This window comes from Rhipicephalus microplus, chromosome 1, assembly GCF_043290135.1.
Source record: "Rhipicephalus microplus isolate Deutch F79 chromosome 1, USDA_Rmic, whole genome shotgun sequence".
Classification (NCBI taxonomy): domain Eukaryota; kingdom Metazoa; phylum Arthropoda; class Arachnida; order Ixodida; family Ixodidae; genus Rhipicephalus; species Rhipicephalus microplus.
In genome coordinates, this window is record NC_134700.1 from 283,070,074 (window position 1) to 283,142,162 (window position 72,089).

General features: G+C 46.0%; 2 protein-coding genes across 2 annotated transcripts in view; both read left to right on the forward strand.

Annotated features, from left to right (window-relative positions):
* The window catches only part of LOC142767321 (uncharacterized), a 14,557-nt gene extending 13,885 nt beyond the window's left edge, over positions 1 to 672 (forward strand). Inside the window, exon 3 of the mRNA XM_075868804.1 lies at positions 509 to 672. Within this exon, the coding sequence (XP_075724919.1) occupies positions 509 to 672 (164 nt within the window). The remainder of the gene's footprint in view (positions 1 to 508) is intronic.
* Positions 673 to 4,551: 3,879 nt separating this feature from the next.
* LOC119165362 (uncharacterized) lies at positions 4,552 to 25,867 on the forward strand. The gene is made up of 4 exons (XM_037417544.2): positions 4,552 to 4,783; positions 9,845 to 10,173; positions 22,482 to 22,742; positions 24,395 to 25,867. The coding sequence occupies exons 1-4, from the start codon at positions 4,552 to 4,554 to the stop codon at positions 24,641 to 24,643; spliced, it is 1,071 nt and encodes a 356-aa protein (XP_037273441.2). The 3' UTR covers positions 24,644 to 25,867.
* The last annotated feature ends 46,222 nt before the right edge of the window (positions 25,868 to 72,089 follow it).

Here is a 72,089-nt window from a genome sequence, read left to right on the forward strand (position 1 = left end):
CGTTCGCTTTGAGACAGTTCATTGGTATTGGTATTCAGAACTGCGCAGTAGAAAATTTGCGATAAGTACAAAACTCCAACATGATACTTTTCAGGCTTCGAATGACGATGATTAAATATTCATTCGAGAAAATTTTGTGCTCGGGCGTGTAAAAGCCATGACTTTTTTTTTATGGGCAACTTCTTAGTGTCATAAGCTTTCTGACGAAGGGCACTAGAGGTATATGAACTGGAAATGACAGGGAGGTATACCGATGACATACCACTTTGGCTGCGGTGTACTATAGACCAATTCTATGTTTCTAAATAGGGGTATACATGAATCCGAATGTGAGCAGACAATATGGAGCGTTTCGTAACAGCTCAGATCCTACGACACTCAACGAGCTACAGGATAGGCTTAGCCGCTCTGAATGAGGGGCGTTTTACGGAGGTGAAGCCAGCTTGCCAATACATGTAAGGCCACAAAAGGGGAACAGCAATTTTAAAAGGTGATAACATTTTACGAGTGTTTGTTGCCAGCGGGAATGCCCCTTTGAGGCGGCATTGCAATAATAATAATAATAATAATAATAATAATAATAATAATAATAATAATAATAATAATAATAATAATAATAATAATAATAATAATAATAATAATAATAATAATTGTTGTGGTTTCGCGCCCTGAAAATCCTCATATGACTTCTAGAGACGCCGAAAGATTCGGGAACTTCGAGCATTTGGGATTGTATAACGAGCTCCTAAATATAAGCACACTGACCTCGAGCCTTAATAGCTTTCACCGAAAATGCCACCGTGGCCGGGATTCCATACCGTGACCTGCGGGTGAGACCGAATGGCATGCACGTTTGCTATTTTGCGTAACTTCCCTTTGTATTGTCTGTTCTTCATTCTTCTCCTGCCCCGAGAGTGTAGACCTAATGAAAGTTTGTAAAGAGGGGTGGGCGCCGTCGACATATATACTGATGTGCTTGTCACGGCGCGTATAGGTCACGGCGCCGTGACCTATACGCGCCGTGACCTATACGCGCCGTGACGTATAGGTATACGTCACGGCGAGTATAGGTGCCGCCCCGCCCAAAGCTCGCCACCACCGTCTATGATCACACGACAACTGGCATGTGATGACAGTGAGGCATCCCCGAAGCGCTGTGCTATAGGAGGCAGCTTTGCAGCTGCTGTGCCAGTTGTCACTGGATCACAGACGGCGGTGACGAGCTTTGGACTGGGCTATAGCCTATGCTCGCCGCGACGTCGCTACAAGCGCTTCAGTATATCGACGGCACTTGTAATAGGAATATATAGGTATTAACCAATGCGGTTCCCACCCACACACTATATACGGCTATTCGCGACGGGCGAGTACTGATGACAAGTAGAGTCGTTAAGTGAATAAGGGTTGAGAGAATACAACTGGACGCCTTTTTTTCTAAATTTCAAATCCATCTCTTAAGCATTGTAATTAGCGGTATCAAAATACACATGAAAAGTTTGCCTCGTGTGTCAAGTTTAACAATGAACGGTTGTAAGGTCCGTGAAACCAGCCGTCGAGGTCGGGTGACTGGCCAGGCCTGAGGCCTGTTGAACGGAGGTCTGCTCAACAGCCGCGAATGAGAACTCAATAGATCCTGTAGAAATGTGAACAATTGTCCCGTATGCATAAATCGTTCTTGATAGCCTGATGCTCAAGTATACGCTGCTGATCAGTCGGGCGTGACACTTCTGCGGCACTGTCGTAGCCGACAATTCGGCACCGAGTTTATCGAAGGAGAACGTCGTGTTCGTTCCTGTGTGCGGGGAGGAGAGTGTGCCTTATTGGTCAACTTTGCTCTTGTAAACCGTGATTAGGGACAAACTGGAGAGGCTGTAACGGTATGCCTTCAAACCGGAGATAAGTTTCGAAGTTTGCGGCTGTTTGGGGACGCAGTTGATCGCACCATGTAGAGACGAAATTTCTGCTAGTGCGTTTTACGACGACCTTTGTTTTGTCGTATACAGACGCAATCAGGTAACGTGAATTAGCGCACGTGCCTTGCTAGCTCCAAGTAGGTGCAGACTCAATTCCTGAGGCAGCTCGATGCATGTTTTGCCTGTGAAATGTATACTGTTGTATACTTGCTGAAAATCAGTGTGTGATGTACAGATATTCCGGGATAAGCAGCTTTACCCGAATTTAGGCAGATGTCGCTGCATATGTGATAACTGCTGACTTCTCTCTAATATGTTATTAGAAATGAGCACCAAATGAGGATAAAGTTGAAAGCCATGTTGATAAAGAACTATATTGCAAGGAAAGCAGAATCATGTTATGTAAACTTGCCAGCAATATACTAAAGCGTGAAGCAATGTTTTATAGTGCAGTGTGCACTGCAGACTGCATTGCGGAAGAAAAGCGGTGTATTCTACAGACAATACAGGAAGCCGAATGTTACGTTGAAAGAAATTATTCAATAAAGAAGTCTCACTGTGCATGTGCAGAGTTTATTTTGCATTTTATGTGGGGTTTAACGTCCCCAAACCACCATATCATTATGAGAGACGCCGTGGTGGAGAGCTCCGGAAAATTTGACCACCTGGGGTTCTTTAACGTGCATCTAAATCTGAGCACACGGGCCTACATCACGTGCAGTGTTTGTTGAAGCTCAACAGGTGTGTATTATGCTTCAGTCTCAGTTAAAGGTTTCTTTGCTTACATGAGCGGTAGCAAAATACTCCTATCTGATGCTTCGCCATGAATCGATTCATGCTTAACAATTAAGTCTGTTCAATAAATCTCTCCAGCTTATATGTCATTCGAAAATCAGTGACTATAGATGTCACAATTCTTTGACTTACGATGAACATCAAGCTATCCGATACAAAAAGCAACTTGTCTTCTTGAAGGTACAGTCGGTCAAATCCTTAGCTATTGTGCAAGAGTGGCAGTTTTTAGGGCCGAAGCTCCTTAGGGTGTGGGTCGCTCCCTCCTCCGTCAGTATAGTACATAGTATGTATAAAGCTCTGGTTTATGAATTGCACACTAGATGGCGTTGTTTGTCTATATGTAAAATTGCATATAAGATAACTAGATGGTGGTAGGGTATTGTTATAGTTGATGATTAAAGTGGGGGGGGGGGGGTGTTCGGACGGATGTACGAATGGACTGACCGACAGATGTTGGTCTGTAGGTCGGTAGGTCCACCTGTCTGGCTGTCTGTCTTTCTGTCTGTCTGTCCGGACGGACAGAAGGACACTTTTCGTTACTGTCATTAACTCCATCGATTTTGTAATGTAATTTTTTTTCTGCGTATCTTTGCCATACGACTGAATAGTGTTTCAGTTGAATTAAGGACAAGTGTATGCCCAAAAAGCACTTGTTCACAAAGCAATTTTTGTAATTTAGTTTCATAATATGGGGCTGCCAGACAAAAAAGTGGTCGCTGCAAACAATAGCTAAAGCTTTGTCCGACTGTACATGGTAAAAGGCCAGGGAACGTTCTAATACTGTAGAAAAAAAAAGCTTGCTATTGTTTCGCCGGCATAATCAGCCTTAGGAATTATACCAAGAGCGTGTGCTAAGTTCACTTCGCTTGTTGCAAAGCATGCCAATAAATCACTGACCTAATAAAAGTACGAATCTGCCGTCGATATATAAGTTAGAACTATTCATATCGTGTCTAATGAAGAAAACGAGTATGCGCAAAAAAATAACGCTGTGCAGAAATTTCCCAGCTGGCCTCCACTGCTGGGCTATAAATATTGTACATAGTATTGACTCGTTATGTTGTATTTATTACGTATCGCAGTGTTTTAATAATCAAGAGCTTCTAAATTTACACTTCTTTCCTCCGCTAATATATAGATATTTTTCGATGAAACGACCAGCCTCCTTTTGTTTCACCAAAATAAGTTGATTCACTTTGCTAGGTAATTTACTGAACCAATAAGATTAGTACACGACCAGCCTCTTTGCGCAGGGCATTCGTGCTCACCATAAACGCAAATATGAACTCCATTTAAGAAAAGGTACCATGTAAGAAAATGAAAAAAAAAGAATATAAAACGGGTTGCGATGTTGAAAAGGAGCGCATTGCATCTCGGAGCCAGCTCGCCTCTCTTCGGCGCATCCTGGGAAAGGGCACAGTGCGCGCTTTCGACGAGCACGTGCGCGCGTTTGGCGACGATGAGGGAAAGCGAGCAAGCGGCGGCAGGCGGAGAGTTTCATAGCGCGAGGGAAACGGGGAGGAAGGGGAAGGGACGGAGGGAGTCGGGCGGTGCGGCGGCGGATGCACGAAACGAAGGCCGGCAGGCGCTCCCGTTGCGAGACGGGCTTGCACGGCGGCGCTGTTTTTCTCGGCGCTTTCTCGGTGGCGGGCCGGCCTCTTCGCCGCCTCTCTTCCCTCGCGAGGGCATCTTCTCTCCTCCCTACTTTTCTTGCGCTTCGCGCGCGTGGCGGGATCGTAACCCCACGCCCCCTTTCTCCCTAAAGATGGGGGAGCCGCGGCAGTGGAACGGCAAACGTGGCGCGATCTCTGAAGCCGGTGCGTGCTAGCAAGCGCGCCGGAGGATGCAGCAGTCTCAGCCGTCGGTGGTACCCGCGGCGGTGAAAGGATCTCCGCCTCTGCAGTCTTCGTCAATGCCAGCCGCTTCAGTGACGGCGCACAAGCCTTCCCGTTTCTCGCTGTACAGCATCGAGAGGCTGCTCGCCGGAGCGGCGGCACATGCGGCCACCACGCCGTCGTCCGTGGCCTCTTCCGTGCTGGACTTCAGCATCGCTCAGCACCCGTCGGCTCGGATAGGTGCGTGAACATGCACACTGACCTTCGCAACTCTCTTATCACCTTTGTATGGTCTTTTCGATCCCTACGCACTAATATTCGAGACCTTATGCATTGTCACCCCTAATGATGAGCCAAATTGTTGCTAGATTTGCGTACAGTGCGCTGCTTCAAAATCTTCCCACGTTTCCTTCCCTGACCGTTAACGAAGTTATTTCTGCGGGTCTCAGCCTCTGTCGTCACTAATATTTGAGACCTTATCTATTGTCACCCTTAACGATGAGCCAAATTGTCGCTAGATTTGCATACAGTGCACTGCTTCAAAATCTTCCCACGTTTCCTTCCCTGACCGTTAACGAAGTTATTTCTGTGGGTCTCCAGTAAAGTTTTTCCTTCATCCGGGACAAACTTTCACTTCTGCATGGTTTTCAGCTATCGAATTAGTTTATCAGTAGTTTCGTTTGCTGTCGCGTTAGTTTTTGTAAGCTAATCTTTGTGTATACGTTCGACTGTCTTTTACTGGCTCACAAAACAAGGACGCAGAACGTAAGAAAACAATTTGCTCTTTCTCTGACTTCTCATGTAACGCTACATTATACTTGAGGGTAGAGATACATCGTTGTTTTAGGATTGCGAAAGCAACGTTCTGTTCGAGACATTATCGTTAGCATCGCTTCGCTGTTAAGGGCATACGAAAGTAAATTCTCGCTTGATAAACAATTTTTCATTTTAGTTTATCATTCTGTTGGTCGTGTGATTCCTAATTTTGCAGGGCAAGAATTCGTGATAAGAGGCCGACATTTACCTCAACTATATAGCTTTTTGACTCCGCAAGATTACGTCGTGTACTACTGGTAAATGTAGATCTTTACAAAAAATATTACAATAATAATCACGAAATGCATCTTTCCACTCAGAAAAAGATTGACATTGCATGACAGAGGATGAACTTTCGACATGCTGATAGAGAAGTAGTGTCACACTTTCCCCTTATAATATGCACGTTTAAAAAGACTCAGTCCGAGAGAAGTACACATGACGGAGTACATATGAGTACCATGTGAGGCTAGGATGAACCAGCTGCGAATAACGATTACATGAAATTTCTTCAACGTGTAATGTCCTCTTATTTGCAGTCATATACCCCAATACCATACCGCCCATAGGGTGGGGTTCTTCACTTTAAGTATCATCATCATAATCACGCACATGCTCGGAAGCTCCTCACATCGGGATGAAAATCACCCTACGGCCGTATGTGTACACAAGCTGAATCAACTAAAGGAGCCTCCGATGCCACTTCAGGAAATAAGATGACAACACCTATTCACAAGAAAGCAGAGGTGCTTAATGCGCTCAGGAATTTGTCATGTTGCACATGAAGCTATAGACGTTGGTTCTTTCGCACGACTTATAACGGAAACGTTCAAAAAGATAGAAAATGAGCACCGCTACATGTGCGTAGTGGCGAGCGCTATAGTAACAGGTGGGTCGATCTGTTCAGACCTGCGATCGTGGTCTGCAACTGCTCCGCCTGAGTGTGTAATCTAATGCAAATGTAACCGGTACACATTACCGCACATCAGCAAACCAGTGTATAATTGAATAAAGGGAAGTGAAGGAGCGTAGTTCATTAATATTGTGGCACAACAGTGCAAACGACGCCATCAAAGACACAGCGCTGACTGTCAACTGATTTCTTAATCGGAAAGGCGGATATTATATAAGAAGGCGAACAATTATAAAAAAAAACCGCACGAGCGCTATCGAGTCACGCGACCGGCTGGAATATTTGTTAATTTTGATAAGGGTTTACAGAATGCGGCAAAAGCAGATATCGTGAACATAAAAACATAAATAAATGGCAAGAAAACAATGACATGGCGGTTGGTACGAAATTGACTGGAATTGCTAAAACCAGACATTCATAAATCAACAATAACCAGGGTGTAACGAAAAGGGTTTATGAGCAATTGACATCAAGGCTAGAAAAACTAATCACGAACAATAAAACGGTAAATAAAACAATAGAAGATAAGCTAAAGCATATGACAACAAACTTGGGGATCACAGTTGGAGCTCTGGGCATCTCATTTTTTTGTCAAAGAGTGATAGTGATGGCTGCTCCTCTTTTGTGCTGCTGCTCCCCTTTTGTGAATTATGTGTACCTCACAAATTTCGCGTGTACATGGATTCTAATATTTCTCTTTAGTTAAACCCCAATTTTTTGTTTTTGTTGATTTATGGATATCTGGTTTCGGCGTTTTCGATCAGTTTCGTACTGACCGCCATCTCATCGTCTTCTTGCCCCCGCCCCCACCCTTTTTTTGATCATGCTGACGTATGTGTTCATGATATCTGCATTTGCAAACTCTCATGAAAGTTGATAGAAATCCAGGCTGGCTAAATCACTCGATGGTATTCCTATACCATTTTTTGATAATTGTTCACCTTCCTATATATTCTCATGCTCATTCTTTATTTCTTTTGTAAAATGTCTATGCAATGGTAGGAGCCAGAAACGTTCTCTCTGCAGCCTTTCTAATAAAAAAAAATATAATAATCAGCACTGTGTCTTGTACAGTGTTCACCCCGTAATTTGCGCTGTTTTGCCACAAAATGGAAGTGAAGCTTCTCTCATAGTTTAGGTCTGTAAAGAAGCGCAATCTATTGCATGCATGCTTGCGGAGTGTATAATACATTTATGATACGATTTTTCAAGCTAAGAGCATCTTTAAAACTGGTAGCTTGAACGAAACCACAAAAATTGTCACTTCATATAAAATATTGCTGGCATATTTATCAAGACAGATCATGCCGTAGTGTGGCTTCATCTTAATGAAACCACATGACTGCACGAGGTGAATGTGGCGGTATAGTTAGGCAACAAAAAGGAAGCACGGACGCCTGATTGCGAAACTTTAACCATTTATGACGTTTGCCTTACGGTGTTCAGTAAGGTGACAGATAGGAGAAATGTTGGACGACGCTTCAGCTGCGCCTCAAGAGCAGAGCTTCGCTTCAAGAGCAGAGCTTCGCTTCGAGAGCAGAGCTTCACCTCAAGTGCAGAAGGTGATGGCGTAATCGAGCACCGCTTTCATCACCTTCTGAATTGGTAGCCTCTCGTCGCTTCTCGCTCGACCGTGCCACTAGCAAAGTAACATCTGTGCGGGTAGCACTGGCTGTTAAAAACTGTCTCATAAAGCCTACTGCGAGTTCAGTTGGGAAGTTCTCACCACGCCAGAATTGCCCCTTTTGCGAACCAGCCAGGTAACCCATATATGCGTCCATGATGCATCATGAAAAGGCACCCATCAGTTGCTCTCTTCATTGATGATTTTGCTGATAATACTGCGCGCTTTGTTATGGGTGAGTACTCACACCCCTCACTCGTGTTTTTTTTTTTCATTTCATTTGTTTTACCCTCAATCGCACATAGCTTTACAGAGGGGAGTGGGGTACAGAAAAAAAACTATTACCAAGAGCAAACATAGTAACATCACAATAATAAAAATTACAAAACATGAAAATTCGATGTTAGGCAGTACAATGAATGTACGTGTAAGTATCATCAGAATGGGGCAAACAGAGTACAAAAATATATATGTACAATATATGTTATTGCCACGCCCTGACGACCGGCACGATTCTATTCCTCTGCCACGCAACAACGCATGAGTTAGGGAGATTTTGACATTACACGTCATTCGTACAGAATACTTTTTTTTGGGGGGGGGGAAGCCGTTTTAAGCAATCGCGTGGTAGAAACAGCTGCTTGCCACGCCGGATGCCCGGGTTCGATTCCCGACGATGGAACCGAATGTTTTGTTGTTTATTTATTTGCATCTATGTAAAATTTTCGCTCATAAAAACACTGTTTTTTTTTTGCTCACAACCAACAATGCCGACGTTATTTCCTCAAAACGAGCTATTTTTACGCGATTATGTTAAAACACGTAGGGGTGTTAGATGGGGGAAAAAAATCAGTGTTTTTGTTTTTGTACACTGCACTGGAGGAAACACTTCGTGGACGAGAAAGGACCGTATATTCTGCAAGCAGCATATATATATATATATATATATATATATATATATATATATATATATATATATATATATATATATATATATATATATATATATATATATATATATATATATGCTGCTTGCAGTGCCATCAGCACTGCGATTACGCAGTGCATTCTGTCATATAATTTGACCAGTTATGGCAGCTTGTCTTGAAAACTTTTTTGTTTTATTTTTTCCGTGGGTCTTTTGATTAGCCCACTTCGTGTCTGCATGAGTGCTAAATATGATTGTCCTATACGCGGTGTAATCCAAATGATATATGCTATCGTTAGCCCTCTAATATCATCATTCTCTGTTTTCTTCTCTGCAGTTTCGTTTTGTGGATGACTTGCAGTCGCGCGTCAATCGATAAGAAGTTAGGGCACAATAGTCTTCACAAATACGCGCTAGTCCCATGGTTATTCTGAGCAATGCTTCTGTGGTATCAGTCTCCTTATGTTGGTCTTCCAGTACATTTTTTATAAAAAGAGCTACGATTCGTATACCGGGTTTCGAGCCAAGCCGTAAAAAGTAATCGCGCATGTAGCGACTGAACAATGTTACAATTTGGAAGACGACAGGCTTGTACAACCGTCTGTGGACTAACTATGATGCCGTATATCAAGCAAGACTATACACAAGACTGTCTATCTGACTATGACGTCGTGTTTGTGTGTTCCTCGCCTTCCGTTTCCTCTCTCTGTCTTTCTCTGTGCGCTGTAACTTTCAAACACCCCTCTCCATCTTTCCGGAATATGACAGCATACAGACTATTCCCAACTAGTTAATCTCTCTTTCATTTTACTCTCTCCCGTTTCGTGCCTTTATTTCCTCATCAAAGTTTAACGACTACAGGTTGTCAAAATACTTTATTTCCTGTGCCTCATGCCGTTTTTTTTTCTCTTCCTCCTTCTTGTATCAAAACAAACTTCTCAGCAAAAGAAATGTGCGAGAGGGATCAATCAATCAATCAATCAATCAATCAATCAATCAATTGGGCTTCTTTTTGTCCAGAGGCTGCGGGCCATTTCCCAGGAGCACTGAACGGCCGCTCAAAAGGCAGCACTGCAGCTTCCTCGGACAAGATCTCCACTCCATCGCTCTCCTACAATGGTGACAAGGGGCCGTCATCGTCTCTGCATCAACATCACCAGCAGCAACAGCAAGCGGCAGAAGACGGTGGACTGTCCGGTAAGCCTCGCAAGATCCGCCGGAGCCGCACCACGTTCACCACATTCCAGTTGCACCAGCTGGAGCGCGCTTTTGAGAAGACGCAGTATCCGGATGTGTTCACAAGGGAAGACCTGGCTCTGAGGCTGGACCTCAGCGAGGCCAGGGTACAGGTACGCTATGCTTCCCGGTCTTCTATCTGTGCGTGCGTGCGTGCGTGCGTGCGTGCGTGTGTGTGTGTGTGTGTGTGTGTGTGTGTGTGTGTGTGTGTGTGTGTGTGTGTGTGTGTAGGAGGGAGGGGGAGGGTAGGGAGACTGAGCAGTGCTGTATTGATAAACTGCACCAGATGCATAGGCTGATTCGGCTTGCGAATTTTTAACTGTGATTGGCGTGCACGTTTTTTGTCGACTATACATACTTGGGAATGACGTCGTGAATACTTGTTGAGTATTTCGTTTGCCTGTTTTGAATATTAATTTATTTACTCCCCTCCCCCTTCCTCCCCTTTACTGTCACCGTAACTTTCTGTATAAAGTCCAATCGCTAATATTGCCCCACACTTCGTGTGTTGGCGCGAGTAAAAAAACGCAACCGCGGGGAGGCTCTGCTGCAGCCACGTAGCCAAGCTCGTGGCTGAAGTGAAACAAGCCGTCCATCTCCGTTGTACGAAGGGTACACATGCGATAACATCAGCCTGCTGGTGAGCCCTGCATTCGATGGCTTCTCAAACAAACAGGAAGTGCCCCAGCCATTTTTCAGCCTTTCTGTATGAGGAAAGAGTTGATTGCTCAGGCAGCAACTACGAACTATACATTAGGGCGTGGTCACGAGATATGTCCACAGCCATGCTCTCAGTGAGTAGCTTATGTCGTGTTTCGAGTAATCACATCTAGCATAGCTCTTAGGTCCCTGAAGGTTCCGTATTTCCTTAAACCAGCCTTTTGTTGAGTTACGCGAGGTCGGACCCAGAAGAGTTAGCTGCTAGCCTTCGCGTGACATTCTAATTTGTTGCCATCGCATAACTTTACCCATGTGGCGAAACTACATATTTTTTTCGACCCTTTTTCCCCGTATTTTCCGATTCCGAATTTCCGATTACTCACTTCCTTATTCATTTTAATGCTGTTAGCATCGGAAGAGGAGTGGCACAAGATGGATCACATAAAACCTTAGTTGAAGCCGGGCTCAAGGTGCGGATCATGAAAGAGCAGGCGTGATTTAAAAAGTTTCACCGTGAACTGCTGAGGTGGCATCCGACTTGCGTAGGAACGGAGGAAAAAAAAATGGCGGGAATTCCAAGCTTCGCCTTTAATATCCTGTTCTTAGTACGTACTTCAAACACATAGTGCCTGAAATCTTTTCGAACTTGCTATGCACCCACTACGCGGCTTTGAGGGAATAGGCGCAGTAACGTGTGTGCATGCCTTTTGTAGTGCGTGACAGGTTTTAAACCACGATGTCATTATGACAATCACATGGACTGACACCCGATGGTAAAGTACGCGGGTACCACGCATATTACTGCAATATTTCGTGGTGTATTTCATTTTATTTTCATTTCATTTTATTTCCATAAATACCCGCGAGGGGGTATTAGATAAGGGATGGGTAAATATAAAGACAAAACATAGAAGCCAAAGATTTAACATAGAAATGCTTATTGATATTTCCTATGAACGATGACGGGCAGGGAATGGTTGCAATTTCACTTGGAAGGCCGTTCCAGTCTGGTGCGGTACGTGAAGCACGCATACAGGACTCGTTCGTTTGTAAAGCATGAAAGTTATTTTCACTGCAGTTCCAAGCAGAGGAAGTTATTTTCACGGTATTCACAAGCGGACGCGTGGTTGTGTGATAGAACATTCGCTTGTCATGCAAACGACCCGAGTTCGATCCCCACTATATCCCAGGATATTTTTATTATTTAATTTATTTGGATCGTTCGCGATTTTTGTCACGCACAAGATGACGATCTTTCGCTCACAATGAACGACGCCGATACCAGAATTTCTGCGAAACGAGCTTCTTTAACGCTATCGCGTTAAAGGTATAGCACGTGACCGTTAAAAACCGACGCACTTCAACGTATGAAGTTAAGTGAAAGAAGGCACAGATAATAGAAAAGTTATCACGCAGTGGCATGCGATAGCGCGGTGTCTTAGGCGTAACACAAGGTATAACCGATGACAAAAATTATGTTATGGGAAACTACGCACCAAAACGTACGATGTGACAACGAGGTGTGTTTCCGTAAGTGCATCGGATTAATTTTGACCACGTGGAATCAATTGTTTAATGTGCACGTAAATCTAAGGGCATTTTCTCCATTTTGAATTAGTTTTTTGCATTTCGCGCATATCGAAATACAGCTGCCGTGGCCTGCCCGAGATCCAACAGCAGCGCGACATCTTGTAGTCACTAAAATACAGCGGCACGTTAAACGAAAACAAAAAGAAGCAAACAAGAAAGGGCAAAGAAGCTGGCTTCCCTCGACTGCCTAATGAGCCATCCTATTTCACTGAAATAATACAGAGAGGGCTCCGAAAGAGCAAATGCCACTTGATGTACGGTACATTTATGCCCCTATATAGCACCTGTATATAGAGTCGCGAACGAATCAAGGAATAAGAGGATCGGCGTGTGCTGCAATATGCGATACTGCTGCGTAGACAGTGGGGAGTAGTAGCCTGTATTGGTTAGGCTGCGGCACTCACTGTGACATAGATGGTAAAGTGGCGCAATTTGTTTTTTGTTTTTTTTGCATCTCCAATGGCTCCAGAAAAGTACTGCCGCACATGGGATGGGGAAGTGGGTGCTTTCACGCCTCTTCTGATTGGCTAATGAAATCACTGCTGCGCACGCCGTGGCGACTCGTAAACGCGTTTTTCCCTGGGAGCAGCACGGCGGCAAAGCAAACACCCAGGGCGCCCTCTCTTTGACGGAAGAAGAGAGGGGAATACGGGGGGGCTCGCACGCAGGCGTCGGGACATTCGCAATAAGGCCCTTTTCCGGCAGCCCGTCATCATCGACCGATTCGAGCGGCGTCTCGTATTTGACCTGGCCGGAAATGACGTCACGCCCGGAAGCGCGACGCTAATGCACGCGCTGCTGCCACGCGGAAAAGCGCGCAGCACCCCCGGTGGCGGCTAGACCTTTTCCTCCTCTCTATGCGGCCCCGTCCGGGTTCTCTCACGACCCAACTCGCCTTTTAACACCCCTTTCACACCCTCTCCATGAACTCTCACCCTTTCACCTTCGTTCATTTTGTCAACGCCTATGCGAGAATGCTGTGACACCCAACGCGCCGCACCCTATGTGCGCCCTCACTTTATTATTATTTTTTCCCCTCTCGACTTCCAACTCTCTCCTACCTCCACTTCACTTACCTCTCTCGCCTCTCAGAAACTCATTTTGAGCGGACTTACTTAGCGGCCAAACTAAATTAGGGTGCCAACAGCTTCACCTACTCTTCGCTCTCGACCAATAAGCCGCTGCCTCCGCTCGTCAACCTTCTTTCTTTTTTTTCTTTCTTTCTTGAAATGACTGTTGTTGTGAAAAACGAGGAGTGGGAGAGAGAGGGATGACGTCGCTTATTGACCCACCTCAAGAATTATGGCTCTACACTGCACAGGCGACTAGGTTCATAGATCCGTCATCAACCTCGTAATAAGGGACACCTTTCTTTTTTTTTCTCTTTCTCTGCATCCTTATTTCCGTCGCTTGTCGGAAGCTCATCGCACTTTTGTGAACTCGCGCCATGTCCTTGCGAATATCCCTTGATGCACATTACTCGTCCTGTCTACATTAAGCGTCCAGCGGAAGAGGAGGAGCGGATGGGTGACGCTCTATTCAGTATATAGCACTTATCTGCCCGCACTCATTCAGCGTTTCACTTGTTCCTGTACTCTCGTAACGCAGTTTCCCTAAGAGACATACCGCCTCTAAGCTCTATCCCGAGAACTGTATAAACACATCTATAGAAGAGAAAGCAAACAAAAAAAGTATTCACTCCCGGAGAAAAGAATAATAATAATAAAGAAATCACGATGGCGCACGAGCTGCTTATGAACACTTAATTTGCGTCCTTCATCCTGCAGAGAAGAGCAATGCGCAGGGGCAGTAGAAAAAGAGAGGGGTGTATGTGTGCACCGGCCTCTTATTAAGCGAGACACCCAGGGCAAATGGCGATTAGTTAACGTCTTTTTCGAGGCGTTCGCGGGAGACACGGAGGGCGCTGAAAGGCGCTAAGTGGCTATTCGCCTGCAATAACGTTTTCTCGGGGGAGGGGGAGGGGGGTTCTACTGCCGCGTTGCTTCATTGGCGGCACTTAGCCTTGTTCCAGCGTGCCCCCCCCCTTCTATCGTCTCCCTCGACCAGTACAGTGTCATCTTCCCTTTTGTCGTCTGCTTTTATCGTCTGCTCTTTTGTCTTCCAAAGCTTTGCTTCGTTCCCGCGCCTCTTTCCTTACATCCCCAAGCTGCCCTCTTCTTCTTGAGCGGACATGTAAACCGTTTATAGCCTTTTCTTTCTGCTCGGGTCCTTTTCTGCGTCGCCTATAGTTTCTTTTTCAGCAACAAGGGTTACTTACCTTGTTGCCTTTGTCTCTGCAGCTTCTTCCCCCTGCGTAGCTAGAAGCAGCCTTTAATCGATGGAGGCGTCACGGTTCCCTTTGTGTTATCCCGCTCACTTTCGGTTAGTCTTTCTTCGCTCTTCTCGCCGACTAGCTCTGCTCCGCTGCTTGATTCTTTATCTTCGATGCTCGCTCTTTCGTTTTTATCGCTTGTGAGTTTTTATCTCCAGCACGATGTACCCGGACCTTGTTTCTGGTGATTAACTGCCATGAAGAGAGAAATTCCTGCGGCTCGGTCGTCGAGGCTTCTGTGGTGATTTCTTTTTTTGGGGGGGGGGGGGGGGAAGAGAAAAGACAGAATGAGAATAATGAGGAAAAAAAGTGGGAACACCATTAAAAAATGAAGGCCAAGTAACGGGATTGTTTTATTAATAAGATGAACTCGGCGCTCGGCCTCTGAAAGGCGGGCTCGTTTTATTAAACATGGCGACCATGAAAGCTTTGCCGAGATAAAGCGCGCCCTCGCGGGGGGAATAGAATTTGCGTTTAATAATGGCGGAGATGTCCCGAAACTTACATTTTCCATTTTACTTTCTGTCGCTCCTCCATTTTGCGAAGATTAGCTAAGAATTCGGCATAATCGATTCATTTTGCGCGCTAATCGTCTTCGTTGAAACAGTCGATTGGCAAGAAAACGTGTTTATGTTTTTTCTTCATGTAAGCGCATGTTTTTTTCTTATCTTGTAAAGCTATATCCACTGATATTGCAAGCTTTAAAACTTACATATACAATGTGCAAAATAATAATTGATTTCATTGATGTAATTTTTCCCGTTCGATACTCAAATGGGATTGTCGATTGCGTTGTTATGCCTTCTTTTCTTTTTTTGTGAAACTTTATTTTCGGCGTTTCTTCTTTACCGGTGAAGGCTGAGTGTTGTTAGGCAACGTTATTCTCTATCTACATAAGTGGCAATCGTAAGATGCTATTGAACATGACTTTGCTCTGTAGATTATGCGTAGTTCTTCAGCAGCGTTAGAAGCGGCAAAGTCTGTTTGTTTTGCCGAATCGGACGCACCGTGTTGCGAACGACGGGCCGATCCCGCCGAAGCCACCACTGTTGCGAAAGACGGCGACGCCGACCCGGTCCCACAGGCGCCACTGCTTTCAACTCCGCCGGGAAGGTCACCAGCCGTTTGGTAGCGTATGTTTCTCAGCTCGCGACTGCTTCTGCGCAGAGCTGATAAGACGAGCGGACGAGACGACGGTGAGTTAAGCAAGGTTTATGTACAGCATATATACAGAGGCGTTACAATTTCGGCACTGGGGCCGACAGAGACTCGAAGAGCCGAGCTCTCCTCTCTAACACATCGGTCAGCTTTCCGCCTAAAACCGCCGACTCACACACATGTCGGCTCTCCGACACGGGGCCTCCTCTCACTCACATAGGACCACCGATCGCGACGCGCCGCAGGGCTTCTTTTATTTACACCGGGTCCAACCAAAAAGTCCAATCAGAAGCGCCGCTGGTCGCCAGGGCAGATTCCTCCAATGGGGGGTCGCCGCGCCATGCGTCAGACCACCAGACACGAGAACGCCGGCTCGCTGTCACGTGCGGAGCTGACTCAATGCACGTGGGCCAGAGACGCGCCGCGCGTGTTTACGCTGTTCGCGCCAGGCAGACTGCGGGCTGGCCTTGACCCAGATTGCCTTTTTCAGAGGCACGGACGTTTGACGAGGACTCGCTGGCATAACAGCACCCCCGCCGCCAGACAATGCACCGGAAAGACGAGCTTCTTCCACGGGGCTCGGATGTCAGGTGCGCTCGTTCGCCAGGTCCCTCCAGGTTCGCCTCCAGGGCCATGGGGAGAATACAGCTCCAGACTGTTCCGGGAATACAGCCCATTCTTGACGACGGATCCCAGCTCCACTGGCTTGTCGCCACAACTTGCTGGCCAACTTCGCTCGTCTCTTCTGACCATCTTCGGTTTCAGCACTTGTCGATGGTTCTGCAACTTGCCAAGAACGGATCGACAACAAACAACACACGACACAAGCAAGTGCCCTCGGTCACCCGACAGAACACCAGACAAAGTATAGTACAACATATACCTATCTACGTGTCTATCGGAATTTTGTTCCCTCTACATCAAGAGGCACATGTGGGACACAAGACTCTTAAAATGACAACTCAATTTTTTTTTACCACGTACAAGAACGTAACGAATTAGAATACAACATACAATTGGCTCCTTGAGCTCACTCTGGACGAGAGCGCTCAGCTAAGGTCGTGATGAGGTCAAAATTTTGCCCCGAATCGCCAGCGAGAAACCGAAAGGTTGAGAAGTTACTAGCTGGAACGCACTGCTCAATGCACCTGCATTAGCGTTTACCTTTCCTTTATTTTTTTTTTATAGCAAACGTCAAAGTTCCGCTGTGGAGCAACATGCTCCATCTCAGTAACCGGCCACTTTTAGGCGACGATACCTATGCGGCACCAAGAGCGGCTCACACTTTCGACGTTGCACAGGGGAACAACGATACGGTTTGCTAGGGATTGGCTCCTTACAAGTTAGCTCTATATCGTGTTCGGTAACCGTCGTGTCTCCGGGACGGTCCGACAACACGTATCCAAACTCGGAAACAATCCCTTTCAGGTCCTCCTCCTGGACTTCACTTAACCTAGGCTCTAGGTTCAACTTCTCCAAGATTACCTCCGATCCCCTTTCGATTACATCACTAGTGGTCAAAATTTTTGCTCCTTCCTCGGAAACACTCAACAGCTGATTTACGACCGCTTTCAAGTTACTGTGATAAATTTTGTTCGGCCGCCTTCCTAATTTCTCTTCACAATTGGTATCAGAAAGCTTCGATACTACTTTTGCGGGCCCTTCCGAATCAACCTCAAGCTTGTTCCTTTTGGACGGCTGCAGCAGCATTACCTGATTCCCTACTTCAAAAGCACGCTTCTTCACCGATTCCTCGTAGTGCTCCTTCGACAGCACTTTTGCCGCGTTTTTCTGGCTTTCCACTAGCGCTTCAATTTGGCTTTCCGATAGCGCTTCAGTCGAGAGATCCTCACGCTGCTCTCGAATGAGCGTCTCTCGATCAACTCTCGGCAGCTCGCTCCAACTTTCCGCTACAGGCGAGAGCGTTGCAACCCTCTCGCTCTGACTCAATGGCGCCATGTCGTCTCCCCCTACCGCGCCGGCCGCGCCGGCCGCGCCGACAGCTTCCGCGACGGGCCGCTCGCGTGACTGCTCACATGACTCATGCGGAAAATTTCCTTTCTGGGGTTCCGTCGACCCGCCGACAAGGTCACTTGAGAGTTCACTGCATTGAACCAGATCAAGCTGCCGCGATAGCTTCCGCGCTTGCGATCGCGTGAGAGCCATGCACGCCAGGTTGGGGAAGAACGATTTGCCCTGCTCTTTGAGAAGCTGCTCCGAGTTGTTGGAGAAAAGATAAGGAAAACGATCGTTTAGCGCGGCAGACACAGCCGCTTCGGTGCAAAGCTTACCGAACGGGCCTTCAATGACAACGGTGGCGATTGGTAAGCGAACACTCTGCTCCTCGGCGACTTGCCTGATCCACGCGCATTCTCCTGTTAAGTCATCCGGAGACACCAATGAAGGATGGACAACGTCCATGGTTGCCGCTGAGTCTCTAAGCGCTCGGCACGTTTTCTGATTTACTTTAATTTCTTGGAGATACGGCTCCAACAACCGCATGTTTTTTTCTGATTCTCGGATTGTTGCGAAGGCAAATTTTTCCGGACAGTTTCTCGCGATATGCCCTTCCTTTTTACAGTTGTAGCAGATTAGCGGCTTCCGTTTGTTTTCCGATTCAAATTCCTGTGTGGTAGAAACCTCACTCGATTTCTCCGCTTCTGTTTTCCCTTCCCCTACAGTGTCCATCGTAAGAGACGGGTCCCTTTTGAAATTACGGTGCGGAGCAGGTTTCCGTTGATCAGGTTTCTTTGAAAAGCCCTCTTTTCTTTCATACTTTTCAACGCGCACTGCCCTGCTGTGCAACTTTCGGCGAGTATAATACTCCTCAGCTAACTCTGCTGCCTTGTTTAGCTGTATTTCCCCAAGTCTGTCCTGCAGCCAAAGTCTGACATTATCCTCGATGCAGCGGTAGAATTGCTCCAATGCAACGCATTCCACCACTTTATCGCGGTCGTCATAAACACCTTCGCCCTTGAGCCATTCGATTAAATCGGCTTTAAGACGAAACGCGAAGTCAACGTGTGACTCATTCCCCTTTTCAGCATACCGGAACCTTTGCCTGAAAGCCTCGGGTGACAATTTATAACGTCTCAAGAGCACTTCCTTAACGTCGTCATAGCTCTCAAACGCTTCCCTCGACAAGCAAGTTATCGCGTCGGACACTTCGCCGGGAAGAAGAGCTATCAGGTTCTGCGCCCAAAGAGACCGCTCCAAAGCGTTTCGCTCACAGACGTGTTCAAACTTGACGAGATATTTCGCCATGTCCTCGCCTACTACAAACGGTGGCAGTTGGTCCCGAATTCTAAAACTGCTGACCTGAATCGTCGGAGAAGCTACGCTAGGCGCCTGCGAACACTGTAGGATTGCCAATTCTAGTCGTTTCATCTCAAGGCGCTCCTGTCTCTCGGCCTCCTCGCGACGTTCGCGCCTTTCAGCTTCTTCACGTTCGCGAGCTTCGCGCCTTTCAGCTTCTTCGCGAGCTTCGCGCCTTTCAGCTTCTTCACGTTCGCGAGCTTCGCGCCTTTCAGCTTCTTCGCGAGCTTCTACTTCTCGCCTTTCAGCCTCCTCACGGCGTGCTTCAATATCCACCCAGGCCTCATCGACTTCCTCAGCCGACACTCCCTCATCCTTCATGATCTCAAGGATCGCTTGCTTTCGTATCGCACGGCCTAAAGTAATGCCGAGTTCCTCACAAATTTCGATGAGTTCCTTCACTTTAAGGTTCTCCATCGTTCACACTAGCCTCTTGCTGTTTGCCCCTGTTAACAATTTACTTGCCGTACCCACTATAAGCCTACTAGCAAGACGCGCAAGCAATTTTTCACACTCCCATGTTTACCCCCTCCGCATTAACTTTGGTTTCAAAGCACTTCGACTTTGCTTGAAACGATCAAAGCTCACCACAATGCTTCACACAGCCCTTCTCTAAACTACTACAACCTGAGCTAGAGTAGTCTGGTGAACTGAGGGGAAAACATCAGGCACTCACCGCATCGATGTCGCTGACGCCGGCCGATCCCGCAGCTGCCAACCACTGTTGCGAACGACGGGCCGATCCCGCCGAAGCCACCACTGTTGCGAAAGACGGCGACGCCGACCCGGTCCCACAGGCGCCACTGCTTTCAACTCCGCCGGGAAGGTCACCAGCCGTTTGGTAGCGTATGTTTCTCAGCTCGCGACTGCTTCTGCGCAGAGCTGATAAGACGAGCGGACGAGACGACGGTGAGTTAATCAAGGTTTATGTACAGCATATATACAGAGGCGTTACAATTTCGGCACTGGGGCCGACAGAGACTCGAAGAGCCGAGCTCTCCTCTCTAACACATCGGTCAGCTTTCCGCCTAAAACCGCCGACTCACACACATGTCGGCTCTCCGACACGGGGCCTCCTCTCACTCACATAGGACCACCGATCGCGACGCGCCGCAGGGCTTCTTTTATTTACACCGGGTCCAACCAAAAAGTCCAATCAGAAGCGCCGCTGGTCGCCAGGGCAGATTCCTCCAATGGGGGGTCGCCGCGCCATGCGTCAGACCACCAGACACGAGAACGCCGGCTCGCTGTCACGTGCGGAGCTGACTCAATGCACGTGGGCCAGAGACGCGCCGCGCGTGTTTACGCCGTTCGCGCCAGGCAGACTGCGGGCTGGCCTTGACCCAGATTGCCTTTTTCAGAGGCACGGACGTTTGACGAGGACTCGCTGGCATAACAACCGTCAGTGCTATGCGCAGCTGCCTTGGCGGCTAATCAAAGATACACCTTGTTGTACCTTCTGCTGCTGGTACAGGTATGGCTATACATAAAGAGTAGGCTAGCGTGCTATATACATAAGCTTAAACGTTTGTGAGCTAGTGTGCGTATATATGGTGTGGTCTGAGTTGTAAACATCCGGACGATGCATTTGCGATAACAGCGCAACAAAAACGTATGCTAGATTGAGAAACACCGTGCTGTAGGAAATTTACATACATATCTACGGAGATAGTATAGCGGAAAACTGCTGAAGCCTTTATTATACACAAGTCAGGTGACGTATGTGTTGCAAGGCCATGCATATATATGCTGCGCTAAGCGTAATTAAACCGAGTACTTCAATACGCATGCGTATATACTCGTAGATGTTTGTGAAATTTAACCTTTGTGTGGCGTCATCTGAAGGTATTCTTTTGCTATGGGCAAAGCCGAATTCCCTCACCGCTTCATGGTATATGCGTGGTACCCAACCAAGATAGTGTTTCATGGAATGTCTGTTTGCCGCATCATTGCACTTGCATGCAGTACTCATGTGCATTGGACGTTATATACGAACGGGAGGCTGACTTTTATAAAAGAATGTTTTTGAACGCAAACCATATAGTGGTCTTGTGAAGCAATGGCGGCACCAATGCGACTGACACTTGACAAATTGTATTGATGCGACAGCTTAAAGAAGTCGTTTCGCAAAATAAAAATATAAAAAAATTCGGTGACGTCTTTGTTTGTGAGCGAGAAAGCAGCGTAGACCTTGAGCGAAAATTCGAGATTGGTGCAAATAAAGATAGGAACCAGAGAGCGTTTGCACATGGGCTATCTTTGCGCCACAGTTTAGGTATCCACCGAGAAGCGAAGGCCGCCTAAGCGACCCTGAAGATGTGTTTGCGCGTGTTCATGCTTGTGTAAGTGCGTGCGTGTACACGAGTGCGTGCGGATATTGCTATATCACCTTCAGCTCTTTCAACACAATCTTCGACTAGTTGTATAACTATAGGCCTATATGTTTCGTGTCCGTGTTAAGAACGGTTCCTATATAGAGGAAAGGAGAATCTCCGTTAACATTGTTGCATCCTTCTTCTGTTCATAAATTTCTACTTCCTGGCCCAAAGCATGGTGAGAAACGACACTGACCTTACATTACTTGCCTGACATTTACATTTCTCTTTATATTAGGGGTGAAACACCTTAGGGTCTGTAGAGATGCTCGTTGTCCGGCACACCATATGCAAGGTACCAACAATACGTCATGACGATGATGGCGATGAAGAATGAGCGCGTTCCAGACCACACGTTCTCTTTCTTCCATGTGTGAAAACAATCGTGAAAGCGCTCCCGCACACTAGAGGTGAAACGGCAACGTCGACAACGTACAAGCTGCTACTGCGGAGGTGAGAGCACGGCATGCGGTGGCTCAACGTCTACGCAGACAGCGAGCTATACCTCGGAGGCGAGAGCTCGGGAAGCAGCGACAATAACGTGCTACCCTGAAGGTTAGGATGCGTGTAACGGTGGATCAATGGCAAAAACACGTTGTGTTCACTGTACGCACGCGTTGCCACTCATTTACATGTGCGAGTGGGTTATGTCATGGGTGATATAGTCTGTAAGAATGATCCCCAGTGCTTCACCGACTCGTCATAATTCACTTCGGTGGAATGCGTAGACTTTCTCTCTATTTTACCCCATTATACCCGTCCCCATGTGGATGGCAGCAGACTTGACGAAGTGGTGGTTGGTGGTAGTGGTTAGAAGAGGAAGAAGGCGCCAAATTTCGGCAGCCTGGTATAGAGAGAACGGTGCAATGCCTAGGACGAAGTTTAGTTGATATCCCTGCCTTTTGTGTATTCCTTCTTTCCCCCTTTCTGTCTCTTCTTATAGGCATTTTTTTCTTCTCTCATTAACCATTTGCTCATTCTGGTGCCACAGGTCTGGTTCCAAAACAGGCGCGCCAAGTGGCGCAAGCGGGAAAAGGCCATGGGCAGGGACAGCCCGCCACCGATGGCGTCTTCGTCCTGCGGCGTGGCGTCCTCGATGGCGTCGGACCGCGGCTTGGGGCCCTTCCTGCAGGCAGCGTGTGGCGCCGCTCGAGCCGAGCTGTTCGCCACGGGGCCCTTTGGTGTAGCCGAGCCCTTTTGGGGCGCCCCCTCGGCCGCGCTGGTCGCGCCCGCCTGGCCCAAGCTGTACGGGGTCAGTTGCCCACATTTTTTTGCTTTTGGAGTATGTGCATAGTCAACGTAATAGTACATGTCACGTGCCTGAAATAGATGACGGACGAAGCTAGCAGTTGGAGTTTCAGTATCTTGCCTTTGCGCCAGAACGACGGCAGCGTGATATACGTAACATCACAGGTCGGCAAACAATGTAGAACTTACTCAGACTCATTCGTGAAATAAGTTTTGCCCTCGTGACTCAATCGGACTCGCATTCACTAGAAATTTACTCAACCGGACTCATTCGGACGCAGATTCAATAAAAAAGTTTTCCCAGCAGGACTCGCTCGGGCTCAGACTGAACAAAATTATACTCACCCGGACTCACCAAGACTCCCGGCTCGACCTGAGTCTGAGTATGTGTGAGCCGACTCAGGAGTTCGTTAGCGCAAGATTGGCGTCATTGGACCATGGTGTCAATGCCCTTGAACACCAATACCTCGCATAATCAATGTTGTACTTGGCGCCTTTTGATCTGGTACCTTCAAACATGAGATATGAGTGGTTGGAATACTGTGACGACATTTTCATTGAAAGAGATGGCTCGCATGAGATAATCTTCTAATCAAGAATTTCGCGCAAAGAGTCTCCGGGAGTGGGTGTGAGAAGGTCACGGCACCACCTTCCCCCTTCCGCCGTAAGTCATGCCTCTGATTAAAAAATGTTGAGCTGGCATATGAACGCTGGTGCAATAAAGTATGTTTCAGTCGGCGCAAATATAAATGAGAGCCTATGTAAGGGGGATGAAAATGCTGTAGTTGAGTCAACGGTAACGTGACATAATATAAAGGCGCGACGACCCGCTTGACAAGACTCAACGAGACAGAACATCAACATGAGCATCTGTTGCATCAAAGGGCTGTACAAACATTATAGTATGCTTATCTTGGGGTATATTTATTTCTTTCTTTCTTTCTTTCTTTCTTTCTTTCTTTCTTTCTTTCTTTCTTTCTTTCTTTCTTTCTTTCTTTCTTTCTTTCTTTCTTTCTTTCTTTCTTTACAGACATCGTCAGATAATGTAGCCTGCTAAGCTTTCTCATACGTTTTTTATTCCTCCTCCTTTAAATTTCTCGAATAGTTTCATCACCGGCTTAAGTTTCAATTTGAAGTGTAGCACAACAACTGACAAACATATTAATTATTAAAGTAAGATATTGTTACGCTGTAGCTCCACGTTTGAATGCTGCCGCAGCAAGCATGTATTATCAGAAAACAAGGGCACATTCATGCTGTTATGAAACCCTCACAATAATATTGTGCTTTGATAAATATGACGTAGAATGGTTATTGATTGTAGCAAATTAAATTCGTTCTCTATGGACGCTAAGTATAGCACCAACTATTAATTATGAACGTCAGAGTATGTGGTAGTCGTGAAATATGGTGTAGAATTTTCGCTCTTGTGTCTTACTACGGTCAGTTAGTTATATAGTTGTAGAAAACTTGGTCACTGTATCGAGATTGAATTGATAGAATGTTGGTATTATAACAGCGAACAGTCAACAGCAGCTGTCATTGATCATTGTGAAACCACTATTAGGCAATTCTAGAAAATAATGAAAGTTTTGTGAACGTTATAGCTGGCACTTTTGAGCTGGTGATGTGTACACATAGCCAAACTGATCGCAGTACATGCTGCCCGCCCTGCTGCCTGCCCCACCTTGTACTTCGACCTCTGTTCTGGACCTCGGCTTCAAGAAGACGACGACGGCGCACGCGAGGCTGCAGGTGCCTTCGCAGCCGGTGACCTCGCCTCCCACATCGTCACCCGGACTCGATCTCCTCAGGGTCAAGGCGCGCGAGCACGCCGCCAGGAAGGTGGGCTCGGGGTCGCCCAAGTCCGCCTCACCCATTGCAGATCGGACCGAGCCATCTTGACTGAGCTTGCCAGTACATCCGTCTAATGACGGCACTCGTCGCTTCATCCTGTCTCCGTGTCCTCCGAGGTTGATGTGACGTCACAGTGCACACACAGCGTGTGCGTCGGCTTGTGGAGTCAAGGTTAGGTTCGAAAATTTAAGAAACCGACTTCTTCTTCTACGACAACATTACGACGCTTGAGAGTCACAAGAAAGTACTACTTTGTTTTGACTGTCTTTTTTTTTCTTCGAACAGCGGAGCTGTTCTATGGCTGGGTGTGGATGAGTGTTAGCGTCACGTGTCGCTCTCTGGTTCTCAGATACGCCGATAGATGGCATAACTGCTGTTGTCCCGAATGAAGCACAGTGAAACGTGGGTGTGCAGCTCGAGCATGGATATGGCCGGAAGTCACAATAGCAGCTGTTGGTGTGGCAGAGGCTGCCACACGCCCTTTCCCGTGCTTCTCTACCCTTCAAATAACGTAGTCACAGACACCCACACACAATATCGCTGTACATCACAGGAAACCACGAAGGAAACACATAAGACCCACACCGCTGTTTCTGCAGAGAGATGTAGAGAAAAGGGGCACAAGAAAGACCAGGAGGTTAACGCATGCAGTGTCCGATAAGTTACACTGCACTTTATAAAGGAGAAGAGAAAAGTTACAGTATACATTTCTCACTGAACGAATTTAGAATAATTTTCTTCGGTATCACACGGAATGACCTAAAAGGGCGCACGTGCGAGCAATATTTTGTACGAACTTGTCATTTTTAAGCAGCGCTACAAGAACACATTTACCAGAAGACACAAGAGACACAAGATTATTCATAAAGAAGGGGTAGCGATAGCGCAAATGTGAACTTTAGAGGGGCTTCTTTCATTGCTTCATCGTGGAGTTATTCGTCATATATAGTATATGGACGCCACCTCTGGAGCCACCGGTATTCGCGTACGTTGTTATTGTTAAAAGTACTACCTGTTTCATTTGTTGTTTTTTCTCTCCTTATAAGGCAACAGTGGCGGACGTCACACTTGGCTCTGGCAAACGTGCAGGATTATTGCAGGCCAGAGGCTTTGTCACCCCATACATTCCGTCTCTTTCATCGCGACTTATTGCTTATGCATAGAAGCTACATCTAAAGGCAACACGAAGGCACTTCGACTGGCCATAGAAACAATTGTATACTTGATACTATACCAAAGGAGCAGCATAATAAAAGAAAGCTGTTGCAGTGAAGGTTGTCTTTGTATCATTGTTAGAGTCGCGAGGCATGGAAAGCAGACCAGAGATTCTACAAGCAATATGGCCTGTTTCACTTCTTGCGAAGAAAGTATCTTCGTCTTACTCTCTCCTTACCAAGTAACTCCTTTAAAATACGGGGGAGGAACTAGGAAACGGACTGGGGACGTCAAGGTAATGTACGTCCCTCACACTTGGGCTCTTTACATTTGGCGCACAAGTTTGGCGCACATTTGTATAACTTGATTCATCACCAAGCCAACAGTAGGCTTTAGCCTTCATGTGTTACAGTTGCAAGGGAGTTTAATAGGGACGCCAGGATAGGCAGACAGCTGGTACGGACCCAAATGCGCGAGCAGTCCTGCGTCTACAGCTCGTGCACACGCTCGCGCTTCGCACTCAGAGATGGTCCCACTAGTCATTGCCTTGCGAATTCCCCACTACAATACCCCGACGACGAAGACTAGCCATCCTGGCGGCTGAAGGCGATGAGAGAACAGGAGGGTCGCAACAGGGCTTGAGGCGACTGACGTGGACCGTCTCACTACCAAGGCGGCGCCTGTCCGTGGACGGCTTGAGCGGTTCAATCACATAGGTGGCAGAAGAAGGGTGCTGTATGACGCGGTAAGGGCCCGTATGCTTCGGTACAAACTTGGGAGTCAGTCCAGGAGAGTGGGAAGGCAGTAGGAGCCACACGAAAGAACCGACGGGGAAAGTGTCCTGAACAAGATCACGGTCGTGGCGATCTTTTTGGAGGGCTTGATTATCGGCTGTAAAGGACCGTGCAAGCTGACGACACTCTTCGGCATGTTCGGCCGTTTCAGAAACTGGGCTGAACTCCGAGGCATCAGGATTGTGTGGCAGAATTGTGTCGAGTGTGCTGCATGGGTCACAACCGTGTAAAAGAAAAAAAAATGTAGAAAAGCCTGTTCGTGCGGCATGTTCGGCCATTTCAGAAACTGGGCTGAAACCGCGGAGGCATCAGGATTGTGTGGCAGAATTGTGTCGAGTGTGCTGCGTGGGTCACGACCATATAGAAGAAAAAAAATGTAGAAAAGCCTGTTGTTGATTGAATCGCCGTATTGTAGGCGTACGTCATGAAAGGAAGAACATAGTCCCAATTGGAGCGGTCGGAATCAATATACATAGCGAGCATGTCTCCCAGGGTTCTGTTGAAACGTTCCGTTAGGCCGTTCGTCTGAGGGTGCACGGTAGGCTGTTGATGTGCGGTGTACCGTACGGCATGGATGTAGGAGCTGCTGCAGAACTTCGGACAAAAATAAGTGACCTCTGTCACTCAGGAGCTCCCGTGGTGCACCATGACGAAGAACAAACCGATGCAAGATGAAGGTTGCTAACGTCGCGAGCACCAGCCGAAGGTAGCGCTGCCGTTTCGGCATGCCTTGTCATATGATCGGCAGCCACAATCACCCATCGATTACCACCAACAGAGCACGGTAGCGGGTCGTATAGGTCAATCCAAACACAGTCAAATGGGCGTGCAGGACATGGTAAAGGCTGCAGTTGACCAAGAGAATGAGGAAATGTCACGCGCTGCTGACACAGAGAACATGAGCTAATGTGTTTGCGTACAAACGTGTACATAACATACCCCGCCAGTTGTAACGTTAGCGGATCCGCTCATACGTCTTTAGCGCATCAGCGTGTGCGTGTTGCGGTTCAGCATGAAAATATTCGCAGATATCAGATCGCATATGGCTGGGTATGACTAGCAGCCATTTATGACCCGCCACTTGACAGTTGCGATGGTATAACATGCCATTCTGTATGGCGAAATGCATTGCTTGGCGGCGAAGAGCACGCGGGTAACCGGAAGTTGATGCATCAAAAAGCATATTCAAGAGCGAGACAATCCAAGGGTCCTTCCACTGTTTGGATAACATGTCTGTGACGCTGACAGCAGAGAGGGGAAGGTCAAGGGCTGATATTTCCGTATCATCAGATTTCACGGGTGATCGCGAAAGCACTCTGACGCAATGACTAGTGGGACCATCTCTGAGTGCGAAGCACTCGGAGATGGTCCCACTAGTCATTGCCTTGCAAATTCCCCACTACACACTGAATATGAAATGCCGCCGAACATTTTTTTTTTCAAAATGCGAATGATTTTCTTAGTCGGTTATGTCAGACGTCCGTCGAGGTCCGTACACCGCCCTCTTCCATAGCAACAGCTGCAGGCGCGTGCGCTTATCTTCGCCCTTAGCAACGAGAGCATGTGGTGTGAGAGATTGTAGGAGAGGGTAGATGCAGTGCTTCGCCATTTATTCTTTTTCTCTTCACTCTCTCCTCCCTGCGTCCCACATTCTCTGTCCGCTCGTGCCTCACTCTCGAAGGTTCGCTGGCTGGGCGCCTCTCAAGGACATTTAGAAATGTGTGCTCAAAACGCCGCTGTGAAACGCCGAGCCGAGAACGCCGTTTGTTTCGTTCACTTCATAGTATTTTACAGTGCAGCGGAACCAATGGTATATTGTGGTGGCACCAGTACAAGCGCAATCACTTTGTTCTTGTCGTTTTAGGGCGTGCGTGTTGAAGCTTCAACGTATAGCCGTCATCTTCATGAAAGAGAATGCGCGAGCACATGCAGATAGTCTTGTACTGCATGCATGTACCGCGCACGTGAGATGTGAAAGTTAAACGAGGGAATGCTGTATAGTTCCTGCCATGGTCTGCACTTCCGTCACGAATATGTTTGCTTTTATTCTCTTTTAGGTGTGAAGCTCCTTACAGTGTGGGTCGTTCCCTCCTCTGTATTAGTATGTTGTAGTAAAAGCAACTTCTAGTTAGTTTTAAGAATTACTCACTAGATGGCGTTGTGTGTATATGTCCTTGGAAATATCACTAGATGGCAGTAGTGATCTTTGGATCGTTGACGTATAAAGAGTATAGATGGTGCTGCTATAAGAAAGTCCCAGCATATCCGGAGGGAATGATGATGAGCAGGGTGAAGCGTCTGTCTATCCGTCCGTCCGATGCGTGCTCTAGTGTGATAAGAGTGGACGGACGGATGGACGCTTCGTCCCGCTCATCATCATTCAATCTTTGAATATGGTGCGAATTTCTTCACTTTCTTTTTTATTTACATCCTATGTTAGGATGTTACAGCTTACGAGGATTGTTTTCAATAAGGACAGTTACTGCCAAAGGTTCGGCAGCATTCGGGAAAATCGAGGAACCGAACAAATTTTTGCGCAGATGTGACTTGCTTTTTGCTATCTCGTGTGCCGTTGACACAAGACCAAGAGATGTGAGTGCTTTCCACACTACACGAAAATAACTTTACATAATAGATAAGCATGACACAGCAGGTTCACAAATGAAACTCGCATGTCCGGTCGTTTGCTCAACAACATACAATCATAAAGAATAGGCAACGTAAGAAGTGCCAACACTCTCTCCTTTTGTTGACACATTGCCCCGCCGCGGTGGTCTAGTGGCTAAGGTACTCGGCTGCTGACCCGCAGGTCCCGGGTTCAAATCCCGGCTGCGGCGGCTGCATTTCCGATGGAGGCGGAAATGTCGTAGGCCCGTGTACTCAGATTTGGGTGCACGTTAAAGAACCCCAGGTGGTCAAAATTTCCGGAGCCCTCCACTACGGCGTCTCTCATAATAATATGGTGGTTTTATGACGTTAAACCCAACATATCAATCACTACACCAAAATAATTTTACATAATAGATAAGCATGACACAGCAGGCTCAGAAATGAAACTCGCAAGTCCGGTCGTTTGCTCTAACAACATACTATCATAAATAATAGGCAACGTAAGAAATGCGACTACTCTCTCTTTTTGTTGGCACATTCGGTCAACGCGCCGCGTCACATGTGCGATACAAGGTTGTTTGCCCTGGTTGTGCTGCCTTTCATAAAGATAACCGCTGTACGGGCAGCGTGCATTAAAGTCCCTCTATATCATAAAGTACCACCATTCTTTTAACCGAGCCACCACGCCGCACATCCTTCTCTCTCGCCTTTCGGGTCGGCACGAGGATGGCGCGTGTTATCAGCGGGACATAGCATTCTTGATCGGAAAGTGGCGCGAGCCGGCACCCGCAAAGCGGCCGTTCGGGAGAGGATATGGACACTTGGGAGAAGATATGGAGGTGTGCATAGGAGTAAAGCGCCTCGTCTGGGTGTGCATATAGTACAGCATAGCCCGATTTGAAGGCTATAGCTCGCGAGCATCGACCAAGAGCTACAACAGCGCCACGTCCCAGAATACTCTTTCGAAGAGAGGGTTTTATCGAATAAAGTTCACTCATTCTTTGTGCTGTTTCTTTAGCTGCGATAACTCCCGTATGACGAAGCTCTTTAATCAAAACAACGTCAAGCACAAGGTCTAACACATATTTCCCAGGAAATGTTGGCATGGCTAGCGGAGATAAGAGCATACAAAAAATACACCTAATCGCAACGGATAAAAAACTGAAACAATAAAGAGAAAGGAGGTTGAGTTCGTCGTAGGGGTGATTGTTGTAGCATGGAACAACCAACGAGGGAGAGAAGAATGCGCCATTTTGATTTTCACTGTTCGGAAACGTGCTGCTTGGCTCCTGGGACGTAAGGCAGGTCGATGCTCGATAACGTTTATATCACGCGGGATTGTACGTGGAAAACTATGTGTAAACAAAGTAATTTAGACTCATGCATAAAGACGATTGCAAACTTTGCACTGTGGTCCCTCGGCAACTGGTTCTTCGCTGATGCGAAAGGCCGATTGGTGAGGGGAATAAACAATACATGCCAAATTGACGAACCCACTTAAGCAATACTGAGCCATTTGGAACGTTCACCACCGGAATAGGTGGTGTCGAATACACGTGAAGCGTATATAGTCTGTAGGAATTCTCTCCTGCGGCACGTGTTCCGTAGGTCAGACCGGAAGGTGTCAGAATGGCAGACTGTGCGAACTCGCTAGGAATGTCCGCAACTGTGAGGATGTTTTTATTGCACAACATTACACAACCTGTAACTGCACATCATTGTTCGAAGATAGAATAACGCTATATCAACACAAGGACGAGCGCACCAGAGTTATCGTCGAGGCAGCGCAGATGACACATAGGTGCGGCACTTGCGTGAGTAAGCCGCCCGTGTTCCTATCTGGACGCACCTTCACACCGAGCGTGGATCCTGAAAAAGGAGTGTCGGATCCGGAAAGCGGACGCGGATTATCCGCAAAAACGGAAAATTCTCAGCCGCTTTTCTGAATCGCTCCCGAACCGATTTCTCCTGGCAGAAAAGGTGGCCGCAACCAATCAGTGCCCGAGAAGCACGCTCGCAGTATCGCGTAGTGCCGCAAGATGATGCATGCTTACCGTGGATTGGCTCGTGTCCGCGGCGGAGCGGGCAGAACGCAACGCGATTGGTCTGAACAGCCGCACGCGCTCGCTGCCTCACCGCTTCGAAAATCCGCTTGCCTGTTTCGCGCTCGATGTGAACGCGCCTAAAGATGGTATATATGAGGAAAGCATTGATGCACGCTCTACAGAACCTTTTTTTTTTCGGGGGGGGGGGGGGGCTTTTCTTTGATTTTTTCTGATACATTTTTGCTTGCTTGGATTTCACTTTGCTCCTTTCAATGTGTTGTGCTCGTTGTCGAATATTACTTTTTCAAGACCTGCGTATGAAACTCAGCTGAAAGTATACTGCTATAGTCCTCAACTTTCATCCCCAGTTTGCGCTATAACTTTGGTCCAGCCCTGTAATGTCGCCCCACCGCGGTGGTCCAGTGGCTAAGGTACTCGGCTGCTGACCCGCAGGTCGCGGGATCGAATCCCGGCTACGGCGGCTGCATTTCCGATGGAGACGGAAATGTTGTAGGCCCGTGTGCTCAGATTTGGGTGCACGTTAAAGAACCCCAGGTGATCGAAATTTCCAGAGCCTTCCACTACGGCGTCTCTCATAATCATAAGGTGGTTTTGGGACGCTAAACCCCGTATATCAATCAAATCATCCCTGCAATGTCTTCGCGTTCTCTCCCACCTGCTGCACTCGGTAGCGAGGCTTGCGCGATTCCTGTGGCGCATACCCTCATGAGTTAGTACGCACGATTAGTATAGGAACGCCAGCTTGAAAAGCGCTGTGGATTAGCTCGGCTCGGTCTGGTCATGCGAGAGAAAACTTGTCTACTTAACTATGCTTATTTACGCTCGTAGCCGAAGAACGGTTTGCCAACCGAATGATGTGGCCCAAATTTTTGGTACTGTGTGCACTCACTAACGTCGTTTCGTCAAATTCCGAAGCCGTTGTCACAGTCGATGCGAGATATGCCAGGCCCTTAAACCACCAACATAAAATGGCGCTCGCGGAATTCTTCGCTGGCATATGCGCATGCTTCTTGCATTATCACCTTTTATCACCTCGAATGCGAGGAAAGCCGTTCAGAAAAGTAGACAGACGAGATGACGAACACGTTGGCTGTAGGTTCGTGTAAAACTGCAACGCCACAACCATATTTCACGTGGCTTGTCTTGGGACATCTATTCTTCAGTTCAAGGCCACGCGTTAATACACAGCGAAACTTGCTCAGCTAGGTCAGTAAAGCTTTCGGTGTAAAGTTGCACACACACTCTAGAAAAAAAATATCGAGTAAAAAGGGTGTATTTTTGTGCCACAACAATAATTGTCATCAGGCTTGCGTGCGCTTCCTTTCTTGAAAACTCGGCGCTGGCCACTTTCCTATCGAGAATGCAATGTAACCCTGATAATGGCCATGTCGATCGTGACCGGAATGTACCGGGCGTGCGGTGATAGCGCAAGGACGGAACGCAATATAGATGACGATTATTGTTGTGGGACAAAAAGACACCCTTTTTACTCGCTCTTTTTTTAGAGTGCAAGGCTACGGATGATCGCGCGAGGAACGGCGCTGCCTCTTTACAGGCGCACCGTGCCCACATCACGAAGAGCGGCCACATTTGCTAAGAAGGAAACACGTATCACCGGTGAGTGCGCTTCAGCAGTTATTTCAACGTCAAAAGCGACGTGATCTCTTCACGTTGCGAGAAAATACGGGCGTTTCATTGCAGTACGGTCGCTTTGTATACTACTTTAACGCGATAGTGTTAAAGAGCTCGTGTCGCAGAAAACCCGTTGCCGGCATCGGCCCCATTGGTTGTGAGCGAAACATTGTCTGTGCGTCTGTGACCAAAAAATCAAGTTACCAAGAAAGCCGCGGGAGGCCGCTACTTGTCCCTGCGTGCGCGCGCGATCACACTCAGAAAGCCGCGCATTAAAAAAAAAGTGCTCAAGGTCACGCCTGCCACCTTGCTTTGTCCTGCCACCCCTCTCTGCTTAGCTTCTAGCGCTTTCGTCGGGACGAGAGAAAAGATAACGCAATTGCAGCATGCAACAAACTTTGTAACTCCACTCGCACTGGACGGATTCTTAAAAAGTTTGCGGCGTTGAAATTGTGAGGCCATAAGCTCTTCTAGTTAATTCATTCCATGGCTATTTAAAAGTTCTATCTGGGTCCCGTTAACGCATTTCGTTCAACAGGTGTCACGAAGAAAACGAGCCCATTCGAAGATAATAGCGTGCGCTGATCTAATCTATACTGTGTGCGTGTTTGTGCGCGTGCGTTTGTACGTAACAAAACATATGAATAAATATGCACTTAGCGGTTAAAGGGTGCACTAGGGGTCAGATTTCGCTATCGCGTTCAACTCTTAAAGGCGCAGCTTAAGGGTCTGCCAATTTTTTACATGTGATTTTCCTGCAGTCTTATTGGACCGTTAACTATGCCTTTTTGTTTATTTAACAAAATGAAGTGGCTTACGTTAGACACAGACACATGAAACGGTCGATATTGTGCAATGTTTGATGACCTTCTTAATTTGACGTCATGACGTACGAAAATACCCGAATGGTCTTTTGTCAGCACAAGACAGTGGTACCCATCTGTCGAAATTAAGATCGCCTATATATAGTCCGCCTCGGTGTGAAAGTGGTGACGGTTCTCGGCTTCTGAGGCGATGGTCGCGGGTTCGAATTCGGCTGCGGCCATCGATTTTCAATAGAGGTGAAAAGCTGGAGGACCGTGTACTGTGCACGCTGAAGCTCGTCAGTGCACGTTATAAAAAACACCAGATGATCGAAATTTCTGGAGCGCTCGGTGTCCCTAATAATCAAATCATATTTTTGGAATGTAAAACGTCAGATGCTATCACAATCACTTATGGATCTCTAACAGCACCTGCCACTGACCAACGCTCGGTCACTCCTTAATTCAGAACAGTAGCGCGATAATGCACACGGACGGTGACAGATCAAGACGGGACATCACGCTAAGAAATCAATGTTTATTGCACGTGATAGCATATATATATATATATATATATATATATATATATATATATATATATATATATATATATATATATATATATATATATATATATATATATATATATATATATATATATATATATATATATATATATTGACACGTGTCAATATATATGAGACAAAACTTAGCGGTTGGTCTTAGTTTTATTTAGTTTTATTTGCAATGGTTTAGACCGGTCCACTGGTCGGAACCATTGAATATATATATATATATATATATATATATATATATATATATATATATATATATATATATATATATATATATATATATATATATATATATATATATTCGAAACTCCGCGAAGGTAAGAGATAGGGGAGAGAAAAAGGGCATACGAGGCAATCGACCCAATAAAGCAAACAGGTGGCTGACGTGACACAAATAACATTTCTTTTCCAATAAACAGACCGAAGGACAACTTTTGGCGTCTGTTCAATCTCTACCGCTTCAATAATTTCTCTCGTCAGCTGGTCTGAGTTTTTGGCCAGCAAGTGTGTGCGGGATATAACAAGGGATTGCAACCGCAACCTGCATAATGCGCGGCGTGGTGGAGACAAGGCGAGGTGTTCAACATCCCACTTAGGCTCTCGCAAGCGATCGTTTAGTCCACATAATCTGCCACGTGTCAGCGGCATAGAATATAAAGAACTCCTTGTAATCAATACACTAACAGTTCGCGGTGGTTTTTGTGGCTCCCACGTGGCTTATTACGCACGCCCCCTTTACTATATAGCAAACAAGATCGACAGCTTTAATGAAGCAGATAGCGCGATATCAATACCAACGCGCTTTTCTATTTTCTCAAGATTTTGACTAAATTTGAGCCGGTCAGTTAAGACAACAATTATCTTCATTTTTTGCATCCCATAGTCAATGGTACTGCGGTAATCTTCCTTGACTTTCTTTAGCATGCTACCTGCTACAGCGGACAACACATGCAACAGTTTTATTGATTGATTGATTGATTGATTGATATGTGAGGTTTAACGTCCCAAAACCATCATATGATTATGAGAGACGCCTTAGTGGAGGGCTCCGGAAATTTCGACCACCTGGGGTTCTTTAACGTGCACCCGAATTTGAGCACGCGGGCCTACAACATTTCCGCCTCCATCGGAAATGCAGCCGCCACAGCCGGGATTCGATCCCGCGACATCCGCGTCAGCAGCCGAGTACCTTAGCCACTTGACCACCGCGGCGGGGAACACATGCAACGGGCAAGCCGCGTCTGACAAACGTTGAAGTCAGATCTCAAAGCTTTTGTGAAATACAGGATCTCAAAGGGGCATCATGGCATCATTAGAATACATCTGATTGTGTCTGTCGCCATCCGTGTGTTTCTTCGTGCTACTGTTCTGAAATATGCACTACCAACTAGCCCATTAGTCCGTTCGTTTGGGCTTGTGCACTTGTTTTCAATAGCCACGGTGGCTGCAGGCTAGCCTCCGACACCCGCTGTATCGGCCATTGAAAAGAGTCATGTGTGGGCAGGCAACGCAAGCATTGATTCGAACTGTAGCACCAATATATACCTCTATTTCCTCCCCCCCCCCACCATGTGCATCAAAATATTATTGCGTGCGATAATTCCAGCTGAACGCAACTAATCTATACCAGTGATATATGTTTGTTAAATTATTTAGCCTGTAAAACGCAGAGTATTTAAGACCGTTAGGGCCTTGCTTGTTGCGGTTAACTGTGTGCACAAGAACGTTGCTCGGAAATAGTCGTGTACCCGACCAGAAATAGGTGACCACTAATATGGGCAATCGCAGGGAACTGTGGGATACGACGGCTTCCGGTTCGACGCACCACGCGGGTTAGCAGCGGCACGCGTGCATTGTTGTACCGCTTCGTTGAAAAAAAATTGCCCGCAGCTTCCCTCGGGGGAACACTGAGGAGGATGCGGAGCATATAATTGGTTAACGGGTGTTAAATTGCGACTTACTTGGGTCGATGGCTAAATTGGTTAACGTGGTTGTGAAATGGGGTGTTAAATGAGTGAACACGTACGGCACGTATGCGAAAGGGCGGTGTTTTATTTATTGCGACGAACCAACGGACGAGCGGCCACTGAGCGAGCGAGCGCCGACCTTGAGTATATATACAGCGCGACGGTGCATGCGCTGTCAGCTGTCGAATGTTCTCGAAGGAGAAGCGCGCGCGCGGCACAGATGGCGACGGCGCGACGGCGCATGCGCTGTCAGCTGTCGAATGTTCTCGAAGGAGAAGCGCGCGCGGCATAGATGGTGGGCGACGGCGCGACGGCGCATGCGCGCGCGTCAGCTGTCGAATGTTCGAGAAGCGGTGCGGACGGCGCGGACGGCGCACTACAAGGTGCGAGTATAAGATGCTTCCGCATCTAAAAAAAACATCTCTCCATTCAATGTCAGTGCTTTAGACGTTGGTTTTTTGTTTCTGCGTATCGTGACTGTGACTATGACAAGCTACGAAAGCCATGAACGGTAAGAAAATTTTTTCACCGGACCGGACTAAAATGATCTGCAATGATTTTATGCTGCTCGGGTATACTGTCTGTTCGGCTAGCAGATCACTCGACACAGAAAACAGTTTTCATTGTATGATACGTTACGGCAGATGAAAATCGCCATTTCAAAGATATCAGGGGATTGGGATGACTGTAGCAGTGTGCTAAGAGTTCATTTCGGAATCGCTGCTTCGGCCGACATCGTCGGTCGATCGGCATGAAGCGCAGCACTTATGGAGCGCGTTGAGATATCTTTGTTTTTCTAGCCTTCAGCGTATAAGATGTATTTCTTAGTCGAAGCCAGATGTTTATAGGAACGCTGATTTTGATCAAGCTGCGAGGCATGGCTGCACATAAACAATACAGTCGGACATAGACGGTGCCGAATAATCAAATCCCTGCGCTTGTTTAACGCAGTTCTTCCTTTGTGCGCCATCCTGGCGCACAGTTGAACCAAGATAAACGCAAATGGACTCGTACAGCGCTTTGTGTAAAATTACTCTTGAGTGAAGCTTTCGCGTTTTTTTTGTGATATATATGGGTGCAATGGCTGGCGCTCATCTCGTATGACCGGTAGATTTCGCCCGCGCTTTCCCATAATATCTTCACTAGGCGCGCCTGCGCGACAATTTATTTATCCTAATGATATTCGGAGCAAATACATTGTAAGATTTTTTATTAGTGCGGAATACGCGCGTATACCTGTGATAAAATGATCTTCGCACGCTCATCATGACTTCAATGTTTGGTACCCAAAGTCTACCTGTCGCTGTGGCTATCTCACCAGCCGCGGCCCACCTCATTTTTAAAGACGATAGTCTTTCTTGGGGACCTTCGACCGAAAAAGTTTGGTCTGTCTGTCTGTCTGTCTGTCTGTCTGTCTGTCTGTCTGTCTGTCTGTCTGTCTGTCTGTCTGTCTGTACATTAGTCTGTTTGTCCGCCCTAACGATACCTCAAACGGCACCAAACGGCCTACCCCATCCACAGCGCCCACCAATATAGCTCAAGGTTTAGCGTTCATAGTTGTGCAATTGTCAATTAAAAAACAATTGTTGCGCATATCAGAGGCGCGCGACAACGCTTCGATGTTTTATATGTCTGCCTTTATACCAGAAGAGGCACACATAAGTAACTCTAAGGAATGTAGTGTTTAATCGCGCTGCGCTGACAGTGCAACGCAATGCTCAAAAAAGTATTTCCAACGCTTTGCTATGAAGTCACGGTGGTGGCACCTTCCCGTCGCTTTGCGTTATATACCTTATCACCTCCGAGACAGGCGCGCATCTTTCTCCGCGGGCTGCACGTCTTCATTTTCGAAGAGAACTGCCAGAATGCACTTGTGTCTAACGTGCCTAGATGCGCTCGTTTGCCTCCGCCACACGCTCGAGGCACTCTAACGCAGCGCCTCCAGAATACCATTCACCGATTTTCTTGCGTTTAACATCAAATAAACGTTTTGTTCACTCTCTCCAGACGCAAGACTGTCGCCCTTCGACGACATTTGCGGTGTAACATGCAGATTTGGAAGCAATTTTTTTCATTTGTTAACTATGTGCGCATTTCATCATTAAAATATATGCAGCAAATAACAATGAAACGTTATATCTTTGGGTGATTTCGTAAAATCAGTCATGAAAATAAGTTAAATGAATCCATTCTTACTTTCTGAAAAGAAGCAACAGCATACAATAAGGGCATTGAATAGGCACCCACCGCCTGAGATAGCACTTTGTAAGTCAACATTGAGCTGCGATTTTCTTTCCGTAAAAGAGCGAAGCACTCAGAAAAGGGTCTCTAATTCTTCGTTTCCGCTTATTTTGAAACGCCACCGCACAGCTGAATTGTTTCGAATTTCCCTCTTCAAGTCACCCTGTTTTGTCCAAATCAGTTTTTCTTTATACGAAAAAGAGGTTAGCTTTGAAGAACCCTGCTTCACTGCTGTATTCGTATGCATAAAAATGTCGTTTGGTGAACGGGTTCTCTGAAGTTCGGCCCGAAAGGGAGGGCAAAGCCAGGGTAGAAGAGCTCTATAAAATGCGAGCGCACACAATTGGAGGGTGTAAAGGAATTACGAATAGGCACTTTTCCGCCGTTTTGAGTCCCATTAATGCGTCCTAGCACGAATAAAAATAAGATAGTTCTTTTTTGACTTTCGTGAGGTGGGCCTTCGAGTGGGTTGTCCTCTGATTCTCGCGCTGCTCTCAATAAAACAAACAAAAAAATTTGCTGCCTTCCTCGAAGTGGTAGAGTGATGCGAGTATAGAGCCCACGTTTTTGTTTTATTTCCAGTTGCTTTATGAAAACAAAAAGCAAGATAGATGAAGTGAAATCGTTTTTCCCCACTGGCTCCAGTCGTTTTGACGTTCCAATCTCCCTACTTTCCTGGGGAGCAGGCACAATTGTTGGGAATTTAAAGCGCCTTTTCGATTCAAATTTTTAGCAGAAACTGCAGAATTAGAAGTCAAGTGTCGAGCGTTTGTATACATATACATAGTTTATCGTTCATTTGTTCGGAATTTGCAATTCTAAGACCATCGTTTCATGAACGTCACCGCTTTATCTTGTCTCTCACGCATAGTTGTTTTGCTTAACTTTTTTCACTTAAACAAGCTCAGTTGATATATTCCGCACGTGCATGTGCGTATACGTGAAAACTAAGCGGACCTACCCTGGTATTTAATAGTGCGATGGAGCACTCCTACTATTTTTGTTAAAGAGTCAGTTCTATACAAACTCCTATACATACATGCTTGTTTGTCACGTTCAAAATCTGTACTGTCGAACTTATTTAGACAATACGTAACTGCAAATTTGCATGCCGAAATAAAAATATTTTTTTTCCGAAGCGTTGCATAAGCTTTGGCAGGTGATAAAATGGCGAAAGAGTCCCAGCTTTACCACAAAGGCGAAGCGATGAATGCGATAGCAACAAATTGAAAGGTCACGCGAAGAATGGCAAGCAGATCGAAATGGGCCCCCCATTTCTCACGCAGAAATGACGCACTAAACGTTCTCACAGGTACAAATGAACGCGAATAAGCGTCTCAGTTGTTATTTCGCTGTGTCTGAAAAGCGCGCCCTTTCCGCAAACGGAGACTGTGTAACGAGTGCTCTGTCCTTTGTGCGTGGGGTAACCACTACAGAATCATTCCGGTGAAAGCTGAATGCGTACGATTCTCTCCACCGCGAGATAAGCGCGCGCACCCGTGAGCGTCCACTTCCCCTCTCCGCAGGGCAAAGTATGCATGGGAGATGAAGGCGCGCGCCGCCGCGTCGTGACGATCTGGCGACGCATGCTGATTGCGCCATCTCGCTGGTAATGCTGAAAACGCAATAGTTCCCCCGAGATGCCCATCATGAGAGATGAGTTGTATACAGATATAAATAGCTTGCCGTTGCAACGTTGAAGGAGGTGCTCCTTCGTGGCTCAGTGGATAACGCCTCATACTCATAAGAAAGATGTCGGACGTTCGATACCGTTTGCAGGAGTCTTTTTCTGAATTATTTTTGTTTCTAGTGCCGAGAGAATGAGTTTCATCAAAAATCCACCGGTCTTTGTTGTCTGCTTTGAATTGTTCCGCAACGAATTCATGGCCTCGGGTCAGTTGTGTAGGCATATAAAGTTTTTTAACGTTTTCGATGCCCTAGCAGAATAAGACAAAAGGGAGACGTAGACACCACAATGTACTATCTTTAATGGTTTATTTGATCGTTTGTACTAGCGTGACTGAGAAGCCGTCTTGCTCTTTTCAGCAGCGCTATCTCTTTATCGAACAAGTCGACAGGCACAGTGTACTAACAGGTCCTGGCCTTTCCGCCAATTAGTCTGTGCCTTTATGTCGTCACGAACGTTCTTGAGTATTTTTTTTTGTCAGGCAGGAACAGTGCACTTATTCTTGCGAGACATACCACCGTATTCACAAACGCTCCTCGACTCCACTTTGACCCTTCACTTGACATAGTTGAGCTCTGCGCCGCTGCTCGGTTGAAAATGACACTGCGGTACTCAAGAATCGCAGAAGATTATTTTTGATATGCAGTGACTTGCCGTTGTTAGAGATGGCGCTCCCGTCGGCTTTCTCAAGTTGAAGGTGGAGCGTTCAGTGATGGGCGTTCTAGAATACGGGGGATAGAGCTGCGTCGAAGGACGTCGAATGAAATGTAAGTTAAACTAAAATAATAAAAACCCGATTGCGCATGCGCAGAAGGTGAGACTCTGCAACGTTCCCAGAGTTTGAACCAATGCGTTGAATAGCGTAAGCAATTTGCTTTATATCCAAAATGATGCTGACGGAATATCACTAAGGTGGTACCAGGTATTTTATGCTTGTTTGTTGTTTTTTTTAATTTTAAGTTACGATGTGAACAGAAAATCATGCAACTGCTTCATGGTTTTATCGCTGCTTCGGAACAAGATTACGATAGCCAATTCTGCAATCTCTAAATAACGCCTCTCGGAAAATCATCGGGGTACGGTGGTCTATTGATTTCGCCAGGTGGTCGTATGCTTTGGTATAACGCACATTCATTCTCTGTAGGCATCCCCAAAACTAAACGTGACCATGCTTAGATAAACAGGCCGATTTTAATCGAGTTGTCAGGAATAAATATTCGAAAGGGACCGTGCAGTCCTCATCCTCTCTTTACTCAAAGCCATATTCGCTTGTTTTTCTTTGTTCCCTTTAGCCAAACCGAAAAGTTCCATGTCAAAATATCAAGAAGAAAGAGCCAGCAGGGTTTGTTAACTCCCCACTGCTTTTCCCCGTAAATGCCTCTGTGCAGATCAAACCAGCGAAAATTTCTCGCTCGGTCCTCGAGTCGCACCTCCTTTTGCTAAAATTTGATTTATTTGATTTTCCTTTTCATCGGTGTCCTCCTCTTGTTTCTCCAATCCGTTCGGTGGTGGTTTTGTGTGATTACGCCATCTTTGGCCCCGGGGCAATCTACCGTTCCCACATCGACGCCAACATCTCACGGGTGCGAGAGAAAGCAAACTCTGTTTTCTATCGCATTATGGTCGGCTGACGACCGGTTTTTATTGCTGTCTAACGGCGCTTAGAGGTGGCGCCAACAGTGCCTGTCTGGCGCTCACACTTTTCAGCTGCGGCGATAACGAAAAGCGAATTAATATAAAGGGGTCTAGTGTGTCCGGGGTGAGGGGGGGGGGGTGTCACACAAAGCACGAAAAGCGAATGGAGAGGATGATAGCGAAGGGTGAGGGGGCCTTCCTCGGTGTGTTGAGTCTCGTCGTCCCGTTGGCTCGCCCGGATGAACCCTTTCTGGCAACACTCCTCTCTTGGAAGAGCCCAGAAGCCCTTCCGCTTCAGCGTTTTCAGATTGCCCCAGCACGGTGTTTACGCCGGTAACAGGGCGCTAAAAAGGAAACCCCCTGCCGTTCTCTTCCGCCGATGTTCGAGAACGCCCCCTAGGGGAAAATAAGAGGGGTGTTAGAAGAATTTGGAAAGGTGGAAAGAAAAAATTAACGCAGAGGAGATGATTAAAAATAAATCAGAAAAAAAGTAGGCTCGGGTTCTGTTGTCACAAGCGCTTAGTTCCTTCCGTACTTGTATTAAAGAATCGACAAAAGAAACCTATGATGATGTTGAAACCTGCCGTTTCTTATATATAACCCGACGGTGTTCTTTCTCCGTTGCTGTTTCACCTCGTAAATGGTTCTTTCGTTTCTGCGATAATGTTATATATTACGTACAGCCGAGCGCACAGCGTTACGGCTTTTTTCAGTGTTCCCCCCCCCCCCCCGACCTTTAAGCTGTCAAGATTGAAACGGACTTTATTAGGTGCGAGACTACACCAAGTGAAGAGAGTCTGCTCCGATAGAGGGTGTACAAACCTCGAAGAGGAGTGGATGTATAAAAAAAAAGGTAAGATATCTTAAAACAAAAGTTATTCACAGAGATCTTGGCGAGTTATATCCAACTTCGATATTTGTCTCCTGTTCAGTGGGGTGGTATCTCTTTGCGAAAATGTAATATGATGTGTCAATCAATTAATCAATCAATGCTAATGGAATTGCTAAAACATGACGCAACCTTACAAGGAGGATTTCTCAGTGAATAATACCAAGAATATACGTGGCAGCTTAACATATATATATATATATTGAAAAAAAAAAACAAATCTCTTAAGCCCTGCGTCGTCTAAGACTTTTTCTGAAGCGAGTGAAAAACAGAAACGCTTACGTAGCCAAGTCCAAAGGTGCGTTACTTGCGCGGTCTTACGCCGAGGAGTGCCTAATTAGGATGTGAAAACTCCTGCACTGATTGAACGCTCGCGTGTACAAGAGCAGCTATGCTAATACGAACCGCCGGACGCGGTGTTTGCCTTCTTCCCTTAATTAAAACCTACTTTGCTAATGAAACGAGACCGTGTCCCGACTTAATCCGATTTTCCCCTCGCCAGATGCACTTGTGGGCCCTAAATCTTCCTCGGTGACTTCCCTTTTCTCTCCATCGTCTTGTTCTCTTTAAATTAAGCTTAATTAAAACGAATGACGGGCTTTGATACAGTCGAGCGAGACGGACTGTTCCTCGGATTCAGCCGCCGAGAATCGCTTATGCGAACTCCTTAAACTTCCGTTGCTTCGTCACGCCTTTGCTTATTCTCCGAAATGAAGTGATGTAGAGAGATGGAGAGGAAATTCTTGAACGTACTCGTGCGTGTGCTTGCGCGTGATGTGGCGTTTGTGACGCGTTTTCTAGATTATCTAAGTTGATTATGCCATCTAAAGATGTTCAGGTAGCATAGATTGTTTTTTTTTGTTTTCTTTTTTCCTGTTGCTCTCTTCCTTTTCGTTACATTTCTTGCCTTAACGAGTACGCTAGATTCGAGATCTACGCATTAGGCATGCATACGAATTTGTCATATCATATGTAAAAAATGGACATTGGAGCAATAATTGGCTTTTGATGTTATAGCTGTTTGTCATGGTATTAGGTATTAGACCAACGGAGATGCAAGTAAGAGGTACACAAAGGCGTCAGCCGAGGGGCGAAAATGGGCTGAAATATAATAGAGAAGACTCGTTTGCGTGTCTCTAGTTGGCCTCTCTGGTCTGTCTGTCTGTCTGGTTGTTTGTTTGTTTGTTTGTTTGTTTGTTTAGAGTTGTCGCTTATCGAACCCGGAGCAGATGCATTCTGGGAGTGATGTCGATGCACGCAGGCCTACGGGCATGCTTGTGGGCCTCCGTTCATTATTGATAGCCGCAAGTAATGAACTTGTCACCTTCGTCAGTGCAAATCACATCTCACGTGACTGCTATTTTGGGTATCTGTGCTTGCAGTGTACCGGTTGTGTCAATGTTACTGATTGGTCAGAGACCGCAGTTTACAAGAATTTTACAGAATATATTTCATTTGTTTATTGTATGCAGTGTCTCAGACTGGAAAAAAATCACCAATGCTTCTGTGTGCCTTAACATCAAGAGCAAGAACGTGTGTTTCTGCTGTCTCTTTCTATCCTATGAATGACGGTGATTAACGAATTTGCTTAATAAACAATAACAATGAGAACTAACAGACTGTAATGCCAAAGAAAGTAGGGGGATGGTATTTGTTGTGATTACGACATAACTGCGACGAAAGCAAAGTGGACGAAAAGATAGCTTGCCGCCGCCAAGGGTCGAATCTGTCACCTTCGAATAACGCGTCCGTAAATTATGTGACGCCTGCGGGCAGAAAAAAGAGAAAGCGAGAGAAAATAAATTGAAAGTCAGCCAGAATTTTAGCGTCCGGATCGTTCCACGCTCGCCCTAAAGGCTTCTAACAGCGCCTACTGACACTCCCATGTTTAAATGCCTAGATATATGAAATGGACGAAGGATAACTGCCACTGTAAGCTCAATTGGTAGTAGTACCGGATGCGTAATTTTAGGGTTCCAAGTTCACTCTCTGGCGGGGACAACTTATTTTTTCGTTCGCTTTCCTTTGTTGACATTTATATGGCAATTACTTTTAATAATCACCTCTATACATTCCTTGGCACTATTGTCAGTTAGTTTTAATTTAGAGTTTACCTAACAAAGAAAAAATAACAAGCCCTTAACGTTCTCTTTCTTTTTGTAATCTTTTAATAGAAAACAGCAGCAACAACATAACGCGTAAAAGATAAAAAAAGAAAACTTTACACATTCAGTGATTGCTTTGAAACTTTCGTTTACATTCACCCACATTTCACGTGGAGAAGAAAGAAAAAAAAACAAGTCAGAATATGCGGAAAACCAATCGTGAAAAAAAGGGGGGGGGTACATTCTCGATTTAGAGCAGAGACCACTGACTCGGCGTCTTAATTTAATTTTCTTAATTACTCTAGGCAGCGCCTCTCGTTCAAAATACGGGACTTGCCTTCACTTTTCATTAGGCTGATTTTGAGCGAAAGCGAAGCCAAATATTTGCTCTACCTGTCGTTCGTGCGCGAATACCGACAATTTATTCTTGCTTATAATGTGGAACATTAGGCCAGGCCACTTAGAAGCGCTGGACTCGAATTAAGAGTGCCTCCTTTTAGTAATAAATGAACCTTGGTTTTCGTTTACAAATTTACTTTATATTTCCTGGCCCCATGAGTTTCTTTTCTAAACTGTTTATTTTTGATAAGTAATACTGCACATGGTATAATGTTTTTGCATATTGCTCTATGTGTTTGTTCTGCTCATTGCGAAAAATGTACTCACTAATCGCAATGTAGAGATGAGACGAGAAAACAAGTTATATGATTACACAATTTTCTAAATACCCCATGGCACTTGTCGTACGGGCTTAATCGACAGATAGAAAACAAAGCCTCTTTTCTGCGGCGCAAAACTGAGAATTGTGTTTATGCAGGAAACAAAAGAAACCTGGTAAAACACAGAAACCTCCAGAACAGACAACATAGCTTTACAGAAATTTTGTGGTTAGAGAGCTGCTAGAGAATTAGTTATTTTTTTCGATATCCTTTTTTTAGTTATGCATATTTTTTATTTCTTTTTTTTGCATTCCGATGTGGCCGAAGCGTGAATGACGTGGCCAGGAGTCGAAACCAAAGTTTTGTGCCGAGGCAGTGCCGTAGCCATAGAATGACCCATATCAGTTATTACTAATCTTGTTTTATTGTTCTGTAAAAGGGTGGTTAAAAAAATGTTGAGCTAAGATCTGCAAAGGCCAGAAGGCACCGATGGGTACATGCTGTTGAATTGTAGTCACTGACTACAATTCAACGAATGTGCTAAAAACATTTTCAGATAAGTACAATCTGAATGGAAAGTTTTTTATTTGGCGATTAAATTCTCATACTTCTGATAACAAGTTTAAAATTAAGTTCGTTATTAAAGAGATAATTGAAAACCCCACATTTGCAATACGAAGCCACAAAAAAAAGCAGGCGTATTTCTCAGAAAGCCACGATTCTAGGGAGAGAAACATTCGTCATGGTCCGGGGATCGAACCTTGGACTAACGCCTTTCTGGGATGGTCGTTATACCAATTGAGCTAACCAGGACGCTATTAAGTTGCAATCTTTTCACAACTTTTTCACTTCATAACCCAACATTTCACAACCCATCTACCGCCTTGCGGGATTTTGCAGAAAACATGTTGCATTATCAAGTTCGTGTTCATTAAAAAAGTGACTGCTTTCTACAGTACAAACTGTCGAGTCTATTATAGCTGTGACGACACCTTGAGGTGCAAAATGTTACGCTGGCGCACAAAAAGAAGCCACTGCTGCGTGTTGGTTGAAAGTAAAAATGAACAGGAAAAAAGAAAGGTCAGGCACAGTATGAGAATGGAATGGAGAAGCGCAGCTGCAGCTGACTGAATTACTGCGAGTTCTTGACTGCAGTTTCGACGATGCGGCCTGACGTACAGCTCAAAACAGCGTTGTAACATTTGGTTGAACAGATAGCGACGAGACAGAAAAACAGCGCACAGGTGCTCCGCATAGTCCTTTTCCGCCAGTCCCTGCACACGTTGAATTTTCTGCCCCATCGTATAGTCGCCTTCCAACAGCACAATCAAGGTCGATAGGAGGAATCGCGTTATCTTTCGCTTCGACGCATTCTGTAAACTCTAAAACAGCTGTAACTTTAAATGCGTGGAGCCAGGACGCGCAAAGCGAGCAGCCACGCGTAAAAATGAAAGGTTAGGAAAGTTGACACTAATTTATGATGCTGAACGCTGCAAATGACGAGGGACGGTACAACAGAAAACAACTGGAAATACTTCGCTCGTTATATTGTTAACTTTTAAGCCATCACCACCACTGTTAAACACCACGACTAGGCGCATCTATTAGCTAACGCCTTGGATTGCCCCTTATTCGCTTGCGGTGTCCCGCCAACAAGCTACGTGGCCTACCCATGTCTACTTCTTCTTGATTTCAACTATCATATTCTAAGCCCCAGTTTGTTCCTTGACCCTTTTTAGGTTTCACCTACCATCTTTAATTCCATCGCTGGCTACGTCGTCCTCTACTTAAGCTGAACCCTCTTTGTAAAGCCTCCAGGTTTCTGCTCCGCAAGTAAGTACCGGCAAGATGCAGCCGTTATGTACAATCCTCATAGGGTCACTGGTAGACCACCATGAATTCTTTGAGGATGCTTGCCGAATGTGCTCCACCACATCCTTAAGTAATATAGGCTGTACAGACCTCCTTTTCACTCAGTCCCTGTATACGACCATCGCAGCGCGGAGCAGCGATCCGGCTACACACAGTCACTGACAACCGGATTTTAGCTAAGAGAGGACGCTTTATCTGCAGTTCTCTCACACACGCTTTCACTCTCATGTCGTCCCGTGGTATCACGCTCACATCTTATCTACCCTTCCTCTACCGTGCAAGCTACCCTCCCCCACCCGCAACGACCTGGTGTCAACTCTACACTCTCTTCATCTCAGGCCTGTGAGTTCGACGACGGGTTCCTACATCACACGTATTCTCTTAATCTCGTAGCGTTTCGTGGGTGGTGAGCAACTGGGCCCGTATTATTGTCTTACGTCAGGACATTAGTAAAAGAACATTCTCGTCAAATTATGACGCTACCCATATTATTAACGAAGCCGGCTGACCAATAGGAAAGGCACCCACAAAAGAAGTTATGTGAATTCTGTGCCAGAATCTTATCGTAATCACACGTTATACGAAACATTACGATGGCAAATTTTTGCTCTGTGTATCCCTATAATTTCTACCTCAGTAAAGAAGGAAGTGAAGATAAATAGAGAAATGAAAGCAAATACGCCCCATAAATAACGCAGTTTGGGCATGAGCTTCTGGAACGTAGAGCCTTTCGAAGGAAACAGTTATGGCGTGTCGATACAAAACAAAATGGCATATTGCCTCAGAGCCGTACTCAAGCACCACCAAAGACAAAAAAAAAGACAGCACTAACAAAGTGGGTTTTGAATCTTGGAGTGATAAGTTGTCTTATTTTTGAGTTGATAATGCGTGGTCCTATCTTTTTTATAGGGCGTAGCCGAGGGCTGGTAATCTAACTTTACGTACTCTTGAAGTGAATTTCAGCAAGACGTGCTTTCTTCCAAAATCGCCGCAAAAGCTTTCCATACGTGCTGCAAAACTTTCAAAATAACCGGACTGTTCTTATACAGGCTTCGCGCTTTCGCAATGGAGAATAAGGTGGAAAACCATTGGGGACGCTGCTGAAACACCATCTTTCAGAGAATACAGACAGCCCGAAGGTTTGATACGCCACGTAATTACGCGAGAAGCGCCTTTCGTAAGCCCGTCGACCGTCTTTGTTCTTGTCATTTGAGCCGAATCCCACCGAGGGCCTTCATTATACTGGTCCGGTTAAGTTTCATTGCACCACCCCGAACGCATCTCCATCGTTTACCTTTTCCCCCGAACCCGTGGGCGAACTTCCTCCGCTTGCCATCGCGTATGCAGGAGAAGCACTCACTCGGGCGAAGGCAAGGGTGAAGTCGTTGATGCGATTTTAATTTAACCAGCGAGGCGAATGCGGCGAGCTGACGCTTAAATGCAGTTTGGCGCCAAGCGGAGCCAATTGAATCTCGGGGTGAGAAAAGCAAATTGGGCGAGGGTTACGCGAGGAGGGTGCGTGAAGGCGGGATGGGTAAGCGGGCGTTTGATACTTAGGGGGAGGATGCCTTGTAACTACGATATCGGGACGTCACAAAGAGGTCTTTCCCTCCCGTTTCAAAGGGTTCGCGAGTTCTTAATATACCGAAGGTGCCGCCAGGGGCGCTGTGTGTGACTTGCTTGGGCTTGAAAAGAGGACTCTCACCTCATCTGAAACAGCGCAAGGAACTAGATAGATGGCTAGAAGGAGAAGAGGTAAAAGAGGAGAGAAAGGGAGAAACACGGGAGAGGGTGCAGATTGCGTTCGTTACTTCTCTCGTTTTTTTGGTTTATTTTCCTGCCCGAAAGCGGGGGACAGAGAGCTCAAGCCATGGTTCGGCGGTCCGGGACTCAGATAGGGCTAGGCGACCGTTTGTGCTGCTCCCAATGATGCTGCTGCTGCTACGGGCGATGTCAATATTTGGCGACAGGGGGCGGCGCGCTACGCGACTAACTAGCTTTCTAAGCGGGAGCGTTATATATATATCGTGCGTACGCAACTGCAGCGCGCCCTGATGAGAGACTCTCTCCATTTTCTCCTGGTTTCCTCGCCCGCATCAGTGCGCAGTCTTTCTTTTTCTCCTTCGACTACATTTTTTTTTGTTTCCTCTTGCATCTTATCTGACGTTAGCTGCGTGACACTGTCGAGTTAACGTGCCCAACATCAGTGGTGCTGCAGCCTTTAGCGCGAAAGACGTAAAAAAAGTTTCGTTGCGGGGAATTAATTAAAAAGGGGTTTCGCTCGATGCCGGCCGCAAATATTGACAACGGCTCAAGTGGCGACGAGGCGCTAGCCTGAATGTTAATTTGCGCGGGAGAATTCCAGTGGGAGCTCCGTTCTTCCTCTTTCGCTTAGAAAGCCGCATTAGAACGAAGCCGTGGCTGCAGCCGCATGGGATAACGGTTGCGGGAGCATTCGTTGCTCGCACTGCGGTTGAACGTGTTGGTACTATTAGCACGCTTGATTTGCTATACGAAGGGGATCGAAATGGTGGCGTCGAAGTGGAGAATAGCTCAGTGGGCACGCGTCGTAACTGCAGCCGAGAAACGGGGGCGTTCGCCCTGCCGGTATATTGCATGCTCATCAACTGCGACAACTTGGTATAGAAGCTTCGCAAAAACCACCACTTCTTTCCGGAAGGGTACACACGCGTTCTATAGTAATCCCGCCTCCTGATTCGTTTCGTGGTTCGTGTGCGGAACTTTGCCGCTAACAGGTCGCGGGTTCGAATCCCGGCTGCATTTCCGATGGATGCGGAAATGTTGTAGGCCCGTGTGCTCAGATTTGGGTGCACGTTAAAGAACCCCGGGTGGTCGAAATTTCCGGAGCCCTCCACTACGGCGTCTCTCATAATCGTATGGTGGTTTTGGGACGTTAAACCCCACATATCAATCAACTTTTCTGCTAACAAGCTGGTTAGCAGAGACCTGTAGCTAAATAGTAGTAACTTTTCGAAAGTGTAAAAATAAGAAGAAATAACTAAATACATGAACCATGGCTACAAAAGGACAACAATAATAAGCGTTCTAATCTGGCAGCAAAACAGAACAATGAAGCCGATATTCGTGTGCAGTATAGAAATCCGCAGTGATATTTACATTTTTTCTTAGGTGAATCACAATAAGTGGCTGCACCAAGGGGCATAGTCGCCCAGCTTTTATCAGTATGACTTTCTTGTGATTGGCCATCTTACTTCGCTGGTGATGTGTCAAGCATCACAATTGGGTGAAATTTTCATGTGAAAAAATTCTAGCGTAAGGCGTTTGTTAATGACACTGACCTAAATATTATCATTGATACATTCTTACGATTTGTTATTCATATCGTTCATAATTACTCTTTGCTACTGATTGGTCTAGAGTATTTCCATCAGCGAGATGGGCTGGGGGTTGATTTCATATGAAAAATTCAAGCGATACAGTATTTTTTGTAAGTTCGTGGAAGGCCTTTAGCAACAGGCACTAATTACATCAGACGAAACCATGAGTGGCATCGTAGTTAAACATATTTAGCGCCAGATGTCTCTTTGGAAACTTTCGTAACACAAAACTAACACCACTGCGATCGCTATAACATACAGTGTCGAGATTGTGTGTGTGTGTGTGTGTGTTTAAAGTATCATGTGTTCAGCGTATCAAGAAAACATTAGGGATATTGAATATGATGTAGGCGATAGCTGTGAATTAATTTAGCTCCCCTCCCCGTGGTTTTGTTGGTGCCAGTATGAGAGCTTTATGCGAGTGCAACGTACAATGTTATGACGACACTGTGTTCCGAATTCACTGTGTAGTGGCTACTCAGCCACCATAGCACAGGAAGAGAAAAATATCTCATATGTAGATGTACAAGAACACGTGTAGAATGATATTATTACTCGTCGCGAGTCGCCCCAATAGTCGGGAACCTGAATGCGCAATACGCTATTTACGCAGAGTCTGAACCACCTGAGCGTGTGTTTTTTTTTTTAATAATGTTGACAGCTCGTGTGTGTGAACATGTATGGCGTGTGGACATCCCGCGATCAACTAGAAGCAACTCGAAAAAAAAAAAACATTACGAAAAGGAACACACACAGTGGTACTAGCACTGTTGTGCTATAAAATCTCGAAGCGACTCTGCAAAACCTGCAAGTTGTGGTGAACGTACCTGTTGCATACACAGCTATGTGGTAGTGTTGCTATGAGACACCGGAATGTCAATTCAAGTATCAATTTTCTGCTATTTTGTTATTATTGATTACTTCACGATGAAAACGGTGATGTGCGAGAAAGAGAAGTAGCTATAGCCATACTCTAGCATCACCCTACGAAAGTTGTACACGCTTGCGAAGAAAACCTGAAACTCCTGAACCCTGATTCAGCGATACGTGAAGGAGCTCTGTACCACCACGCATGTATGACAGGCGACGGAGTGCTTGTAAACGGTGATAACTACACTTACAGTGTGCAAATTTCCTCTTCACCCATTCCCCCATTTTCCGTAAAACTCCTCCCTTCACTCAATCCGCGACATCAAAGATCTCGTTTAAGCGTCTGCCATTGTAAATCAGATCAAATTACTTGCCCGTTTTTCGCTAGCTATTCTTTTAGTTTTCTGTAAGAACAAGAACGGCCGGGAAACGCGTCACATGGATGTTCCCGTGTATTGTTTGACAATGACATCGAACACAACGACAGTGACACGTCGACCTCTGGTCACCTTTCGTATGGCTATTGTGACGAGGAAATAATGGCCTCATCTGTGTCAAGAGGTGTCCAAACAGGCTCGTTGTACGTCAACGTGTTTGCAGGCGGCATAATATTTTCAACAGGAACAGTGCGTCAGAGAAGCTTACACTATTGTCGTGCAAATTTGCTTCTTTACGTATAATATATGCGTATACGGGGATCGCACACCCATCATTATTTGGTAGCATTCCTGTGCACAGAAACGAGGCTGATCGGTGCGCACAAAGAAAGGAGCTGTGGTTTTTCACGTTTTCTGCACTCCGTTATCTCAGCACAAAAGAAGAAAAAAAAAAGCTCGTCGGGCAGGCTCGCTAACCACCAGTGGCTGTCCGAACACGATACGGCTTTAGGTCCCCGAAGAACGTTGGAAAATGACGAGTATTGTTGCGGGAAAGAGAGGAAGGGAGGATATAACCACAGAATAAACTCTTCATGGAGGGTGACACGAAGGCTGCTAGACAGTTTCTTTCGTTTTCAAGTGTCCATCATGGAGGAGGGAAAAACTTGTCAGCCTCTCAGGTAACTGTGCAGTACGCGTCTAGGGGACATCCCAGTGACATTTGCGTTGTTAGAAAGTGGCAAAAAAACATTTATGGCTTCATCATTTCGTTTATTTCTCTTCTACACCTCGGATTCTTGCTGTTGAACAGAACGTGTCATTGGCTATTGCTTTTAAAATTTGTAAAATAAACAAGAATGGTAAGCATATTATCTTAAGCTTATATACTCGCTATGGTGGCTTTTATATTGATTTGTCAAGCTTTCGCATGTGTAAAAAAAAGAAAGATGTAACGCAGACAAGCTAGGGAAAAAATGGCGAAGCTTGCACTAAACCAAGCAAGGCTTTAAAGAACAAAACTGGATTATTCTGAATTCTAATCTAATTGCTTCGGGGTTGTTTTAGGCTGCTTCAGGGTCATTGCTATAGGGTTTAGGTAGGTGACGCCATGTTGTTTCTACGTCGATTATCAGCGCAAAAAGGTTCGAGTGAAACCACAGACAGTCGCACACATGACAAGAGTGCCCAAGCTCGAGAGACCAAAACTCGCACTGAAACCAAGCGCTCGCATCTTTTAAGTATACATGGACGTCGGCGTAGGCCCTCCATCGCTTCGGAACCTTCTTACAGCCACCGTTGCCTTTCCCGTTCCTCTAGTATTTTCTCAGTTGTACATACCCGAGGTGTTAGGCTCGCTGTCATCGTCTCAGAGTCATTTGATCGATCGATCGATCGATTGATTGATTGCTTGATAGATCGATTCATTCATTTATTGCGCCTGTTATCCTGGCGCAACCCACCATGGGTAATTGGCCGTGAAACACAGTCATTTGTTGTTTGCCTAACTGCGGCCTTCTTCGTGTTTAGCGCACCAGTGATGAGTAGCGGGACTAACCCGATTTCAGTAGCACACGCCCGTTTATGATGGTGATAGCTGTTTGGTTCTCCATACAATGAACACTTTGCTAAACAGCTTAGCTTTAAAGAAAATATTGAACACAGCGGAACTCCATCCGCCTGTCTTGTGTTTTCTGTATGCTACTATAACGGCCCCCCGAACGCGTAGTGTCATGAAGGTGAACTGACGAAAAACTGCAAAGTGATGCCCCACGGCAATATTCTTTCCAGTGTATATATATATATATATATATATATATATATATATATATATATATATATATATATATATATATAAGGGAGAGAAGTGTATACCTAAGGGCTCGTATTTCCGTGTTTTAACACAATATTAATGAGATGTAACAGACAGTAATGCCAAGGAATGTACAGGGGAAGTTATTAGAACCAATGGAATGCAAATAAGAAGAAAGAAGAAAGAAAATTGGATGAAAAAATTACCAGCTGTGAGCAGGAAGGATATATATATATATCCTGGAATGTGGGGTATGTAATAAGAAATACGTGGGCCAGACAGACACTCCGTTTAGAATTAGATTCAACAACCACCGGGCACATGTACGATCTCTGCCAGGCCTTCCACTTTCAAAACACTGCACATTAAAAGACCACAGCTTTGATGACATCAGGGTTACACTACTAGAAAACAACTTTTGAACAGTCAGAGAACGGGAACAACGGGAATCTTATTTTATCTACAAATTTAACACGATAAAATACGGAATAAATGAACACCCAGGCACTCTGTCAGCGTTACGACCGCTAAAAGACGCAAACGCTTCTCTCTAATCAGTCCGGTTTCATTACGACAATAATATTACCCGCTAACAAAGCTTTTGGCCTATGCATCTGACAACATAGAAATGATTTGCCTCATCAAGCACAGCCGGAACGCGGAGATAAGTGGTCGCGGATGTCGTACGGTCCCCCCCCCCTTTTTGCTTTTCTGTTTTTTCTTTAAGTTTCAACGCACATTCTGTTGCTTCACTGACAACGAGCTGACAGCTAGGTGGTTTCGTTAACTTTTTCATACATGTGCGCATGTCTTCCCAGTGAGCCGCAACTCTGTGGTGATTGTCCCGGATGTCGTACAGTCCCCCCCCCCCCTGTTCTTTTTTTTTCTTTAATTGTTTACGCACATTCTGTTCCTTCACTGACAAGGAGCCATTGCATATAATGAATATCGATGGCGGCGCCTCAACCACCGGCTTTTTCATTCCTCCCGACGTCACCAGCACGCACTCGAAGCGCTTAAACTCTCCCCATTAACTTGTCTAAAACTTCAAAGAGGAACGAGCCCCCAGCGGACTACACGGAAAGGTGAAATACAAGAACGGCGGCACACTGCCCACTTGAGGAAGAGTGGATGCGGGGTAGGTATTGTTGACAATGATGACATTGCTCATCTACCTCTGCCCTACTCTGTTGAGATGCTGCCCCTTTCTAATTACGCCGTGTCGGTCTTGCTTCTTCTCCTAGATTTTCTATATTTTATTTAATGTTTCTCCTCCCGTTTCGCTGTTTCTCCCACTTTTCTTTCTCTCTCTCTTTTCTTTTTTTTTCTTTTTTTACTTTCCTTTTGACTCCTTCCCTCCTGTCTCGACAGGCTATAAGAAGACACGGAACATGTGTAAATATTATTATGCCTTGAAAAAGACGGGGTTCCCGTCGAAACGTCGGCACAATAAACAGTTATGTGAAAGCGCATCTACTTTCATATATATATATATATATATATATATATATATATATATATATATATATATATATATATATATATATATATATATATATATATATATATTGTAGTGGAGAATACGCACCAACGCGTATGCGCCTTCGGAAGACAACGAAAAGCCCGTGCTCTGATTGCGCGAGAACCTGTGCCGCCATTGCCAGACTTGCTGTTCGCCCATTTTCCGTCGCGACTTCGTTGCCGCTCCTCTGTTCCATTAAACATCATCGCATTTGGTGGAGGCTGCTGAGATCCCAAGGCAGACCTGGAGCTCCGCTCTCGCAAGTTGGCCGAAAGACCACCGTACAACATGACTGACGCAGTCGCCAACCAGCCCATCCCAGCACAGCCAGCACCATCGGCTGCCCCGTCGACCTGCCCCGGTGCTACCCGTCAGCGGGACCCACCAATCTTCAGCGGCAGTGGTGAGCAAGACGTCGAAGACTGGCTCTCCTTGTACGAACGCGTGAGTGCCAGCAACAAATGGGACAATGACTCTAAGCTTGCCTATGTTATCTTTTACTTGGCTGACGTCGCCAAGCTATGGTTCACCAACCGCGAAACCGCCATCGCCAGCTGGTCCACCTTTAAGACCCTCGTGACCGAAGCGTTCGGCCGACCAGAGGTCCGCAAGCTCCGCGCTGACCAGCGTCTGCGCCACCGAGCCCAGCAGCCTGGCGAGACCTTTACTAGCTATATTGAGGATGTGCTCGACCTCTGCAGGCGTGTTAACTCATCCATGCCTGAAGAAGAGAAAATTCGACATATTCTTAAAGGCATCGAGGATGGCGCATTCCAGATGTTGCTGGCGAAAAGCCCGACCACAATAGCAGTCCTCGTAAGCCTGTGCCAGAGCTTCGATGAATTGCGTCGTCAGCGTTCCATCGCCCGACAGAGTGTCCCATCACCAGATTCAATCTCGGCCGTCGCACTCGCAAATGGCAACGTTCACCAAGGAACTCTGTCGAACCAGATTAAAGACTTCATCAGGGAGGAAGTCGCCCGACAGCTCTCCCTGCTGCCGCATAGCGACGCGCACACGACAAGCCTCCCTTCGAATATGCAGCAGGCCATACGCACTGAAATTTGCAATGCCCTCCCTACAGTTCCGGCCTCTTACCCATGCACTTCGGTGCCATCTGATCTCTCAACTGCTGGCTACGCACCAACTGCGCCGCCTTCACCTCTCAGCTACGCAGCTGTGGTCGCGCGGCCCCCACCGCATCCAGTCGCCTTATCGGCTCCACCTCCTCCGGCCTCGCCTCCAGTTTACAGGTCCCCACCTCGCTTTTTCCGTCCATCTAATGAGTGGCGCACCCGAGACAATCGTCCCATCTGCTTCGCGTGTGGCATCGCTGGCCACATTGCACGCTTCTGCCGCCGCCGTCCCACACCTGCGCACGCATACTTCGGAGCTCCTACCTACGCACCGCAGCAGACTACCTCGTCTAGATATGAACAGAGGCACTCCGACTCGGATCACCACCCATCGACTGCTCGTTTCTCATCACCTCGTCGCCGATCGCCATCGCCTATGCGTCGTCGACCACCTCCTGAGGAGGGAAACTAATCAGTGCAGTTCCGGAGGCAAGAACTGCACCTTGTGCGCAATTCCCAAGGCCTCCATTTTCGCCGCAAAATGTTGTTGATGTCGATGTTGAGGGAGTCGCCACATTAGCGTTAATTGATACCGGGGCCGCCGTTTCTGTGATGAACGCAAAATTTTGTAGGAAGCTGAAGAAAGTGACCACATCTCTCAGTGGCTTGGTGCTGTCCACGGCTAGCGCGCAACGCATTCATCCCTCGGCTGTGTGTACGGCGCGCGTCGTCATCCGAGACGTTTTGTACGTCGTACAGTTTTTTGTTCTACCATCTTGCTCTCATGACCTTATCCTGGGTTGGGATTTCTTATCACGTCATGAAGCTATCATTGATTGTTCCCGTGCCGAAGTGTCCCTTGTGCCAACATGTGAATTTACACCACCCGACCGCTCTCCTCTGCTCTGCAAACTCACCGCTGATGACGACATCACCTTGCCTCCTGAAGCTTCGGTCCCTATTAGCCTTTCATGTGTGGCGCAACCTGACGGCACGGTGGTGTTTACGCCATCTCCGGTTTTTACTGAACGCAAGGGCATCGTTCTCCCATTTGCTGTTCTTACAATTGCGTCTGGCTTAACCGTAATGCTGGTCACCAACCACTGCAACTACCCCATTGGCTTACTTCGTGGTGAAACGTTAGGATATGTGCAACCTGTCGACCATATCGATGATATTATTCTTGCCGACGAAACGCCATGTCACATTGCTGCAATCACTCATGCGTCTGAGTCATCAAGTTCGTCAGCCTTCGACAATGCTATTGACGCAGACCTTCCCCTCTCGCATCGCCGCCAACTTGTTGCTCTCCTTAACAAGTTTCGTTCTTCTTTCGACTTTCAAGAACCTGCTTTGGGCCGCACCACCACTATCGCTCATACTATTGACACCGGCTCACATTCGCCTCTGCGACAGCGTCCTTACCGCGTTTCCGCCGAAGAGCGCCGCGTCATTACGGAGCAAGTAGATGACATGCTTAAACGTGGAGTGATACAGCCTTCTCAAAGCGCTTGGTCATCACCTGTGGTTCTGATCAAGAAAAAAGATTGCACCGTACGATTTTGCGTGGACTATCGCCGCTTAAACAATATTACGAAAAAAGATGTCTACCCGCTACCACGAATAGACGATGCTCTTGACTGTTTACAAGGTGCCGAGTACTTTACATCTTTGGATCTGCGTTGTGGGTATTGGCAGGTGCCAATGGCTGAATGTGATCGCCCTAAAACAGCCTTTGTAACGCCGGATGGCCTATATGAGTTCAAAGTCATGCCATTTGGGCTCTGCAATGCGCCTGCCACATTTGAGCGCATGATCGACACCATCTTGCGTGCCCACAAGTGGAAAACCTGCTTATGTTACCTGGACGACATCGTAGTCTTTTCATCTGATTTCCCGACACATCTTCCTCGCCTCCACGAGATTCTGACGTGTCTAACTTCTGCAGGCCTACAACTCAACTCCAAGAAGTGCCACTTCGCAGCACGAAAACTAACCATCTTGGGACATGTCATCACAAGAGACGGTGTTCTTCCGGATCCCGATAAGCTTCGAGCTGTCGCTGACTTTCCGTTGCCCACATCACTGAAAGCCCTAAGAAGTTTCGTCGGTCTCTGCTCTTACTTTCGTCGCTTCGTGCGCAACTTCGCGTCCATCATCGCACCTCTCACGAGTCTGCTTTCCAACAGCAAAGGCATATCTGCATGGTCACCTGCATGTGACGATGCATTTCGCCAGCTGCGCCGCCTGCTGACCTCACCACCTATTCTTCGTCACTTCGACCCTGCTGCGGCCACAGAAATTCACACCGATGCAAGTGGCATCGGTCTCGGTGCAGTTTTGGCACAACGGAAAGGCACCCAAGCTGAATACGTAGTCGCCTATGCAAGTCGCGCTCTCAAGAAGGCTGAATTGAATTACTCCGTGACAGAGAAGGAGTGTTTGGCCATAATATATATATATATATATATATATATATATATATATATATATATATATATATATATATATATATATATATATATATATATATATATATATATATATATATGTAATATATATTATGTAATATGTATATTTATGTATGTATGTATAAAATAAAGTGATAGCGGTAATGATCACGTTTTGCAGAAATTCCGGCGTCGACGTTGTTGGTTGTTGTGAGCGAAAGATCACCTTGTGCATGACCTAAAAATCGAGAAAGTTGCAAATAAAACAAATAATAAAAAATTTTGGCTACGAGTGGGGATCGAGCCCGGCTCGTTAGCGATGCAAGCGGGTGTTTTACCGCAAAGTCACGCGTCTGCTTGTGAACACAGTGAAAGTAACTTTCATGCATTACAACACGGGTGCTGTATAAATTCTTCACAATACAACACGAAATATTGCAGTAATAATGTGTGGTGCAAGCGTACATTGCCATCGGGCGTCAGAACATGCAATTAACATAATGACTTCATAGTTTAAAGGTGGTCACCCACTACAGAAGGCACACACGTTACTGCGCATGTTCCCTTAAGGCCACGTATAGTGGGTGCATAGCAAGTTCGAAAAGATTTCATCCCGGGACTAAGTGTATGAAGTACGCACTAGAGAGAGGATATCACTGTCGCATTAAACGCTTGAAGGCGAAGGTTAAGAATGCCTCAATGCTTACGGGAAATTTTAAAAACGATAGTCTTTCTTGGAGACCTTCGACGCAAAAATTTTGGTCTGTCTCTCTGTACATTTGTCTGTTTGTCCAATCTTACCGGCATCTGGTGCTTGGAACGGCTGAGCCCATCCGCAGCAACCACCAATGTTGCTCAAGGTTGTGCGTTCATGCTTGTGCAATTGTCAATTAAAAAGCAATTATTGCGCATGTCTGGGGCACCATAACAAGACGCATATATTCTGCATATGCATCTCTAACTAGAAAACGCATACATAAGTAAATTTAAGGACCGTAGCGCTTATCACGCTGCGCTTACCATGCAACGCTTGCACGGAACGGTGAGTGATTCCAACGCTTTGCTAAGACGAGATGGTGGTGGCACCTACCCGTCGCCACGTGTTCTACACCTTATCACCGCTGAGACGGGCGCGCACGGTCACGCGCTTTGTTTTCCAAAAGAAACTGCCAGATGGCGCTCATGTCTCACGTGTGACATGACGCGCTCGTTCGCCTCCGCTTCACGCTCGAGGCACTCTAACGCAGCGCCTCCAGAATACCATTCACTGATTTTCTTGCGCAGAACATCAAATAAATGTTTGCTTCACTCTCTCCGCACGCAAGACTATCGTCTTTCGACGACATTTGCAGATTACATGCAGATACGGGGGCCAATTTTTGGTACTGCTAACGTTGGCTGGTTTATCGCTGCACCAAGTACCCTGTCACAGTGACAGCGTATACGATGTAATAATTCTGTTGGGCCAACACGGTATATTATTCGAACCACTGACATAATTATGCTTTTGAGATCCCCTTGTAAAGTGCTAGAGGGGTCATAGGAGCTCACCTGTAGCGATCTTTGACCATCTTAGTGTGGTGTCTTGAGATGTTGATAGGTAAATGCAGCACAACACAAGTGTTTGTGGATCTCCCATATGCTGATATTCTCGCATATGTAGAGCACTCTGTTTTTTTTCTCTAAGTAAGATCAAAATTTATGGATAAGATCAAAGCTTGATGAAGCAGAAGTCCCCGGAACTAATGTTTTCACAAGCCGACTTGTCAACAAACCATTGATCCAGCGACGTTGTCGGTTTTGTTATACAAAAATTGTTTTGGAGAGATTGAAATAAAGATAACCGAGGCGACCCTATTTCGTTCAGTATATACGCAGTGAAAAATACGGAAATTAAAAAAAACGATTGCAATAACACAAAAAGACAAATCAATTGAAGAAATAAAAAAGGAAATCTTTTCAACCAATTCTTTGTCTCTCACCTTCTCGGTAATTTCTTGTTATATTCAGTCATATTTATTTTAAAATACTTGGTTCAAATATGTGTCTCGCCCAATTACGTTTCTACGTGACTATCAAGCTTTGCCCCTTCCATGAACGCCGAATTCTTCATCGATAACTATACTGCTAAGATGAGCAACAATAAGCGCGCTCTAAATCTTGTTTGCTTTCGTTACTATGGTACACTATGCGTTTCTTTGTTGTCCCACTTTGTTCTCTGAATATACTTGTTCCTCGTCATCCCATTTCCTATTCTACGTGACGCCCATCTATGCAATCATCCAGTTAAAAGGAAGATGCTAAACACAAGCTAATGCTAAACACAAGTTTAGCATTACAAACCAGATAAAGTTACCCGCTCGCTTTTCGCTATTAATTTGATGTTTTCATTTATATTCCCGTGATGCATCGCACCGCTTCACTCGCGATCATTGAGACATTTGTGAGGATTTGTTATTAAAATAACTTGAAGTGTATGTTAAAACACACAAGGGCATAGAGATGATGTGGAGGACACAGGATGATAATTACCACGTGGCTGGACGAGTGCCTACTCTTTCAGGAGGAGGGAATAAAGAGTGTACACTTTGGCATGTTGCTAGGTTATTCCTACATCCGAAAGAAAAAGGTTCAGCCTTCATCCATGGTAATTTAACGGAAGCTCCATCTCTCTCCCATGCCAGAAATCATTGCGTGGAAGTGCTCCGGGGCACCTTCACCACCGTTGCGTTTTCGCTCTCGCTCTCCAAGTATATCGGCAACAATGTTTGTTAGCGGTTACACTATTGCCGTAGCCTGCAGAGCTTCCATGGCGGAGCTCTGAGATAAGTGGGGGATTAGCTCGGCTTTGTGCGCCGGGAGGACAACACTTTATGCAGAAGAGACGGAGGGGGGGGGGGGGGAACAAAGCTCGGTGGGGCGTGGAAACCCGGAGGGAACTAAAAAAAGGAGCCCAACACTTCACCCCACTTTCGATAGGCGCATTCTTGCAAGCCCGGCCCCTGACTCGACGTAATCCCCTTGCTGCGGGACACGGCGCCGAGTTCTTATTTGTCGCTCTACTTTAACCGGGCGCCTCTTTATCTGGGGGTTGTTAATGCGCACTTAGCCGGCGTAGGAAGCGAGCTCACAGGCTGCCTGGAATTGCATTCCCCCCTTTTTTGTGCCATTTGCGGGCCCACCTATCGGCACGGTCTGGAAGGAAAAGTCTTGTATTCGACATGACAGCCGTTTTGGCAGTGAGATAGCATCGGTAAGGGGAGACAATACGCTAGTGTGCGCCGCTCTAACGTATGTTCGTTATAAGTAGCAAGACTGTCATTGTGTTGCCGAGATTTCGACGCAAAACGACATCCATGAGATGGCACGTTGAAACACCCTAGTTCTCAACTACGCCAATCAAGTTTGCCTACATATAAGAAATCGGTGTATCTTAGAGCACATCTTCGCACTTTTGATTAGGTCAGTTTAGCGTGGGAACAAACTGAGAGGCGTGAATGAGATCCTTTTACTAAATTTTACTTATTGCGTGTTGTACGCAGCCGCCGCGATTTTTTCGGGGTAAAATGGTTACGGAGTTCGTCTGCTGATCCAAAGTCGCCGGTTCGATCCCACTCGCGATGTTCACACTTTGATGGAGGCGAAATGTGCTTAATGGAGGCCAGTGTACTTAAATTTAGGTGCACTTTAAAGAACTCCTGGTGATCGAAATTTCCGGAGCTTTATAGTATGGTGTGGCTAGTCGAATTGTTGTTTTGGCACGTAAAATCATTAGCATACCCGAGTTGTGTGCTGTGGAGACTCTATAGGAAGATACCGTCCTCGATGATACTTTGCACTAATCATCTATCACGGCCACTGGACTAGAAGTGACCGCTTGCATTATACTTTTTCTTATTTTAATACGTGTTACAACACGAAATGCTTTCCGCATCCCCTAATCAAAGATGAAGGCATCTACCCGAACTGTCTTGATCGTTTTGCCGAAACTAAGTGCGCTAGGCATTTTCTCTTGAGATTTATGGGTTGAATTTGGATGTATGAACGAGTCGATGTACGAGCCTCGTTCAAAGTATGAACATACGCAGAACCTACGCACCCGAATCGAGAACGGAGCAGTATGAATGGGTTCACTTCTTTACGGCGACACGTGAACGTGCTGTTCCACTATAGAGTCAGAAACCATATGTGCCCTGTGTTGAAAATGGGTAGGCTGCAGAGGGAAAGCGAAAGTGTTACCCGACATCACACGATGCTTCTTAGCGTTTCTTATATGCGCCCCAATCTCCGTACACTTCCCGAACCCGACCTTCTACAGTGGCGTGTATATGTGTCCGAGTAGTCAAACCGCAAAGTGCGCACCTTCCTTACCTTTTCTCGGGCACCGTCTGCGCTTTTCCATTCTTCCGGTCTCCTTTTCTTTCAATAGCGTCCGTATGGAGGTGGCCGCATGGCACTTTTCAGCGGGCCATTTTACGCTTCTCGACAAATACGAAATAACAAACAAGAAAGAAAAGCCTGCAAATGAATTCCCGTAAAACGAGGGGTGTATCCTTGGATGAGAAAAGAGATGTGCTACGAAGGGAGAGAGGAGGTAGTAACGCATCAAGCAGGCTCTAGTACATAGCTCAGCGCGTACAAGAGGCGTGTAAATGGGTGTTCTTACTACACTTACAGCCCGTTTAGAGGAGAGGACCCCCGAAGGCCACCTTTCAGAGGAGAGCCGAGCTGGTAAAGGCGCGAATGAAGCTCACGTACGTTCAAGAGCGCTTTTATGTGCTGGAACGGCGCATCGGGTTCCACAAAAGAGCAACACGTTACAGTATATATGGGCATCGTACCTGGGACGCACCCTGTGGTTGGGTTCACCACTCAACGCTTCCTTTTTGGTGGTCAGCTCGCGCAAGCGGAGCCTATGCTCGCAGTATAGTTTGATGCAGCACTACTGAACCTATGGGCTCCAAGACCAATGAGGAAGGCGAACCGAGCAATATAGTTCAGATCAGTATTCAGCTATAAGCAAAGGTCCGCATTTTTTATGTACACGAAAGCCTTTGCATGTGCGGGGCCCTGCAGCTTTTGTCCTGCTGCATGGAAATAGTGGCACAAAGTACGAGCACACCACGGCCTTCTTCGTTTTCCGTTGCGTTCGAGAAAGTGTAGGCACCCTGGGAGAAGCCAGCTTGCATGCACGATCACTATATCAGATCTTTATTTACACCGCATTTGATCGGAGTTTAAGAAAGCTTGATAAAGTTTTTGTTGCATAAACACTCAGCTTTTTTGCCCTTTATTATTGACCTAGCAAGAGGAGGGGGATCCGTAGTGAGTGTTATGGGCATCACATTATTGGTATTGACACCTCTGCAGACATTGTGCAACCGCGGTTGCATGAATAACAAATCGCATTGCGGTTGGCCCACAATAAGCACCGTTTTTTTTTTCTTGTCATGCTGACATGTTGTGGACCCGTTGTGCAAGTGTTTGCGGTTGGCATGAGAAGGCCATCGTATATAGTGCTCCATTTGCAAACATGTCGTGAAGGCGTCCAGGCAGGGCGTTCTTCACATTTCCCCTCCAGCAACCATCAAGTTGAAATGTAGGTTTTTCGGGAATGTTTATTTTTGGTTCCTGTTTTTCCTTTTTACTGCATCTACGAAAACGCTTTGTGGCGTGATCCTTTTTGGAAGTAACAGCATTTGACATTTTGTTTGCACCGGGAAACAACTATAGCACCATAGATTTTTTTACGGAAGGCGGAATGACAGCGTCGCTTCGGAGCGCGTGATTCGTGATGATAGCTGCAGCTTAAACGAAATGTGAAGCTTATGTATTTGACACATTTGTATGCCATAGAGGAGACGACGAATGTCTCTACATGCGACTCCTGCGGAAGCGAATAGACAATTCAACACGTCCTGTGCAGCACTGCGCTTGCTATGACACCCAGCGATGCCCGCTCCTAATGCTTTCGGACCAACTGGATCCGAGACCATTTCCTGTAACCATTTCTAGGGCGCATAAAGCAACCAAAATGTTACTGAAAGATCTAAAATTAACAGACCTGTGTGACTGCCTGTATAGACTGGATAAGCCGTCCGCAAGTGTGCTCGGGATGGTGCCTATCACCATCTTTTGTTTTCTCGCTATTTTCGTATCTTCCTTCTCCCAGTGCGGGGTAGCAAATCAGACGTGCATGTGGTTAACCTCCCAGTCTTTTCTTGCTTTGAATCCATTTGCAATGCAAAAAAAGACAGAGACGAAACAAGACACGACATATTGATGAGCATGGTGATGAGCACAATATGTCCACGTGTGGTGGGCAATAATAATTTGTTGGTAGTCAACGCACGTACGTCGTCCCGTCTGTTATTTAGTGTCTGCATTGCCTGCGCTACAAATAATTTCAGATGTACAAACAACATGCCTAATTCACCCCAACTCTTTCCTTGCTTTTCTCTCTCTGTTTTAGTTTGGTGAAAGCCATGTCTACGTGGATTGTATAATGTTACTACTTGGTAAATGTTGCCTAGATAGTGAAGGGAGGGCTCATCGTCAATCAACGTCATTGCACAGAAAAGGATATAAAAATATTAAAACACCCATTGAAAATATTCGAGTGACGCTTGGCCTTCTGTTTATTAGGCATATTCCCGGCCGTTGAATGCAACTGAATGCACCATACAAAGCTGGCACCAAAAAAGAAAAAACAAACAAACAAACAAACAAACAAACAAAAGAAACCTACTACACTTCAACGGCTGTTGCTTGCCTTAAATTTTTGTAATTTAAATACTTCTGTGTATTTGTTAAACAACAGGAATCTCCAGTATATGAGAGTTAATAAACTTTAGCGTCATCACCATGACACTCTGGATATTCACAAAAAAAATCTTACGCTAGGAATATATATATATATATATATATATATATATATATATATATATATATATATATATATATATATATATATATATATATATATATATATATATGCCTTAACGAAAATAAAGTTTTGTGAATTTATTCCTGTTTTATTGACGTGAGTGTCATCTACTGCTTACTTATAGCATTCACGCCACACCATATCAGACACTGGGGAAACGGGCAGACCTTTTCATGAATGAAAAGTCTATCTCTCGAACACAATGAAATGCCGTGAAAATACTTTTCTCCAGGATGCTACAGTTTGGACAAGCTATAGAGATGCTTTCTTTAGCTACTATGGAGGCTGTGTGCCTGGAGAGGAAAAAAAAACAACGCTTTCGTACATGAAGACACGCGTCCTTCTGTCACATATGTCCTTCTCACCTCGCCACTTGATATTTCATTTTTTTGCTCCATACGGCTACATCGAGGCGAAAATTGGCCGCCCATTCAGATAACGAAGCGAGATGACACACCTAGATTGCGTCCGTGTAAATCGCACAGCCGCCACCTTTGGCCGGACGTACGCGGGAAGTAGCTTGTGAGGTTTCTCCAGCCGACAAAGGCTGTCTGGAAAAGGACGTTTATTTTATGTTTCGATGTTTCTCAAGCCTTTTTTTCGTGTTTGTGTTTCTTTATTATCACCGGGAAAGTGCTTCTCACGTTGTATCTCAGCTGGTTGGTTACTACAGCTCGTGCTCTACCCACAACAGTGGTGGCAGAGCACTCGCTGAAACGTTTACTAGTGCATCGAGGAGGACTGTGCTGGCGGCTTCTAAGTAGGGACGGCCAGTAAAAAAGCAGTTTTGCGTGTCGCCTCCTGAAAGGATGCACGCAGTAGAACGGCTGTTAGCACGCATTCGTGGGTCCGCGTCGCGGCAGATGCCGCTCGCTGATAACCTTAAGCCGTGCGACATCTTCCAGTGGACGGGCAGTGGCAGAGACCGGATGTGCCCACTGAACGTTTTGCTTGCCGAGATGAAAGAAGCGACGGTCATTTGTAGATGCCAGTTAAAGATTGTCGGAATTTTTTTTTTCATGCCCCTTCTTTGTGCTTCACTTGAACGATGACAGCGTGAGCGGTGGTTGCCGCAAGGAGAAGCAACGCAATGAATGGAACTTGTGGCATCTATATGAGTTGTTTGCTTAGGCGAGTTACAATATACAACCGCAATATTATTTATATTGTTTGGCATTCTTTCAAGCGTATAAATATCCTAACTAAAAATAGGTGCAAAGAAAGATCAAGTGCTCTTAGTGCGATCTGATCTCCATGATGAAACAGGCGCTGAAAATTGCACACCCTCAGAGAGGACGCAGACGAGAGCTTACTAGCAACTGAAAATATTAGTTCGAAGCGAACACTAATAAATACATAACACGCCTTTACGTCATTCCCAACCTCCCCCTGTGATCATCAGCAACGTGATATACCAAAATAATCACTCCCATAATCGATGGCACACAACCGGAAACAAACACGTGTCAAGAACTAAGAAATAAAAAGGTTGGGAATGACGTACATGCGTGTTATGTAATTAGTAGTGTTCGCTTCGAAATAAAATTTTCAGTTTCTAGTAAGCTCTCGTCTGTGTGATCTCTGAGTGTGTGTAATTTTTAGCGCTTGTTTCATCATGAACATTTACCAACACACCCAACTGGCAGTCATTCTGATCTCCATGTTGATCTCAATTGTTTTCTCTTGCAAATATATTTTGTAAATAGTCTTTGTGTATAAAGAGTGTATATATAACAACTTGTACAGTAGTGAAAAGCAGAGAGAGAGAAAGCGATAGAGAGAGAGAGGGATAGCGGATGAATTAAGTGTATCGAAGATTGATCACGTTGCACAAAATCTGCGGCTCTACGTGATGGAAAGGAGAAGGGTGCAGAAAAGAGAGACAGAAACAAGGACACACAGGGAGGTTATTCCAACACACGCCCAGTTTAGTACCCTGCATTAGGGAAGAGGGGCGAAAAGAGACACATAATAGGAGAAGGGTTGATGAAGTGCAAACTTGGGTATATGCCCATCAAGTCTACAGGTGGTCGCAGAGAGCGGCACACATAAAGCACTTCAGTAACGTCTTTGCCTTTGGCGCCATCGGAGCACATGTGCACGGTACAAAGAACCTTGGCTGCAGGAGACTGTGTTGAGTCCACATCGTTCAGAAGCATCCGGAGCGGATATGGCTGGGCGTCATAGCGAGAGCAACTGCACAGGTCGTATTTGATTCTATTTAAGGCCCTGCAGGAGTCACAAAAGCATTAACAATAGATGTCCATTAATACGGCTGGGAACAGGAACGCACGAGCCATGTGTATTTGAACAAAGAAACTGTTTAGCAAGTGTTTCCTTGTCTGGCTAACCAAGAAACACTGTCGGGTATGCGCCAGAGGAATTTTGGAAGCCCGACGGCCGTGTGAAAAGGAAACCTCATTTATTCGCGATCAGAAACTCAGGCAGTCAGTCACGTAAAAATCAGGCATGCTTTCTCTTCGTCCTCATCTTCATTTTATGTTTGGTTCTCAAACGAGTGCGTCAATTCGCTTGGTGTGGAATGCAATAACTCGGATGGGAAAGAGAACGAGTACAAAAAAGAAAGGAATAGAAAGAAGGAGAAGAGGAAAAGAAGTAGAGATACATAAAGAAAATAAAGCATACATAGTAGAGAGGCATACAAAGAAAAAGACGTAGAGAAAACTAAATAGAAAGGAATTCAAGCACACAAAAAATGAAAACAGCGAGGAAGACAGAAAGAGAGATATTTATAGAGAGAAAGAAAGATCGAAAGAGAAAGAAACAGAAAGAGCAGAAAATATAACATATAGATATAGTGAGAAAGAGATAGATGGTGAGAGAAAGAAAGAGAAACTGTTATAGAAACAATTAAATGAAGTAATAAAGACAGAAAAAATAAATAACAAAGGCGGCTACCCAGATTCGCTCTCCCTTCAGGATTGGCAGCACCAGTGCGAAGCTGCCTCAATTTCTTTTACGCATGATCCCGTAAAATACCATATTTCTCACTCAAAACCAGGTGTGCATAGCATTAGAGGTCTGTTCTGTTCTGTTCTGTTTCAACTGATTTGCTGTGGAGAGGTTGAGGTGCATATTGCCTCGGCTACTCCATATCACAAGGTTCTGCGGCGAAAAAAAAAAGAATAAAACAGAACGGTACCCCAAACTTAACAATATGGAAAAGAAAAAAAAACGTAATAGCACACTGAAACCAGCTCAAATATCATGCCAATAGACAGTTTTCTTGGAGCAGTTCACACAGTCATAAACTGTTTACACGCACACCTTCCTTTTATACTGTCAGTATATGCATAGACACATTTTATATATATCCCTCTCTGGCTGTCTATTATAGGCGCTTGTCCAGTCCGGTCTCTACAAAAAGTCTGTCAGAAAGATTATGGCCTTTTTCTGGAAATGCATCTCAGGCCATGGTCCAAGTAGTTTCTTTATTGTGAGGGGCCATCTGTCCAAACTTGCTAATTTGTTCTTTAATTTTTCTCTTTCATTCGCGTATTTAACGCACTCCAAAAGAATATGGCGAACATTTTCTTCTGCATGACCACAATGGCATTCCGGTGAGTTGGATCGATGTATCTTGTGCAGGAAGCTGTTTTTGTATGCTACTTAACTTGGCGAAGAGCCCTTCACATTTATCAAAAAAATTCGTTTAAAGAATTCGGAACAAGTGCACTCGACAAGTAATTCGGGTAGTAATCGGTGAGTGGCGCAATGATCCTCTTGTATTGTGAATTTCGCGAAGACGCATTGTTTCCACATCTACTACCCGACACGTCATCGACCGGTGACAATGTTATAGGTATCAAAGAGGTAGCGAAAAAGATTTTTTTTCGGGGCAGTTTAATCCCCCTTTTTCATACCTCTGTTTGTACGTGTGCGTGTATTCACACGCAAAATTAAAATTTTTCGGGAGAGGGTTGGGATCTTTAAAACCATCGTCCCCCGCCCGTGACTACGCCCATCTTAGGCAGAGTTTCATGACAATATATCGTTCCCGATCTATGGCGGTGTGTGAATATCCCAAATATCGAACACTAATAATCTCTGTTATGCAACTGGTATTTGGTTTATAACATAACTGATCGAAGACATGTAGCCTCTTCGCATTTGTTTGAATTTAAGGAGGAGGAGGAGGAATGGAAGAAATGAAAGACTGGGAGGTCAACCAGACGCACGTTCGGTTTGCTACCCTGCACTAGGGAATGGGGTGAGGAGATTAAAGGAGAAGAGAGAGAGAGAGAAGTGAACGGCAACGTGTGTGTAGATGTGACCTTGTCCATTGCACGCTTAAAACCGGTCGCGTAGTCCGGTCGTCTTTAGAAAACTTAGCAATGCCCGCGTCGCTTTGCTGGCCAGCGACACGTAGAGCCATGAACCAAGGATCTTCTCTTCGGGAAAAGGTCTACTGTCTAGTGTCTCTAACGTTTCGCGTAGCAAGCTGTGGTCGCTCGCAAAACGTTCACATGAACACAGTTCACATGAACACAATTCACATGAATACATTGTCTCGTCAGTGTCGCACGATTCACATCGGGAGCTATCTGCCATTCCTATGCGAAAGGAGTACGCCTTCGTAAAAGCTACTCCTAACCACAGGCGGCGGGAGAGGTCCGATGGAACTTGAAGCTTTCTCGAAGGGTCTAATTTGTGTAGGCGACGGTTACCGACACTGGGGTCACTCAGCCAAGTTTCCGACATTGTGTTAGCGAACGAGTGAAGGCCCCTTGCAGCGTCGGTTCTCGAAAACGGAATTGGGGTTGTCTGGGCGTCCGCGTGGGCGGATTGGGCAGCATTATTAGCAAGGTGGTTACCGACAATACCATAATGTCCCGGTAACCACTGGAACACCACGTCATGTCCTTTCGATAGAACTTCGTGAAGCACTTCTCTTATTTCATTCACTAGTTGTTTATGCACCCTTTGTCGTAAAGCTGATTGCAAGCTCTGAAGCGATGCCTTGGAGCCGCAGAACACAGCCCATTTTTGAGGTCGGGCTTCCGCGATATAAAGCATAGCATCACGTAAGGCGGCAAGCTCCGCTGCTGTGGATGTTGTCCTTTGCGACAGTTTGAACTTTGAAGTGACCTGGTACGTCGGGATGAGAACAGCACTGGTGGAGCTGTCAGCCGGGTCTAAATGTAAGATTAATGCGATTGTTGTTTGGTTCGAAGGTTTTTGCTGTATCTAGAACAGAGGCTGCTGCAGCACCAAACATGAAGGGAAATACAACTACCCGTTCAAAAATTTTCATTCATTCAATCAGCTCCACGTTTAGGCTGATTGCGTGCTTATCTGTTGTTTCGGCTTTGATAAGACGGTCTAATAAAGGGGTCTTAAACACACCCCAGCTAGCGGGTCCCAGTCAGGAAATTTAATCTCGTAAAGGTCATGACAGTGAACACGCTAAATGTGGGTAGGCAAGTGTGTGTGTGTGGGGGGGGGGGAGTAGTCTAAACAAAAAGCCACCTAACGTTGAAGGGGATTAATATATCGACGCCGATTAAAAAATGTATATATATATTGAACTTTCGTTCCATGGATGTGCTTCAACTTATAGGAACTGCGCGTGGTGCCTCACGAGAAAAAAAAAGAAGGCTTGAGACCAGTCATTTGTAGCTTACTCGAACAAAGCGCTAATTAATAATAGGCAATAAAACATTGTGAATACTATTTAGTGACGTCATGGAAGTATTCCGTATGAAGTCGCGGATTTTCAGCGAAAAGTCCGCTTGTTTGAGACCCTTGGTTTAATAGCTCGAAAAAAACTCATCATGTTCAAGAGAGAGAGAGAGAGAGAGAGAGTACGTATTCTGAGAGCGTAATTGCATTTTAGCTTCCGCGCTCAGCCATGCCATCGTGATAAATTTGTCTGCGCCGTGGCGTTCAGTGGGTGCTTAAATGCCACAGCGGGGTGTTGTCCCTGATACGCGGGCGTGTCGCATCGGGTTGTAGCGGCTTAATGGAGGAAGCTTCTTCCTCAACCACCACAGCGCCCACCCTTGTATCTCGTATAGGCGCTTTTTTACGCGTCATATTTTTTTTAGCGGGGCCTCAAATCTGTTCTCCGCCCGTTAACTGCAGGCGGCCACTTCCCTCAGGTTTTTCGACAAGAACAGAGGGCACCCATAGCCGTTACGCATACATGTACACATGCCATCCCGAACGCGGGGATTAGAAAACTGCGGGAGGTTTATATACTGCGCACAAGGCACGCAACAGTGCAGCATTGAATGAGAAGAGCGTTCCCAAATCGACGCAGGCACGGTATATGCGGGTGCCAAAGTGAAATATCTCTTTATGCGTTGTATCAGCAATTCACGCCACCTAAACACTCCGTTTAAGCTGTTATTCAATAGATCCGCCCAGGCAC

Coding starts and splice junctions, on each gene's coding strand:
- LOC119165362 (XM_037417544.2), top strand. CDS start 4,552: ATGCAGCAGTCTCAGCCGTCGGTGGTACCCGCGGCGGTGAAAGGATCT. Junction 4,784..9,844: donor GCACCCGTCGGCTCGGATAG/GTGCGTGAACAT, acceptor CTTTTTGTCCAG/AGGCTGCGGGCCATTTCCCA. Junction 22,743..24,394: donor CCTGGCCCAAGCTGTACGGG/GTCAGTTGCCCA, acceptor AACTGATCGCAG/TACATGCTGCCCGCCCTGCT.